At 43.9% G+C, this 72,089-nt stretch overlaps 1 protein-coding gene and 2 pseudogenes across 1 annotated transcript; all 3 read right to left on the reverse strand.

Moving 5' to 3' along the window:
• Positions 1-1,857, reverse strand: part of LOC130479586 (zinc finger and SCAN domain-containing protein 20-like) — a 5,157-nt pseudogene extending 3,300 nt beyond the window's left edge.
• Positions 1,858-18,781: 16,924 nt separating this feature from the next.
• LOC130479575 (zinc finger protein 436-like) lies at positions 18,782-25,696 on the reverse strand (annotated as a pseudogene).
• Positions 25,697-25,742: 46 nt separating this feature from the next.
• On the reverse strand, positions 25,743-47,055 carry LOC130473839 (zinc finger protein 124-like). The gene is made up of 7 exons (XM_056845453.1): positions 46,633-47,055; positions 44,251-44,365; positions 43,264-43,334; positions 42,934-43,060; positions 39,243-39,912; positions 38,244-38,402; positions 25,743-25,809 (listed from the first exon to the last, which is right to left on the reverse strand). The coding sequence occupies exons 1-7, from the start codon at positions 47,053-47,055 to the stop codon at positions 25,743-25,745; spliced, it is 1,632 nt and encodes a 543-aa protein (XP_056701431.1).
• Between the last annotated feature and the right edge of the window lie 25,034 nt (positions 47,056-72,089).

The raw sequence follows: 72,089 nt of genomic DNA on the forward strand, positions 1-72,089 counted from the left end.
TTGTGAGAGAGGCAGAGGAGAAGCACAAAGGACCAATGAGCCTTGGGGGGGACGACTCTAAATTCCGCTGATATGTTTCAGACTTCTGTAATACTTGCAACTTGTCCTGTTAATGGTAGAGCTTAAAAAAGTGGTAGCATTTCTTCTGGATCAGACCAAAGGCCCAGGCCTTTGTGAAGCATGCTTTGTGGTTCCCCTTCCCAGGGTATGAAACTTTACCCTATGTACACTCAAAAAAATTGGTAATACTGTGGTAATACACAACAAAAAAAGTTGTGGGAGAGGCAGAAGAGAAGCACAAAGGACCAATGAGGTGGTAGCGCCTCTCCTGGATCAGACCAAAGGCCCAGGCAGGTATTCCCCACTAGCTGAGACCTTGCACATGCCCTTGGGTCGAAGAGGCAAAAATAACATCGCATGGCACCTCACTGTCACATCTGGCCAAAAACACACATGAATTCAGCCCATCTGGAAACTCAGGGCAATATCAGTGGGTGTCTGGAGCATCTACTGATCCAGTAATGTCACATCTGGGTTTTCAGCCAGAGGCAACATCAGTGTGACATCACATCCACTACAAGCCCCTCCCCAAAGTTGCTGGACATGCCAGACCACTGCCTGGCATCCTTAGTCTGGAATCCTAATTCCTGTAGCGGCCCATAAGATGCCCTGCTAAGCATGAGCACAAAACACATTCTCCTATTATTCCTAGCCCTTAGTAACTGGTATTAGGAGCTATTCTGCCCACAATGTACAGACTCTGTTTATTTGCGAGAATTAAGAGCTCAGTTGACATTTGTCTACCTTTTCTTCTGAGCCACCTTCAGTCTCTCTAACAGAAAAAAGTGGGATATGAATTTTGTAATCAATCGAGGAAATGCCTCCACGAATTTGTGTAATCCCCTTTTATTGACATCACAATCAGTGAACATTGAGTGTCACAAGTTGGGTTAGGCATTTGTTTTTTCCTGACTAGAACTCTCTACCAATCAAATTCACCGGGTGCTCCAATCCCATCCAGGCACGAGTCCTTACCGCATATGATGGCATCTCGGGCACACTCCTGGGCCCGGGCTTGCTGCCCTTCCTGCGACAGAGCCCTTTCCATCTCACAGAACTTAGCTTCCATCTTCACGGATGGACCCCACATCTGAAATAGCAGCGAGGAAAACAGGTAAGAGATGGAATGGAAGATACGAAGGAATGGATCCTGCCCCACTCCCGTAGTTTGCACCTTTCTATCAGCAGAGCAGGCAAGGTTTTCTTTCAACCCTGGGGAATTATCTGGAGGAATAAGCAAGGTTGTTAAACCTCCTGTTTGGATGATTAACACTTAGACAAATATTGGGCAGGAAAGCTGTAGGATAAGGTCAGGTATAGTTGCTTGAATTGGAATACAAAGAAAGAAAGCCCCTCACCTTTTCAGCCTGCCTCTTCTCCTCTGCCTGACTCAGGAGGAAGCCTTCGGCCAGGGCCACCGCTTGGGAACTGGTCTCCGGCAAGCATCCTCTGACCCAGCGCTGCATTTCCTGGGGTAGGAGGGTCAGGAACTGCTCCAGGATCAACAGGTCCAGAATCTGCTTCTTGGTGTGTCTCTCCGGCTTCAGCCAGTGGTTGCAAAGTCCATGGAGCTGGCTGCAAACCTCTCGGGGTCCATCGGCCTCGTAGAAGCGGAACTGCCGAAAACGTTGGCAAAATACTTCTGAGATCAAGGGTTTCTGATCCCAGATCTCTGGCACAGCTCTCTCCCAGGATTCAATGCCACTCCCAGCTTGGATGGGCTGGGGACCTTTCCTTGCTCTCTTGCCAGGTCCAGGTCCTTCCTGGTCCTGCTCTTCCATCTCCTTCCCCTTCTATTGGGTCACCACCAACTATGAAAAGATGCCTTTACTCACTTGGCTGTGACGAGAGGCTTCTCCCTGCCAGGGCAGGGAGAGGGACACATAGCAACATGCTAGAAGGAAAACAAAAGAGAATGGAGATACACGGTGTATCAGAACCAACGTGCCTCTTGTGTTTTTTTCTATATCATTTTGCTATAATACATACCAAGCTTTTAAAGGTATTCTTGTTCGGTTCTTCAGGAAAGTTAATTGCCTTGCTTTTTAAAGGCACTACAAGCTTGGGTCTGGCTGTCCTAGAGGCTTCAGATAGCCACTAAGCATGTCAGGAGAGATTCCCACCCAAAGCTCCGATGGTCTCCTGCTAGTGGCACACAGTGGTATCACATCAGGGGTGAGGGTTGTGCATGGAACTTCCTGAAGCCCCTCCGGTTCACGGCAGAAGGCCTCCCACCCAAACCCCAATGCAGGAGGGAAAATTTTGCCTTCTGTCATGGTTGCCTGCACCAAATGAGCTGGGGAGGCACAGGCAGGGGTGCGTGATTCTCATACCCGTTATAGAATCATAGTGTTGGAAGGTATCGCCAGGGTCATCTAATCCAACCCCCTGCACGATGCAGGAAATTCACAACTACCTCCCCCACATACCCCCAGTTACCCCGACTCTATGCCCAGAAGATGGCCAAGGTGCTCTCCCTCTCATAATCTGCTTAAAGTCATCGAATCAGCATTGCTGACAGATTACAAACTTCGCCGCAATTTAAAGCAATGGTGGGAAAGTTGGCAGGGTTCCTCCATAGAGCTACATAGCGAAATTCACAACAGAGATTCTGACCACAGCCACTTCCCTATTTATTCTCTATGGAGGAGGATAGGGGCGACCCCTTCCAGACCCCATAACTCCGGACCCCCGGATCCAATCTTCACCAAACTCGAGAGTTCAGGCAAGGAGAGTCCCTTGTAGCCACTCTGCAAATTTGGGGGCTCTACCTCATGAAATGCCCCCAGGAGCTTTGTAGAAATCCCCATTGGTGCAAATGCCTGGATTTTTATAGGAAACCCAGAAATAAGCAGAATTCCCATATTTACCATTATGGGGATTCAGCTTATTTCAAGTTTACCGAAAATTTTTGGCCCCAGTAAACCTGAACCTGAAGATTACTGTTGTGGGGTGGGGTTTTTTGCACACCCCTAGAAAGGAGCCTTTCCTCTTTTTGTCTCCCCCACTACTTGTCTGGCCTCTTTAGCAAAAAGCTCCTGTGAGTTTAACCCCTTCAGTGCTGCAGAGAAATTTGTAAAAGCTTCCTGTCTTTCCCACGAGGAGCAGTGCCCAAACCCAGAGAGGCAGGACTGGAAGTCAGCTGAGCTGCTGTCAGAGATGCCCAAGGAGCTCCGTGGGGCTGCTGTAGAGTATCTCTGCACAGGGTTGTGCTCCTGGGATATCCCAAGTGATTCAGCCATCTCAGAGTATGGCACAGAGGAGTGGGGAGAGGGAGAAGAAAACTAAAGCAAGCTCACCTGAAGAAATCCCAAGCAGGTCTACCCTATTCATTAGGACTTATTCCCAGGAAAGTGGATTTAGTGCTGCACTGAACATCTGTGTTCCATTAACATCTTCCCTGTTTTCGCTAAACTACATGCCAGCCTGACCACTTCCTATTACTCATTTGTGATTCTGCCCTATCGGAGAGGGTCGCCATCTCCTGCTTGAGGAATTCCTGGAGTTTTTGGGACACAGCCTTGAGGGGACTTCAGTTTCTCCTAGGCTCTGTGGTATATATCCTAATGTCCCACCTCCGAAGCTACCGTTTTCTCTGGGGGAACTGATCTCTCAGGTCTGGAAATTTGCTGCTGTAATTCCAGGAGAAATCCAGGCCCCACATGGAACTCAGGAACCCTCTTACTGGGGGGCGATGGGATTACCTAGGGGGGCACTTAGAGGCAAGGGGGTAGCAGGGGGATTCTAGAGGTGGGCCCCTTCAACTGTGTTGTCAGATAGGGTAAGGGGCACTGGGGTTGAGTTTGTGGAGCCAAGGGGGCAGTGGCCCAAAAAGCTTGGGAACCGCTGCTCTAAATATTCCATTCAATTTAATTCTTTATGTAAAAATAAACAAGCACATCGATCTCATTAGTATGGAAATTTGCTTTTGTTTTAATAAATGGTAAAATTATATGTGTACCAAAGAATTGTTTAAAAATAAATTGCTTCATGATTTATTATCAGTAAATGTTTGATTTCTATACCTATTTTATATACCTATATACCTGGGGTCCCGTAAAAATTTCTCGGGCAAAAAGGGGTCGTGAGTGGAAAAAGTTTAAGAAGCCTTGCTGTACATCATGTCTCAGTTTAAAGGGAGCACAAAATCACGCATCCACTGCTTCATGCTGCTGCAATGGTGCAAAACATAATTCAAAAGCACAAATCCTCATGAATCCTTATGATTTTTTTGTTAGGTCACCCTAAAATCGCCAACAAATCACGTAGCATGTTCATAACCACAGATTGCCCTGCAAAAATCAGGCATTCGCCACCTTGTGGCAATGTCACGGCACAAAAACATGGTCCCAAAACATGCGTCTTTGAAGAAGAAGAGGAAGAAGAGTAGTAGTAGTAGTAACAGTAGTTAGTTTTTATATGCCAACTTTCTCTACCACATAAGGAAGAATCAAACCGGCTTACAATCATCTTCCCTTCCCCTCCCCACAACAGACACCCTGTGAGGTAGGTGAGGCTGAGAGAGTGTGACTAGCCCAGATTCACCCAGCTGGCTTCATATGTAGGAGTGGGAAAACAAACCCAGTTCACTAGATTAGAGTCCGCTGCTCACGTGTAGGAGTGGGGAATCAAACCCAGTTCTCCAGATCAGAGTCCACCATTCCAAACCACCACTCTTAACCACTACACCACACTGGCCCTCTTACAGATCTTCAGGGCTTTTAAACTGGGTCTCCCCAAACTCAAATCACATATTATGCCCACACTCACAGACTGCACCCCCCCCCCCAAAACAAAGCATGGAGCCACTACTTTGTGACGCCACTACAGTGCAAAAAACAGAGTTAAAAATCACACAACCTCTTGGATACTCACTATTTTTTCATTGGATCACTCCAGATTTACTATCAACTGACATATCATGTCCATAGCCACAAATTAGGAGCTAAAACTAGACTGGCTGGCTCAGGGGTGCAGGTGGGACATTCCAGCCCAGAACTTGGCAACTACAAATGTTCCTTCGCATCAAGGAAAACTCCTTGCACATAGAAAGCTAGAGCTGCAAGGAGAAAGGCCAAGTCCCGGTGGGAGGGTTTTGGGGCAGAGCTGAGGAGGGTGGGGTTTGGGGAAGGTCTGGTGAGCCGAAAGGGGCTTTTTGGGAGGGGGTGGAAATGGCAAAGCCCCTTCCCCAGTCTAAAGCAATTAGAAGTTCCCTTTCCAAGCCACCTCTCCTGTGGCTCTTCTTTGCGAACCTCTTTCTTTTGCACAAAGCAGCTCTTTCAGGCCAGAAAGGGGGGGGTGAGTGAACGGGGGGGGGCAAGGGGGGGCTCTTCTCCCAATTCGCTGCTCCCCCTTCCTTTCTCTAGGATTTGGGTCTTGCATAGCAGACCCCGGCCCTACATTTCTACCCCCCCCCCAAAGCCCCTTTCAGCTCACCAGGCCCCTCCCAGCCATTCCCGCAGCAGCTCGGGAGACTCAGACCTTCCTTCTGTAGGGAGGAAACAGGAAACGCCCCCCCCCCAATGCTAATGTGCCACTCTGGGACTGTGGACTCTCTCCCTTTAACCATTCATTTCCAAACACGTTACACGCCAGGAGTCATTCATTTCCCCCCACCCCATCCCTCCCCTCGATGCAGCCACTTGCCTTGGGGAGACTCTGCCGGGGATCTGACTCCAAACACTCCCCAGCCCAGCCCCCTCTTCACCCTGCCTTTCCTTTCCTTGACTCACAACCCCTCCCCACAAAGACCCATTCAGGCTCTCCCCTCCTTCCCCCCACCGATCCACCCTGCAAATCTGCATCACTCACGAGGCCTCCGCAATGCAGGGAAGGGGCTGCATCGCCCCCCCCCTCCAGCCTCATGCAGAGTGGGGGGAGTAAAGAGGAGAGCCAGGCGGAGCAGCCCCCCCCCCAGGCATTTTGGTGTGTGGGGTGTCCCCCCTTCCCTCTCCCGGATTGATTATACCTGAAGATCAGAAGGTGGAAGCCCCCAAGAGGGAGGGGGAGAAGGCTTTTCTGGGGAGGGTGAGGAATTGTGTCTCCCCATGTCCGCCCCCTCCAACTCTAAGGTCACCCCCAGCCACATGTCACTTCCATTTAATTCAAAGAGGGATATCGAAATGGTGTGTGTTTTTTCCAGTGAAAGAACGGAGGGGGCTCATGTCCTTGACAATATGATCCCACAATGTAACACTGGCATTTTTAAAAATAACACTTGATGTGTCGTCGTCTGTCCTTTCTTTTCAGCAGTTTCTTGCAGCCCCCAAATATTAATGTGCAGCTTTATAAAAAGGCTGGATTCCTTCTGAAGGGGGGCAACCAGCAACTTCAGGCTCTCCGATCACTCTGGGAAGATTCATAGAACATCCACTGCAAACATTCACAACCACCATCACAATACAGACTAATACCCAATTAATAACATTCGCACAACCCCCCTTCCACTAATCAGTATAAGAAATTCTCATACCTACATTCATAGAGTTGGAAGGGACCACCGAGGTCATCTAGTCCAACCCCCTGCACAATGCAGGAATTTCACACCTCCCCACACACCTAGTGACCCCTACTCCACGCCCACAAGATGGCCAAGATGCCCTCCCTCTCGTGAAGTGCCTCTCATGAACCGCCTAAGGTAATAGAATCAGCATTGCTGACAGATGGCCATCTAGTCTCTGCTTAAAAACGTCCAGGGAAGGAGCACTTACTACCTCCCGAGGAAGCCTGTTCCACTGTGGAACTGCTCTAAGTGTTAGAAATTTCTTCCTAATGTCTAGATGGAAACTCTCTTGATTTAATTTCAACCTGTTGGTACTGGTCCGACCTTCTTGGGAAACAGAAACAACTCAGCACCATCCTTTATATGACAGCCCTTTAAGGCTAAACATGCCCAGCTCCTTCAACCTTTCCTCATAGGTCTCCAGACTGCTCACCATCTTTGTTGCTCTCCTCTGGACACGGTTCCAGTTTGTCTACATCTTTCTGAAATTGTGGCGCCCAAAACTGAACACAATACTCTAGGGGAGGTCTAACCAGAGCAGAGTAAAGTGATACCATCACTTCATAACTAGAATATCACCCACACCTAGATTATTAATGTGCAGGTTTATAATACAAATCAAACCAATCAATAAATTAAATTTAAAAGGCTGAAGTCCTTGTGAGGTAAGCTACCTGCAGCTTCAGGCCCTCCAATCACTCTGGGAAGGCTGTGCGTTTTTTCCCTTTAGAGTACCCAATTCTTTAGGAAAAACCCCCTCTGTGGACTCAGGGTTACACAAAGAGCATAGGGGTCTCTGCCCCCTTTGCCACAAAGCATCCTTGGTGTGTGTGTGTGTGGGGGGGGGAGAGTCAGTCTTCATAGTGGGGAGTTGGGGTCAGGGGGTGCCCAATATCTCCAGGCCCCCTCCTATTTTGTCCTTTCCCCATCTTCCATGTCTCCTGGAGGGTGAAAACAGGCTCAGGCCCCACTGCTGGGGTGGGTTGGAGTGGGGGAGGAACATTGTCTTTCAATTCCTAAACTCTTCGGCATACCTAGCGAAGTGCCAGCCTAAAAGGTATTTTACCTATGGCACTCTGAAATGCCCCCGTGTATATGAACAGGATGCAAGAACCCCCAGTCACCCCCCTTTCCTCCGTTTCTCTGCCTGCTTGTTATCCAACACGTCAGGATAAGCACATACACACACTAACCACCATAATGTTTCAAAGTAAGGAGGCATTCTCTCCTCTCAGCTTCAGAGCTGGCTCAATCCAGAATCACTTGTCCATTGTTGGCTAGGATCACGCCATGAGAACTGTACTAATGTATCGAATGGAGATGCACTGTATTAAGCTAATGCCCACAGAACGGGCAGTGTGATTTTCTCTGTTTGTTCTTGGGGAGAGAGAGGGCTTTCTCTCTCGAATCTCGGGCTGGTAAGAGTTTTGAACCCAGCTTTTGTAACTGTTTAACTTTGTACTATTAAATAGAAAAGCTGTTTAAACTAATTCCTGATCTCCAGAGCACTATCTTTTATCAGAGCTATTTGTGAGAGTTCCCAACCGAACTGTGCAAACTCCATAAAATCACTTGCTCAGACGTTGATGCAGAAACAAGGAGTTTATTGAAGGCTTCAGACAGTATAGGTCAAACACGAGTAGAAAGTTGCAAGTGAGCAAGACTCCAAAGCTACAGAATTATATCCCCTACAGGGTGCCAAAGTTCACACCTATGTTATGGGAAACTACAAGACAGATGGGTACAATACAGACATCAATCGGCCCCAGAGGGCTTGTTAGAGCTATCAGGTCTCCAAGGCCGAATCTGGCATGAGGGAGTGAATCAAAGCGCAGCAGGGGAGGCATCTGTTAGAGGGGAGGCATTCCAGCCAGGGCCTGACAGATATGGCGCCTGAACCCAGGAAACGCCAAACGGTGTGAACTGCTTTTATGAGTTCAGAGGGTGGGGGAAACTGGGACCAGAGACAGAGACATACAGACCCTCACATTTTGCCCCCCTTAAGGCCTCCTCCCTCGGGCTCGGGAGGACGGGGTTTATCAGGGTAGGCAGAGTGGAATTCTTGAACCAGGCGGGGGGCGGCCATGTGGGGAGCCGCCACCCATTCATCATGAGCGGGACCCAGATGTTTCCAGCGAACAAGATAGAACACTTTACCCTTCTTTATCTTAGAGTCCAAAACCTTGGAAACTTCCAAATGCATCTTCCCCCCCCACTACCGTAGGAATCTCGGACTTAGGGGGAGGATGGAATTGAGGGGCAGCTACGTATGGTTTGAGCAGACTGATATGAAACACTGGATGCACACCTCGAAGGGATTTGGGGAGTTCGAATTCCATCGTGACATCGTTGATGACTCGGGATATGGGGCCCACGTAACGGTCACTCAGCTTTTTACAAGGTCGAAGTGAACGTAGATTCTTTGTGGAAACTTGCCCCCCCACCTTGAGTTCCCATCCCGGGGATCGATGCCTATCTGCTTGGTCCTTGTATTTACGCTTGGCCCTTTCTAGATTTTTCTGCAACCAGGGCCAAGTGGACCGCACCACTTGTACCCAATCCTGGACCTCCTGAACTCCCTCGAGTTCAGGGGTGATTGTGGCAGAGCCAAAGGGTCCGAAGTCTTTCCCATACACCACATGAAAAGGACTGAAACCTGTGGAGGAATGGGGAGCATTATTATAGGCATATTCAGCAAAAGGTAACAGGTCCACCCAGTCATCCTGGTGGTAATTAACATAACATCTGAGATAGCATTCGACCACGGCATTGACACGCTCAGTTTGACCATCGGTCTGGGGGTGGTAGGCTGAAGAAAGCCCTTGCTCTTCCACCCCCATGACTTTCAAGAAGGCTCTCCAGAACTTGGCAACGAACTGGGCCCCTCTGTCGGAGAGGACCTTCCTGGGGATCGAGTGATGTTTCATCACGTGATTAACAAACAGTTTGGCCAGTTTTTGGGCCGAAGGCAGCCCAGCACACGGTACGAAGTGAACCTGTTTGGAAAATAAGTCGGTGATTACCCATAATACAGTTTTTCCCCGACTGGGCGGTAAGTCGGTGATAAAATCCATAGCGATCACTTCCCAGGGCATGGTTGGCGTTTCCAGAGGCTTCAAAAGTCCAGGGGGCTTCCCCATCCGTTTTTTGGCCGTGGCGCAGACAGGGCAGCTGCGGACGTACAGTTCCACATCAGCCCTCATGCTAGGCCACCAAAATTGCCGTCTTACCAAATGCAAAGTTTTAACAAACCCAAAATGACCCGCAAGTTTGGCCCCGTGGACCATGCCCAACACCTCTTTGCGAAGAATTTCGGGGACATAGAGTTTACCCCCCTGCACCCACCAAGAGTCCCGTTGCTCAATGCCCGTAGGAAGGGTCTGCTGTTCTGCTTCCTTCAGAGCAGCGTCCCGAAGCCGCTGCTGAAAAGCTTCCGGGACACCCCTGAGGGGAGGGGCTTCTTGACGGTGGGATTGGGACCGGGTGGTTACCGCGAGTCCCGAAACGTCTCCTCTTTGCTCGGGGGTGAATAGGGAGTCCACTGGCCGGTCAAAATCGTTGCGGTATTGTGGGAGACGGGAGAGAGCATCCGCTAGAGCATTATCCTTCCCGGGCACATGTTTTAGGACAAAACGGAACTTAGCAAAGAATTGAGCCCAACGAATCTGTTTTGCGTTGAGCTTTCTAGCCCCCTTTAGGGCTTCGAGATTCTTGTGATCGGTGCACACCTCAAAAGGAGTCTCTGCCCCTTCCAGAAAGTGCCTCCAAATAGTGAGGGCATGTTTAACGGCAGCTGCCTCCTTCTCCCAAATGGCCCAGTTAATCTCGGACTGGGAAAACTTTTTGGAAAAATAGGCGCACGGTTTTAAGCAACCGTTCTCATCCCGTTGCAAAAGGGCCCCCCCCATGGCAACATCTGAGGCATCGACCTGAACCACGAAAGGTTTATTACAGTCCGGGTGGGCAAGCACAGGTTCGGATGAGAAAAGCCGCTTAAGCGTATCGAAGGCTTGCTGGCAGTCTGGAGACCATTGCAACCTGGCAGAGGGCAGAGCAGCGTTCGTCCCCTTCCCCTTGGTGCGCAGAAGCGAGGTGAGGGGAAGCGCCACCTGAGCAAAGTTGGGGATGAAGTTTCGGTAAAAGTTGGCAAAGCCCCAAAATTGCTGCAACTGTCTACGCGTAGCGGGGGGCTCCCAATCCATGACTGCCCGAACTTTCTCGGGGTCCATCTCTAAGCCTTGATGGGAAATTACATAGCCCAGGAAGGTGATGGAGGGTTGGTGGAAATCACATTTGGAAACCTTAGCAAACAATTTATGCTCACGCAGCCTCTGGAGGACTTCGCGCACTAGTCGTACATGCTCTTCCATGGTTTCCGAATAAATGAGGATATCGTCCAAAAAAACCACCACCCCACGAAACAATAAGTCATGCAAAACTTCATTGATTAATTGCATAAACACACTCGGAGCCCCCGAAAGCCCGAACGGCATTACCAAATATTCAAACATTCCAAAACAACTAGAGAAAGCAGTCTTAGGTTCATCCCCTTCTTTTATGCGGACACGGTGGTAGGCCTCCACCAAATCCAATTTGGTGAAGATCCGGCCCTCCTTCAATTGCGCAAGAAGGTCTGGAATGAGAGGGAGGGGTAAGCATTAGACTAAGTGACTGCATTCAGTCTACGAAAATCAATGCACAGTCTTAAGTCTCCCGTCTTTTTCTTGACAAAGAAAGCGGGGGCCGAGTAAGGAAAAAGCTGTTTAAACTAATTCCTGATCTCCAGAGCACTATCTTTTATCAGAGCTATTTGTGAGAGTTCCCAACCGAACTGTGCAAACTCCATAAAATCACTTGCTCAGACGTTGATGCAGAAACAAGGAGTTTATTGAAGGCTTCAGACAGTATAGGTCAAACACGAGTAGAAAGTTGCAAGTGAGCAAGACTCCAAAGCTACAGAATTATATCCCCTACAGGGTGCCAAAGGTCACACCTATGTTATGGGAAACTACAAGACAGATGGGTACAATACAGACATCAATCGGCCCCAGAGGGCTTGTTAGGGCTATCAGGTCTCCAAGGCCGAATCTGGCATGAGGGAGTGAATCAAAGCGCAGCAGGGGAGGCATCTGTTAGAGGGGAGGCATTCCAGCCAGGGCCTGACAGATATGGCGCCTGAACCCAGGAAACGCCAAACGGTGTGAACTGCTTTTATGAGTTCAGAGGGTGGGGGGAAACTGGGACCAGAGACAGAGACATACAGACCCTCACACTATTTAGATAGCGTTTTCTAGGCACAACATATTGGTGGCCTGTATGGGGAATAGGTAGGCCAGTTTTTACCTGTTCCCAAAAAAGTTTGGGGAGGAGAAATCCGCTTTTTAGGATTTCCCCTGGCTTTCAAAAGCCTTCTTGGAGAAAACCTCCTGGAGGATTCCTGATTCTCACGTGCAACCAGACCATTTAGTCAGGGAGAACTCAGCACTTCCTCGAGGATGGCAGATCCAGAAGGCTACTCGAACCGCCAGCACCTTCTATCTGGAGATCAGCACGACAAAGGGGAAATTGATTTTGTGAGTATATTGTAAAATAAGAAATACTGGGATACGCACATTTTCCTATTCTTTGTGTGTCTGAGGTGGCTGTGTGATCCTGTATGCAAACTCCCACTCAGGGGCATTGACTGGGGGATTTTTGGGTTGAGTGTTCCAGGTATTTCGCGAGAAAGCTGGCTTACCTGCCCGAGCGTTTGTTGTTCACTCCCAGTTCTACAGTCTGACCAAAAGAGACCCCTTACTCTGCGGTCACTCCCCTTTCCTTGTGTTTCCCATCTGTGTGGATGTATGAGCCGACCTGCATGGTGACAGGAAAATTTTCCGTTACGCTAGGGAATCAGGGCAAAGTGGGAGAGGGGTTATAAGAGCAGATACCTTTGTTCAAAGGTCTGTATCATCTTGCCATGGTCAACGGACCGAGAAAATCTCCTGGCTCTAAGCGTGGGCAATGCGTCAAGTTCAAAACGTACTCCCATGACATGTGCTGTCAAATATTGGAAAAAGTTGGAAAGTGCACAAGGGTTATAAAAAAAGCAGTTTATTTTCTTATGCCAGGTAGCCTGGCCTCAGTTTGAGTTTGGTGGGGAGACCAGATGGCCCCTGGAGGGCTCACTTGATTATTCTCTTCTCATGCTCATGGACCAATTTAAGCTCAGGATAGGGAAATACAGTGAAAAACATTACGTTTCTTTGTTTTGGGAACATCGGGGAAAGCCCCATCTTGCAGCCAAGTGTGGTCTCGTCATTCCCCCTAAGGGAAATGGGCTTCACACTGTTGCTTTGTGTCAAATCCCGAAGATTTTGCCACCCTGCATCGTTCCCCAGCTGTGTGCACCCCAGCCCAGCGCGCCTCCAATCCATCCAGCACCAAATGCAGCAGCCACTGCCGCTTCTGGGTTACACTCCGCTCCGCAGCCCAGCGCCTCCCAACTCAGTGCATCTGTGCCTTCTGCAACCGGCACGCATCAGCCCATTCAGCAACCTCCCTCTCTCCCGGCTTCAACTCCTGCCGTCAACTAGGAGAAGCCCAAGCCCTCCCAAACATCACCCGTTCCAGATTCCATTCCTCCAGAAAGTGCATTCAGCCTTGCATCAGCAGATCAGCCCCCGCTCTCCCCCTTCCAAGCAACTGCTTGAAAAGGAAATCAATCAACTTGCCTCTCTCTCTGACAATGCTCCTGCCATGCCCCAAGCCCCCAGTGCCCAGACGTTTGACAGCCTCCTGATGCAGACTGGGGAAGGGGAACAGAAAGAGGGGAGAAAGACTGCCGCAGATCCCCAGAGATACATGGCAGAGAGGGAACAGAGAGACTGGGGTGAAGAGAGTGGGGCCAGCCAAGCCTTGGGGGAAAGTCAGTGCAAGGAACAAGGGAAGGGAGGTTGGCAAGCAAGATGTGGACTTATGCCCGACTGGGACAAGCCTCGAAAGCAACCAGTGCCAGGAGGGCTGAAGGAAACTTTCCCAGCACCAAAGCCAGATGTTTGTTACTTTCTCGGAGGGTCCAGCCAGACAGAGGGTCTTGATAGCTGCCTTCCATCCACCGATCCTGAAGTGTGGGACACAGATGATCCTGGCTTTGCCAAGTATGCAGCCTCGGCAGCCTCTCAGCTAGTCAAGCTGTTTCCAGATGCACAGGCATGCCAAGGACTGCAGCCATTCATTAACCCCTTCCTGGATGCAGGTTTCCTCAATTTCGTTACAGCTAGCCAATGTGGGGGAAGGGTTCTGCTGCCATCTATGCCTTCCTTGCCCCCTGGTGTGAACTTGGTTTTCGTGACTCTGCCTGCCACTTGCTCTGACCTGTGCAGCAGCCAGGTTGCATTTGAAACGGAGGGGAAACGCCTTAGGGAGGCTTAGCAAGTTAATGAGGCTTGGCAAGAACTTTGCAGACAATGCCACCTCACAAGAAACATCTTTTGGTTTTTCTTTTCTTTCTTCATGGATCTGTTTTCCTGATGACCTGAAGCAAGCAATGGAGATTTTTGAGAGTTTGAGAACGGTGACAATCGTTGCTCATTTGGCTCTGAGGTCTTAGTCTGTCAGTAGCTTTCTTGAGCATAAAGTGGTCACTGTTTTCTGTGTGTAAAAAGTAAAGTAAAGGGGGGGTAAGCCCCTCTATGTGAAAAATCTTGCTCTTTAAATGATCTTGCTCTTTACATGGTTACTTCTGACTTTTGAGATTTTCAGGTTTTGTCAATGGGAAAACCTTGCTCTTTAACTAACTTTGTTGACTTTTGAGTTTTTTCTCTAGGTTTACTCTAAGCCACTTTTGCCTTTGGACAGAACTTTTGTGGCTCTAACAGGAATGTCAATTAACATGAAAAGGGGGATATGAAGTGCCAGCCTACAAGGTATTTTACCTATGGCACTCTGAAATGCCCCTGTGTATATGAACAGGATGCAAGAACCCAGTCACCCCCCTTTCCTCTGTTTCTCTGCCTGCTTGTTATCCAACACGTCAGCATGAGCACATACACACACTAACCACCATAATGTTGCAAAGTAAGGAGGCATTAGCTCCTCTCAGCTACAGAGCTGGCTGAATCCAGAATCGCTTGTCCATTGTTCGCTAGGATCACGCCATGAGAACTGTACTAATGTATCGAATGGAGATGCACTGTATAAAGCTAATGCCCACAGAACGGGCAGTGTGATTTTCTCTATTTGTTCTTGGGGAGAGAGAGGGCTTTTTCTCTCGAATCATGGTCTGGTAGAGTTTTGAACCCAGCTTTTGTAACTGTTTAACTTTGTACTATTAAATAGAAAAGCTGTATAACTAATTCTTAATCTCCAGAGCTCTATCTTTTATCGGAGCTATTTAGATAGCGTTTTCTAGGCACAACACTAGGAAGCCCCTCCACCAACCCAGCCCGTTTGGGTGCCCTACAGAGAGGAATAGGACCAATATAGAAATACCATACCTCACTCCCCCCCCCACACATCTGGCTGCTGACAGGACCCTCTGCTCCCTGAACTTCCATCCCGCCCATGACCTCTCACCTCCTGCTCAGCCTGGCATAGTCTAACAAATGAGTGATTCACACTGGACACCTGCTCATTGCTTTGGGAAGGGGGCAGTGGGGTTGTGTAGAGCTCCTTCACCTGGGCTTGGCAGGGGAGGGCTCAACAGGAACCCCCTCTGGGGCGTCCTCAAGCCTCCTGTGGAAGCGCCTTCCTTCTCTTGGAGGGGCACAGGCGAGGTGGGAGGAGATTGCAAAGAACCCCAGGGGCTGTGCTTCCACACCCCGACACAGGGCAGCTGCCAGGAGCTGCCTCTTCATTTGCATGGCAGCCTCGCCAGCTCTCTGGACGGCCAAACTGGCTGCCCCCGCAACCTGGGGTCAAGGTAACGATACCCAGGCCTCGTGGTCGAGGTCCTGGCCTCTCTCCCGGAGCCACCTTATGGTGGCTGGGTCTCCCCTCTTGACCGGCTGGCCATCTGCAGCCACAAGCAGGCATTTGGCTGCCTCCTCCCCCTCCTCTGCTCTGCTTGGACATTGCTTGGTTGTGGGAACAGCCATCCTATCAGGTGGGATATGCCCCTGGTACATTCCCAAGTGCTAGCGTTGAGCCAACCATCCATTCCTTCTGCAGAGCACTCGCCCCGGGCCGAGGCACTCTAACTCAAATGTCTGCTGTCTCCTGACACGCTTTGGCCAGATTTGCTATTAAATTACATACGTCCATAGCCACAAATTAGGAGCTGAAACTGGACTGAGCTCCCTAGGTCCTAAAATCCACAATATTGACATGGGTTACACACACACAACAGATACCTACAATAGATACAGGGTGGACCTCTCTCCTGGTCTGCAAATGATCCACCAAGCACCAAAGGAAGGAACATGCAAAACAGAGGCCATTTCCCCATGAATCACTTACAACAGATTTTCCTCGTGGCTGATCTGGAAGGCTTGGAAGCACATTCCATTTTTTTTGTCTGCATGTCTCCCTTATCGCCATTGTATTCTGCTTTCCCGGGAATGTTTTACTGCACTGTCCTAAAGAGAACGTTTGTTTTCCTCCTGGGGAGCATGGTGTCATTTGTGACACTGCAGATGTGCTGGACGCTCCCCCCGTCACCCCCTTTTTTGCACATGTGCTCCACTGACGGATCACTGTGATTAACTTAAAGCCATACCCCCCCCCCTTCATGGTTTTAACAAAAACTTTTGCTGGCTATGTTTCCCACTAAAACTAATAATCAGTAAAAAGCAGAATCAGAAAGGGCCAAGACCTCACACAAATCACCCTTTTTCCCCTGCAGCAATGGGGACAGTCTAGTAAACTGTTTTAGTTGTGAAAGCTCGTGACCCTCTGAATGTCCAGTGTCTCTCCCCCTTTTCTGCCAACCTGAGAGTCAACCGCTTCCTGTCACAGGAAAGTGTATGTGCGCGGAAATCCTCCAAAAGGAAACTTTCTCTTGGGTACCACAAATCCTGGATCTGTCTCAGAACAGCCACAGGAAAATTGGAAGTTAAATACGGGTCACTTTCACCAAGGAGCAAGAGAGAAAAAAGAGTGCACTCAAATTCTGAATCTGCTCTCCCTACACTCAGAGTTGATTGCCCATTAAAGTAAATGGTCTCACATTACTGTGATGAAATTCTTTTTTTAAATAATTTTTTAATTATTTTTCCAAAATTATTAATCATATAGTTTAACAATGACATAAACAATAAAAAATAAAAACAAATAGGTAACAGTGTTAAAAATTTATATATAATAAAGAATTGTTGACTTCCCCTACACATATAAAAGAAAAAAGAAAAGAAATAGTAAATCTCCCTGGTATTAAATGGATTAGTATAATAAAAAGCATTTGATTATTTCCATTAAAAATTAATTATTTTGTAAGTCCTCCATTTCTCCCTAACACTCATTTAATACATATTATTTTTCAAGCAAATTGATATCAGGTATAGTTCTAGTTCCAATATAACCCATCCTTTTAACCAGTTCCTTTTCAATCTTAACCAGAAGAGACACTAGACTCTTTTAAATTAGTCCCTTTATCCGGAATTTAAAGCATTTCTTTCTTTCCCACAGTAGCAGTAATCGTCGAAGAGCATCCTTGGAAATTGGTGGTAAAGTCTCTTCTGCAGATAGATAATTTCCATAGTAAATCCATGTTGCAATATCTTCCATCCCAAATTCAAAGATCCTGACAGCCCCAGTTTTTCTACTAATTAAGTCCTCCAAGCAGGTGTTGAAAAGTTCATCAAGCAGATTAAGGGGACAGAAGTCAAAATCACTCACGTTCAAATCCGTTGTTGTAAATTAGCTATTGCAGATTGTTTATTGTAATCCCTCGTTTCCTTTGCAGGGTTCTTCCGTTCTTCATCTCTCTTGTCAGCTAGAGGGCCCTCTAGTATCTCCTCTGATCTCATTGTGATAATTTGGGTTTTTATGTCGTTAAATTCATCTGATATAATGTCCAGTTTTTGATTAATAAATTGAAATGAAGTGCTCATCAAAGCAGAGAGTTGTTCCATTTTTGTAATCAGATGTTCCATGGTTACTACTTCTGAAAATTTCTACTGAAACTCAGTTAATAAGATCCAGGCAAATTCCAGTGTAGTAAAACATGGAGGCGCTACAGGAATCAGAGTCATAGACCTTCCATCTTCTTTGTGGTCAGGAACTTGGGAAATATTTGCCAGTTACAGGCTGATACCACACTTCCGATTACAAGTTCTCTGACTCTCTCGTGATGATAGATTGTTTCCGGGAAGGACGTGACAGGAAAGCTTGTTTAGTTAGAAAGACTACTCTTCGGGGTGGGGTTTTCCACTCCTCCCTCCCCTTTATACGTAGTAGTTCCTGATTGGCAACTGAAGCGTCTTTCAAAAATCTTAGTTGTTATGTCTTCCCACTGATCAAATTGATAAGATCCCTGCCGAGTTATCAGATTTTTCTGGTTTTAAAAAAGTCATTTAAACATTGAGTCGGGAGATACGGATTCAACTGATGTATTTAGTAATCTCCTGGGACTTCCAAATCCAGGTAAAACAAAGGAGTTCTTTTAAACTTACTCAGATTTTAGGAGAGTAGGTATTCTTGCTTCTATATAGTTGCTAGATGGTAATAGATAGGGGAGAGCGAATCAGGAGGGGCGCGTTGACACCCCTATTTAAGACGTTTCATGGTTCCCCCTCCGGGAGCCCCCAGGGAGACGAGTGCTTCGCTCAGCTGCCCTAGCGGAAGTCACTGTGATGAAATTCGCTTGAAATAGAGATACAGGTGTTCACAGGTAATGGAGCTGGGAGAGGGGGCTATATACACATCTGAGTGACATCCTGCCTCCGTGAAGGAAATATGCTTTGGACATGACAGGGAGATGTACTCTCTCAAATTTATCCCAAAGTTCCGCCCATTGCACATTACACTTTCAATGGGGTGGCCTTAAAAAAAACTAAGAAAAGATTGGGACTCAAATCGGGGTGTCTCAACTGAGGAGGGGACAGGGATCTTACACTGAGCAGTCAAAAAGGTTTTCCTTTGTGTGGGATCTTAGTTGCTGTGCCAGATTTCTAGTATGACTGAATATCTTTCCACACTCTGCGCATTCAAAAGATTTCTCTGTTTGGGTTCTTAGAGGCCTTTGAAGATGGCCACTGCATCTGAATGTATTTCCACAGTCTGAGCAATAAGGTTTTCCCCTGTGTGAGTTCTTAGATGAATTTGAAGATCGCCACTGCATCTGAATCTCTTTCCACACTCTGAGCATTGAAAAGGTTTCTCCCCTGTGTGGGTTCTTAAATGTTTTTGAAGATTGCCACTGCATGTGAATCTCTTTCCACACTCTGAGCATTCAAAAGGTTGTTCCCCTGTGTGGGTCCTTTGGTGCCTTTGAAAAGCACTACTGTGACTGAATTTCTTTCCACACTCTGAGCATTCAAAGGGTTTCTCCCCTCTGTGGGTTCTTTTATGTGTTTGAAGACTGCCAATGTAACTGAATCTCTTTCCACACTCTGAGGATTCAAAAGGTTTCTTTCCTGTGTGTGTTCTTTGATGCTCTTTAAGAGTGCCATTCTGACTGAATCTCTTTCAACACTCTGAGCATTCAAAAGGTTTCTCCCCTGTGTGGGTTCTTTGATGCTCTTTAAGAGTGCCATTCTGACTGAATCTCTTTCCACACTCTGAGCATTCAAAAGGTTTCTCCCCTGTGTGGGTTCTTAAATGTGTTTGAAGATTGCTACTGTATGTGAATCTTTTCCCACACTCTGAGCATTCAAAAGGTTTCTCCCCTGTGTGTATTCTTTGATGCTCTTTAAGAGTGCCATTCTTACTGAATCTCTTTCCACACTGTGAGCATTCAAAAGGTTTCTCCCCTGTGTGTGTTCTTTGATGCTCTTTAAGAGTGCTATTCTGACTGAATCTCTTTCCACACTCTGAGCATTCAAAAGGTTTCTCCCCTGTGTGGGTTCTTACATGACTTTGAAGATCGCCACTGCGTCTGCATCTCTTTCCACACAGTGAGCATTCAAAAGGTTTCTCCCCTGTGTGGGTTCTTACATGACTCTGAAGACCGCCACTGCGTCTGAATCTCTTTCCACACTCTGAGCATTCAAAAGGTTTCTCCCCTGTGTGAGTTCTTAGATGCCTTTGAAGATTGCCACTGAGACTAAATCTCTTTCTACACTCTGAGCATTCAAAAGGTTTCTCCCCTGTGTGGGTTCTTAGATGCTTTTGAAGATGGCCACTGCTATTGAATCTCTTTCCACATTCTGAGCATTCAAAAGGTTTCTCCCCTGTGTGTGTTCTTTGATGCTCCTTAAGAGTGCTATTCCGACTGAATCTCTTTCCACACTCTGAGCATTCAAAAGGTTTCTCCCCTGTGTGGGTTCTTACATGACTTTGAAGATCGCCACTGCGTCTGCATCTCTTTCCACACTGTGAGCATTCAAAAGGTTTCTCCCCTGTGTGGGTTCTTACATGACTTTGAAGACCGCCACTGCGTCTGAATCTCTTTCCACACTCTGAGCATTCAAAAGGTTTCTCCCCTGTGTGGGTTCTTAGATGCCTTTGAAGATTGCCACTGAGACTAAATCTCTTTCTACACTCTGAGCATTCAAAAGGTTTCTCCCCTGTGTGGGTTCTTAAATGCTTTTGAAGATGGCCACTTCGTATGAATCTCTTTCCACACTCTGAGCATTCAAAAGGTTTCTCTCCTGTGCTTACTCTTTGGTGCACAAGGAGTGGTGATCTGCATCTGAAGTACTTTCCACAAGGAAAGCATTTATGTGCCCCCATTACTCTAGGCTTTCGGAAAAATGTATTTCCCTTTCTTCCACAAGAGTACACCCTTCCATTTTTCATGCAGATTAATGGCTTCTCTCCTACATGAGTTCTTTGGTGTTGAAAAAGGTCTAATTTCTGTGAGAAGCTCTTGCCACAGTCTGTGCAGCTATAAGGTTTATGTGTTCTTTGATGTCTAAGGAGCTCTGCACTGCGAAGGAAGCTCTTGCAACACTCCAAGCATTGTTGAGTCTTCTTTCCACTACGCATTTGCAAATGGATCTTGTATTGGGCTTGATCTGAGAAGTTCATTCTGCACTCCAAGCACTTGCATGCCACCTCCACCATGTGGATTAGTTCATGGAAATCCTGCTCTTGGCCAGGAATGGGTTTATACCTTTTCTCAACCATGTGACTTCCTTTCTGCCTCTTCTGTCTGCTTTGATTCTTGAAGTTTCCTTTCAAATATTCATTCTTCACTTTATCTGGCAATAGCTGATGCACTTCCTCATCACCCTCATTCCACTGATCATTCGCTGCTGGAATGAAAAGACAGATTCCATTAGCACCCACGTGAAGCGGGTCAGTGCCTTTCGAAGTGACTATGCTCTTAGAATTGACCCCTTCCTGAGAAGTGGTATGTTATCTTATTCAGATAGTCACCTACTAGGCAAGTCAACTACTTTACTCACTTAAAAAGTAAGTCTTTTTATTGATGTACTCCAATGTAATTGTGTGTATATATATATATATATATATATATATATATATGTATATATGTATATATGTATATATATATATATATATATATATATATATATATATATATATATATATATGTATGTTTATATGCAAGTATTACAAAGGCTTAATATTAGTTAACAATGTATACAGTAAAGCAAGCAAGTTCGACATACTATTCAGTTTTAAAATCCGACACTTAAAATATAAGTTAAAGAAGTCTGATTTAGTTCAAAGTATCCAATTCATACTCTAGAATAATATATTTGTAAAGCCATACATACCAACACCCTCTTCGGAGACCCTCTGAGAGAGGTCTGAAGTTCTAGCCCTCTTCCTTCCCCTATTTATACTGTTTCAATCATCTTCAATGAGGTTGACACTGACAATCGAGCAATTGACATTTTTACCACACATGCTCAGTGGCCTCCCATTGTATTACTAAATAAGGACTTCCTCTTCCACCAGGCTATTTTGCTCAACTTTAAACAATCAGTTTTGAGCTTTGCCATCTCTCTATATAATCAATTTTATCATAATTCTCATCTCCAGAAAAATACGTTGAGATTGAACCCATTAATTAATTAATACCATCATGCCTTCATGTTTAAATCATAAAATATAATTATTGTTTACATTACATCACTACATCTTAGTGGGCCTATAATACCATTGGAATGGATAGCATTTCTGCACTCAAAGTCATTAGAAAGGCAGGAATGAAGCACTCAGTTCTGTAAGTCAAGAATTATAGAAAGTGCTGCTAAGCATTTCTCATTAGCCATTGAAAAGGCTGGGAAAGGTCATAGAAAAGTACAGAATGTGCTGCTAGTAAATTTGTAATGACTCTGAAGTATTTAAGAGCATATGCCTATGACAATGAATATCCAGGCTCTCTTTCCTTTTAAAAGGAAATTAAACGCCTCTGCTTTATGATTTGTAGTTTATAGGTATAATTGGGTTTTATACTGAATAATTCTGCATATGTACAACACCAATACCAAAGTTCATGTGCTCTAATATGTCAAAGCCTGTAACACACGCAAGGAGGTCTGATCATCCAAAAGCAAAATATTTCACCGGCTTTTTCCTGCTGTACATTGAAGAGTACATTAATATACACTTTAAAGGGTAAACCATTGAGCATGTATTTTTTGATGTTCCCTCTAAAAGTCAGCCTGCTTCAATATTATTGACCCTTTGATTAGGAAAATGGGCTCTGATGATGAGAGTAAATAGAGCAAAAAGTTTCTGCTGGGAGATAGCTCACCAATCATGACCCCGGCCGCAAAATACTGTGCAGTAGCAATGAAGCTACATCGCCTTAATGTACTTCCTTAATCTGTGGAAATGTAAAATTGGGTGTTTCCTAATTTTGTTGGCCTTGGTTGTAAACATCTACTCTGTATGGTCAGTTTCTGTTTTACCTGTTTTATCAGCCAAACTAGCCACAAATAAATTTTCTATTTCTATTCCTTTTTCACTTTAAAAGAACATAAAAGCCTGCTGCATCAGAAAGGCTTTAAACAATTTCAACACCTCCTCACCTGGGTGCATTCTTTGATGGGAAGTAAGGGTTGATTCCTGACGGAAGGTCTTTCCACATTCTAAGCAATGATACGGTTTCTCTCCTGAGGGAATTTGCCTCTTGGATATACCATATTTTTCGCTCTATAACATGCACTTTTTTCCTCCTCAAAAGTGAGGGGAAATGTCAGTGCGTGTTATAGAGCAAATGCAGCGGCAGCAGGGCGCAGAGCTGGGCCACCCCGGGAGCCGGCTGGGACGCCGCCAGCCAGCTGGGGGCGGGAGGCCCCTCCCAGCCATCCAGTGCAGAGGAGTTTAAAGACCCACCGCCCCCCTTCCCGGGAGTCCCGGGAAGGGGGGCGGTGGGTCTTTAAACTGCTCTGTGCTGCCTGCCCAGGCAGAGCAGAGCAGTTTAAACTCCTCTGCGCTGCCTCTGCATGGTCAGGTGCGTCTTATAGAGCGAAAAATACGGTAACGCTGATGTTCTTAATGAAGGGGGACGGCTGCATTCCAGATCACAGTAAGAGGGGATGACGGTAAGCTCCTCTGGGGAATAAGTGAGTTGCAATGGTTGGCAACTGAGAAATTAGGATGGAGCCCTTTCCCGAGTCTTATTAAGGGTCTCTCAGTCCCTCATTGACCTCAGGACACCCTCTGTGCCTTGGGCGATGGCCACAACACTGGCTTTTCTTACCCCATGGCCATCCAGGACACTCAGGTCCTTCTATCCGGCCATGCTGAAAATCGCATTCACTGCCACCCCACCACCTCGAGGCTCCCAAAAGTGATCAACTAACAGGGCAGGCCTCAAAACAACATATTGCTGTTTAAGATTTTGATTCACACACCAGCCCACTGGCACAATCCTAATGGCAGCAATGTGCACCTGTGGCACCTTACCCAGAGAGGCCACACTCCCATAGTTCTCCAGCATGACTTCCTTGTAGAGATCTCTTTGGTTCGGATCCAGCAGGGCCCACTCTGCATCAGTGAAATACACGGCCACCTCCTCAAAGGAAACTGGAGACTGAAAGAAAAAGCAGATTCCTTTGTCAGAGATAATGCAAGGCATAGGTGACTCTCTGGAAGAGGGGCGTTCTGGGACAGTGCTAGATGGAGAGTTCAGCATGTGTAAAAGGAGTGGAGTTCAGAGCCTCTTGCCTGGGCCCCTTAACAAAAACTGCACAAGAAAAGCCCCCCAGAAAAAGGCAAGGGAACCCAGGCTGCCCTCTTCTCATCTCCCTTACCTGCACTGGAGGAGCAGCAGCTGTCTCCACACCTCTGCAAAGAGAATGGATCAACACTGTCTCTTCACTGCCTGCGAGAGGAAAGTGGAAGAAAGGGTATTAGCCTCGACTTCCTATTTTGTTTTCTTGTGTGAAGCGTGCTTCGTGCTTCCCCCTTCCCAGGGAGTGGAACTTTACCCTATATACACAGAAAAAAATTGGTAATACTCCTGTTAAGTTGTGGGAGAGGCAGAAGAGAAGCACAAAGGACCAATGCGGTGATAGCACCTCTCCTGGATCAGACCAAAGGCCCGGGCAGGTATTCCCCACTAGCTGAGACCTTGCACATGCCCTTGGGTCGAAGAGGCAAAAATAACATCGCATGGCACCTCACTGTCACATCTGGCCAAAAAACACACATGAATTGAGCCCATCTGGAAACTCAGGGCAATTATCAGTGGGTGTCCGGAGCATCTACTGATCCAGTAATGTCACATCTGGGTTTTCAGCCAGAGGCAACATCAGTGTGACATCACATCTACCACAAGCCCTTCCCCAAAGCTGCTGGACATGCCAGACCACTGCCTGGCATCCCTAGCCTGGCATCCTATTTCCTGTAGCGGCCCATCAGATGGCCTGCTAAGCATGAGCACAAAACACATTCTCCTACTATTCCTAGCCCTTACTAACTGGTATTAGGAGCTATTCTGCCCATAATGTACAGACTGTTTATTTGAGATAATTAAGAGCTCAGTTGAGCTTTGTCTACCTTTTCTTCTGAGCAACCTTCAGTCTCTCTTAACGGAAAAAGGTGGGATATGAATTTTGTAATCAATACGAGGAAATGCCTCCACGAATTTGTATAATCTCCTTTTCTTGGCATCACAATTAGTGAACACTGAGTGTCACAAGTTGGGTTAGGGTTAGGCATTTGTTTTTCCCCAACTAGACTTCTCTACCCATCAAATTGACAGGGTGCTCCAATCCCATCCAGGCACGAGTCCTTACCGCATGAGTTGGCATCTTGGGCACACTCCTGGGCCCGGGCTTGCTGCCCTTCCTCCGACAGAGCCCTTTCCATCTCACAGAACTTAGCTTCCATCTTCATGGATGGACCCCACCTCTGAAACAGCAGCGAGGGAAACAGGTAAGAGATGGAATGGAAGATACGGAGGAATGGATCCTGCCCCACTCCCGTAGTTTTCACCTTTCTATCAGCAGAACTGGCAAGGTTTCCTTTCAACCCTGGGGAATTATCTGGAGGAATAAGAAATTCCATAGAAGAAGTCACTGCTGAAGCAAGGTTGTTAAACCTCCAGTTTGGATGATTAACACTTAGACAAATATTGGGCAGGAAAGCTGTAGGATAAGGTCAGGTATCGTTGCTTGAATTGGAATACAAAGAAAGAAAGCCCCTCACCTTTTCTGCCTGCCTCTTCTCCTCTGCCTGACTCAGGAGGAAGCCTTCGGCCAGGGCCACCGCTTGGGAACTGGTCTCCGGCCTGCATCCTCTAACCCAGCGCTGCATTTCCTGGGGAAGGAGGGTCAGGAACTGCTCCAGAATCACCAGGTCCAGAATCTGCTTCTTGGTATGTCTCTCTGGCTTCAGCCAGTGGTTGCAAAGTCCATGGAGCTGGCTGCAAACCTCTCGGGGCCCATCGGCCTCGTAGAAGTGGAACTGCCGAAAACGTTGGCAAAATACTTCTGAGTTCAAGGGCTCCTGATCCCAGATCTCTGGCACAGCTCTCTCCCAGGATTCAATGCCACTCCCAGCTTGGATGGGCTGGGGACCTTTCCTTGCTCTCTTGCCAGGTCCAGGTCCTTCCTGGTCCTGCTCTTCCATTTCCTTCCCCTTCTAATGGGTCACCACCTACTGTGAAAAGATGTCTTTACTCACTTGGCTGTGAGGAGAGGCTTGTCCCTGCCAGGGCAGGGAGAGGGACAGATAGCAACATGCTAGAAGGAAAACGAAAGAGAATGGAGATACACGGTGGATCAGAACCAAAGTGCCTCTTGTGTTTTTTTCTATATCATTTTGCTGTAATACATACCAAGCTTTTAAAGGTATTCTTCTTCGGTTCTTCAGGAAAGTTAATTGTCTTGCTTTTTAAAGTCACTACAAGCTTGGGTCTGGCTGTCCTAGAGGCTTCAGATAGCCACTAAGCATGTCAGAAGAGATTCCCACCCAAAGCCCCGATGGTCTCCTGTTAGTGTGAAGGCAAGTGGAAATCTGACACTGGCACACAGTGATATAGCATCAGGGGTGAGGGTTGTGCATGGAACTTCCTGAAGCCCCTCCGGGTCACGGCAGAAGGCCTGCTGGGATGAACAGGGTCTGGGGGAGGCAATGAACCCTGCCAAATGCACAAGGCTGCCAACTCCAGGTTTGGCAAGTACTGGACATTCGGGAAAGGCAGGAGATAACTGCCTAGAGTCCACCTCCCAAAGGAGCCACATTCTGCTTGCAAAGTGTAATTCCTGGCGATATCCAGGCTCTTCCTGGACATAGGCAACTCCCCCCCCCCCTTCATCAGGGAGATGGTAGATGAGGGCAGGACCAGCCAAAATCCTGAGCTTGACCGGAACCCACGCATGCTGTGTCTGTGGCCTGGTGTTTCTCTCTTTGGTGTTGCCTGGGAGTCTTTACCTCTCTTGCCGGTCAAAAGGATGCTGCTCCTCCCTCCCAAACCCCACTACTTGTCTGGCCTCTTTAGCAAAACGCTCCTGTGAGTTTAACCCCTTCAGTGCTGCAGAGAAATTTGTAAAAGCTTCCTGTCTTTCCCACGAGGAGCAGTGCCCAAACCCAGAGAGGCCGGACTGGAAGTCAGTTGAGCTGCAGTCAGAGATGCCCAAGGAGCTCCCCGGGGCTACTGTTGAGTATCTCTGCACAGTGGTATGCTCCTAGGATATCCCAAGTGATTCAGCCATCTCAGAGTATGGCACGGAGGAGTGGGGAGAGGGAGAAGAAAACTAAAGCAAGCTCACCTGAAGCAATCCCAAGCAGGTCTACCCTATTCATTAGGACTTATTCCCAGGAAAGTGGTTTTAGTGCTGCACTGAACATTGGTGTTCCATTAACACCTTCCCTGTTTTCACTAAACTACATGCCAGCCTGACCACTTCGTATTACTCATTTGTGATTCTGCCCTATCGGAGAGGGTCACCATCTCCTGCTTGGGGAATTCCTGGAGTTTTTGGGACACAGCCTTGAGGGGACTTCAGTTTCTCCTAGGCTCTGTGGTATATATCCTAAAGTCCCACCTCCGAAGCTACCGTTTTCTCTGGGGGACCGGTCTCTCCGGTCTGGAAATTAGCTGCTGTAATTCCAGGAGAAATCCAGGCCTCACATGGAACTCAGGAACCCTCTTACTGGGGGGCGATGGGATTACCTAGGGGGGCACTTAGAGGCAAGGGGGTAGCAGGGGGGTTCTAGAGGTGGGCCCCTTCAACTGTGTTGTCAGATAGGATAAGGGGCACTGGGGTTGAGTTTGTGGAGCCAAGGGGACAGTGGCCCAAAAAGCTTGGGAACCGCTGCTCTAAATATTCCACCAAGATTTAATTCTTTATGTAAAAATTAACAAGCACATCGATCTCATTAGTATGGAAATTTGCTTTCGTTTTAATAAATGGTAAAATTATATGTGTACCAAAGAATTGTTTTAAAATAAATTTCTTCATGATTTATTATCAGTAAATGTTTGATTTCTATACCTATTTTATATACCTATATACCTGGGATCCCGTAAAAATTTCTCAGGCAAAAAGGGGTCGTGAGTAGAAAAAGTTTAAGAAACCCTGCTGTACATCATGTCTCAGTTTAAAGGGAGCACAAAATCACGCATCCACTGCTTCATGCTGCTGCAATGGTGCAAAAACATAATTCAAAAGCACAAATCCTCATTAATCCTTATGATTTTTTTGTTAGGTCACCCTAAAATCACCAACAAATCACGTCGCATGTTCATAACCACAGATTGCAGTGCAAAAATCAGGCATCCACCACCTTGTGGCAATGTCTCGGCACAAAAACATGGTCCCAAAACATGGGCCTTTGAAGAAGAAGAAGAAGCGTAGTAGCAGCAGCAGCAGTTAGTTTTTATATGCCGACTTTCTGTATCACATAAGGAAGAATCAAACCGGCTTACAATCATCTTCCCTTCCCCTCCCCACAACAGACACCCTGTGAGGTAGGTGAGGCTGAGAGTGTGTGACTAGCCCAGATTCACCCAGCTGGCTTCATATGTAGGAGTGGGGAATCAAACCCAGTTCTCCAGATCCGAGTCCACCATTCCAAACCACCACTCTTAACCACTACACCACACTGGCCCTCTTATAGATCTTCAGGGCTTTTGCACTGGGTCTCCCCAAACTCAAATCACATATTATGCCCACACCCACAGACTGCATCCCCCCCCCAAAAAAAAGAATGGATCCACTACTTTGTGACGCCACTACAGTGCAAAAAACAGAGTTAAAAATCACAGAACCTCTTGGATACTCAGTATTTTTTCATTGGATCACTCAAGATTTACTATCAACTGACATATCATGTCCATAGCCACAAAATAGGAGCTAAAACTAGACTGGCTGGCTCAAGGGTGCAGGTGGGACATTCCAACCCAGAACTCGGACACTACAAATGTTCCTTCGCATCAATGAAAACTCCTTGCACATAGAAAGCTAGAGCTGCAAGGAGAAAGGCCAAGTCCCTCTTTGCCATTTCCACCCCCTCCCAAACGCCCCTTTCAGCTCACCAGACCCATCCCGGCTATTCCTGCAGCAGCTCGGAAGACTCAGACCTTCCTTCTGTAGGGAGGAAACAGGAAACGCCCCCCCCCCATGCTAATGTGCCACTCTGGGACTGTGGACTCTCTCCCTTTAACCATTCATTTCCAAACACGTTGCATACCAGGAGTCATTCATTTCTCCCCACCCCATTCCTCCTCTCGATGCAGCCACTTGCCTTGGGGAGACTCTGCCGGGGATCTGACTCCAAACACTCCCCAGCCCAGCCCCCTCCTTCACCCTGCCTTTCCTTTCCTTGACTCACAACCCCTCCCCACAAAGACCCATTCAGGCTCTCCCCTCCTTCCCCCCACCGATCCACCCTGCAAATCTGCATCACTCAGGAGGCCTCCGCAATGCAGGGAAGGGGCTGCATCGCCCCCCCCCAGCCTCATGCAGAGTGGGGGGAGTAAAGAGGAGAGCCAGGCGGAGCAGCCCCCGCCCCCAGGCATTTTGGTGTGTGGGGTGTCCCCCCTTCCCTCTCCCGGATTGATTGTACCTGAAGATCAGAAGGTGGAAGCCCCCAAGAGGGAGGGGGAGAAGGCTTTTCTGGGGAGGGTGAGGAATTGTGTCTCCCCATGTCCGCCCCCTCCAACTCCAAGGTCACCCCCAGCCACATGTAACTTCCATTTAATTCAAAGAGGGATATCAAAGAAATGGTGTGTGGTTTTTCCAATGAAAGAACGGAGGGAGCTCACGTCCTTGACAATATGATCCCACAATGTAACACCGGCATTTTTTAAAATAACACTTGATGTGTCGTCTGTCCTTTCTTTTCAGCAGTTTCTTGCAGCCCCCGAATATTAATGTGCAGCTTTATAAAAAGGCTGGATTCCTTCTGAAGGGGGGCAACCAGCAGCTTCAGGCTCTCCGATCACTCTGGGAAGATTCATAGAACATCCACTGCAAACATTCACAACCACCATCACAATACAGACTAATACCCAAGTAATAACATTCGCACAACCCCCCTTCCACTAATCAAGATAAGAAATTCTCATACCTACAATCATAGAGTTGGAAGGGACCACCGAGGTCATCTAGTCCAACCCCCTGCACAATGCAGGAATTTTACAGCTGCCTCTCCACACACCCCCAGTGACCCCTACTCCATGCCCAGAAGATGGCCAAGATACCCTTCCTCTCATGAAGTGCCTCAGGTCATAGAATCAGCATTGCTGACAGATGGCCATCTAGCCTCTGCTTAAAAACCTCCAGGGAAGGAGCACTTACTACCTCCCGAGGAAGCCTGTTCCACTGTGGAACCACTCTAAACGTTAGAAATTTCTTCCTAATGTCTAGATGGAAACTCTTTTGATTTAATTTCAACCCGTTAGTACTGATCCGACCTTCTTGGGCAACTGGGCCGAGGCACTCTAACTCAAATATCTGCTGTCGCCTGACATGCTTTGGCCAGATTTGCTATTAAATTACATACTTCCATAGCCACAAATTAGGAGCTGAAACTAGACTGAATGGTCAAGGGGGCAGGTGGGAGATTCCAACCGGAACTTGGCAACTACAAATATTCCTTTGCATCACAGAAAACTCCCTGCACATAGAAAGCTAGAACTACAAGGAGAAAGGTGGTGCCTACTGTCTCTACTTGTTTGAATCAGGACAGAGACTAATGTCTCCTAGGAGTGCCGGATGGGGGCCATGTCTCCCTTCTTCCATCCAGCAAGTGGTACTGCTGACCCTGAAAAGAGCCTGCAACTCTGGTTCATAATCTTGGGGAGCCAGGAGGGAAACCCTCCCCCTTGCATACACTCAGGGTAGTAAAAAAACCCGGCCACAACTCAGAGGACCAGGACTTCTATAGGACAAAGTTGATTGGAGGGGGGCTCTCCCTCATCCATTTCCCAACAAGCCAAGTAGGCGGCTGCATTTCTTGGATCCTGATGAGGAAGGAAGGGAGGGAGGGAGGGCCTGCTGGTGCCAGGTTGGCCAGAATCAAGAGGGGCAGAAGTAGTGGGGGGCTCTCCCCAAATATCCTGCCACTATCTAAAGTGGCTAGAATGTCCCTTTCTATTCACCTCTCCTGTGGGGCGGTTCTCTTCCCCACCCCCAGCTCTTCTTTCTTCAGTGATGTGTTTTGCACAAAGTGGTTTTTTCTTAGCTTGGAAGGGGGGTGTAAACTGGGGGGGGGAGGGGGCTCTTCTCCCAATTCAGTGCTCCCCCTTCCTTTCCCTACACTTTGGGTCTTGCATAGCAGACACTGGCCCTACATTTCTCCCCTTCCCAATAGCCCCTTTCAGCTTACCAGATCCCTCCCAGCCATTCCAGGCAGCCTGGGAGACGCAAACCTTCTTTCTGTAGGGAAGGAGCAGGAAACGCCCTCCCCACCCCACTCATGTGCGGCACAGGCTCAAAGCCAGGACAGGCATTAAACAAATAATACCACAGCAAAAAACAGTGGCATGCCTTGCAGGGGCTCCAGAACAATACTTTAGAAATCAAAACGCGGGGAGAGCCAACCTCCAGGCACTAGCAGGAGATCTCCAGCAATGTTGTGTCTCTCTCTCCTTGTGAATCTGGATATAGAGCCACTCACTCCACCTAGGAACAGACCCTACAGGGAGGAATGGAGGCTGCTTCCCAGCCCTAGTTCCAGAATTTCCTTAACAACTTGCAAACTATATGCAGTAAACTACATGCACTAAATCATACTATGCTTTCATATTGCCAAGGAACTTCCTTTGGGCCAAATTTTAGTTTAGTTAGTAGGTTCTTGTAGGTTATCTGGGCTGTGTGACTGTGGTCTTGGTATTTTCCTTCAGTGTTACTCCTCTGAAGATGCCGGCCACAGCTGCTGGCGAAACGTCAGGAAAGAAAATACCAAGACCACGGTCACACAGCCCGGATAACCTACAAGAACCCATGAACTCTGATCGTGAACGCCTTTGACAATATTTCATTTAGTTGTTTACACAAAAGCCATCAATGTTGTCTCTGTCCCATAGCCTGGCCTGAAACATGATGGAAAAGGATCCAGAGCAGAGGTGTTATCCAGGAAAGCCTGTAGTTACACTGCTATCATTTTTTCCAATCATCTTCCCTAGGAAGGGCAGATTAGACATCAGAAAATAACATTCTTCTCCAGCTGTTTTCTTAATGTGCTCACTTCTCATACTGCTATTTTTTATTCTGCTATTTGTTTTATGTTATGATGTTTTGCAAATAAACAATGAGTCCAGGCTGAAGGTTCTTTCAAGAAGTAAAACCTTTACTTAACCGTCAGACACATGTAACCCAGCACAATCCTAGTTGCACAAATCCCTATTGGAGGATAAGGGTTTCTCCCGCAAAATTCAATAAAATGACAGCACCCCTTGCGAATCACTGAACAAATGTGAAATTGCTTTAAAAATCTAACGTATCAAACATCTAATATAAAGTTACCAAACATTTAATATACGGTAAACAGTACAACTTTAGCAACTTGAAGTAACTAAACCATGATGACTATAACATAGCCACCCTAAAGAATACAAAATCTTCCGTGCCCTTCAGGAAGGGCACTCAGAACATTGGTGAAAACACACAATTCCCAGTAATACAAAAGGGAAAGAATGAAAAGTCCACAATGTTAATTCAAAATGCAGGGCTGCTTCTTCCCTTTATACTCTTGGCGAATCCTGCTGCTGCAGACATTTCTCCCTCTAGTATGACCTGCAAAGGAAAATTATTAATCCCCTCAGTCATACTCTGGGCTTCCCTCTTCATTACAGGCCCAACTGACAGAGGGGTGGGGCCTTTGCAGTTAGGAACATACCTAACTGCTCATGCACAGTGAGCTCCCTAGGTCCTAAAATCCACAATATTGACATGGGTTACACACACGTAACAGATACCTACAATAGATACAGGGTCAGGGTGGACCTCTCCCCTGGTCTGCAGCTGATCCACCAAGCACCAAAGGAAGGAACGTGCAAAACAGAGGCCGTTTCCCCATGAATCTCTTACAACAGATTTTCCTCGTGGCTGATCTGGGAGGCTTGGAAGCACATTCCATTTTTTTTGTCTGCATGTCTCCCTTATCGCCATTGTATTCTGCTTTCCCGGGAATGTTTTACTGCGCTGTGCTAAAGAGAACGTTTCTTTTCCTTCTAAAGAGCATGGTGTCACTTGTGAGAATGCAGATGTGCTGGACGCTCCCCCCTTCACCCCCCTTTTTTGCACATGCGCTCTACTGACGGATCACTGTGATTAAATTAAAGCTATACCCCCCCCCCCTTCATGGTGTTAACAAAAACTTTTGCTGGCTATGTTTCCCACTAAAACTAATAATCAGTAAAAAGCAGAATCAGAAAGGGCCAAGACCTCGCACAAATCACCCTTTTTTCCCTGCAGCAATGGGGACAGTCTAGTAAACTGTTTTAGTTGTGAAAGCTCGTGACCCTCTGAATGTCCAGTGTCTCTCTCCCTTTTCTACAAACCTGAGAGTCAACCGCTTCCTGTCACAGGAAAGTGTATGTGCGGGGAAATCCTCCAAAAGAAAACTTTCTCTTAGGTACCACAAATCCTGGATCTGTCTCAAAACAGCCACAGGAAAATTGGAAGCTAAATACGGGTCACTTTCACCAAGGAGCAAGAGAGAAAAAAGAGTGCATTCAAATTCTGAATCTGCTCTCCCTACACTACACATTTCTGTTTGGCATTCAGCAGTGCTCAAGGGGAAATGACAATCCATTAGGAAAAGGAAAGGAGCCCGGTCTGCTAAAAAGCCAGGTGATTGCTTCAGGAGGATTATTCTAACACTGCAACGTTCCTTTGCTAGTCAAAATGCTTCACATTAAAAAATGTAATGCTGGAAAATGGATGGTGGGGAGGTAGATGGGCAGAACCGTGGGAATGGAAAATAGAGGGGTGGAGAAAATAGGGACGTTTCAAGTGTTTGCACCTCAAGAGTTGTTACCGCACTTGTATTCCCAGCGATGTATTAAGAGTTTGAAAATGTTACAAAAAATACTGTTCGCACTTTCTATGTATTCCCAGCGATGTATTAAGAGTTTGAAAATGTTACAAAAAATACTGTTTGCACTTTGTTTGGCCCCTTCAGCTGTGAAGATGTCTTCCAACCATTTTTTAGCTGTGGTATCCAAAAAACCTTTTAAAGCGATGGTTTTTTATAAGTTTCAAACTCTTAATACATCGCTGGGAATACAAAGTGCAGTAACCCGCAAGAAGAGTCATCTTTGAAACTGAGAAAAAAGAAACATTATGGTATAAGTAGTTGTAGAAAACACAGGGATTAAATGATTGCAAAACGTTTCTAACACCAAAAGGAGGGAAAACAGTGCAGACATAAAAAAATAAAACATTGCAAACCATTCATGCAGAGACGACCTAAAACCAGAATAAACTTTTAGGCCCCAATTAGTTTTTTACTTTTAAAATTAATTTCTCAAACACAAAGCCAACACCCAAACAATAACAAACCTTTTAAAAACAAGCATCAATAAAAACAAAATTCAAATACAAAAAAGAGTTGAATCAAATTATTGACAGAGGGCTTAATATTTAACACATTTTTCAATTGATCCTACAATTATAAATAAGAGAAATTCATTGATGACATTGTTTTTTTAAACAAATAATTATTTATATATTTTGAACTTAACTCCTTCTTCATAATCTGAGGAAGGGCTTCGATAGATGCTGGATACCTTTATGATTCATGTATGAAATAAATCATGTCATGGTTCATAGAAATCTGATATTTTAGTTTTATCTTTGTCTACTCTAAGTTGATGAGCCCATTTTTCTGCCATAGGTATTTGCCACAGTTTGGAATACCAAGAATGTAGCATTAAAAGTTCTGCAGTTTTCCAGCATTTTGCTATTACTCTATGGGCTGCCATCAACATAAACACTTAATCCCTTGGGTGCCACTTTTCTATTTTATTCCCCCCAGATCAATCAATCTTTTTTTTAACAGTCATTTGACCAGAAAATAGAACACATCTAATCAGAAGTAACATAAACTTGTAACAAAACCAAATATCAGTCTGACAAAGAGTCCACAAAATAAAATATTCAATAAAATCCCATAACTAAAAAGGCAAATAAGCTAGCTTCTAAAATATTTGTCTATCAAATCTTTCTATTTGTAAATTGCTTCCTTTCGGGCCTTATACATAGCAGCACAAAATGTGGCCACACATCTGGACGTTTGTGGGTTACTATCTTCCAGTAGGTGTTAGATACAGATTTTATCAGGTAGCCCTGTATTATTTCTTAAAATATCTCGAATAGTCTTAGATCTTAATAGAGAGGGCAGTATAAAAAGACGTGTTTGCGGGTCTCAATTTCTTCCCCATTGCACAGGCAGACTCTCTCGGAAAGTTTTTTTTATATCTGCCTTCTAGGACGGCCGATGGCAAAGCTCCACATCTTGCAAGATCATGCTGTCTCTCTGTCTTCCACTCTCTGCCTTACTAATTTTTTAAACTGATCTCTGCTCAATGTCAGTAGATCCTGGGGTGAAAACCCTAGTTTTCTTAGGTTTGATTGCACCTCCTCAGACCATTTGGACTGATATGCATCCAGACTATTCATTGCAAGGAGGCCGGGTTTTTGTATATTGAGTTTAGCCTACATGTAGAAGGACATGAGATGGATTTTAGCTTCGATTCTCATCATGCCTGTTGCCAATCGGATCATAGAGTTGGAGACACAGCTCGGTACTTGAAAAATGGTGCGTAAAAATTTTGACTGTACTTTTTCCAAGACCTTCAGACATTCCCCCCAGGTTTTCAACAGAGCCAATGCTGGTGTAGCATGAATAGTTTGATGAATAATATTTGACATTTCTCAAACTATTTTCCCCCAGAACAGGACACTACAGATCTTGGACCAGGATCTTAGAGGTTCAGGTTCAAATCCCCATTCTGTCACAAAAGCTTGCTGGATGACCTTGGGCCAGTCACTCACTTAGCCAGTCACTCACTTCACAAGGTTGCTGTGAAGATAAAATAGAGGAGGAAAAGGATGTCATACATTTTGGGGAGAAAGGTATACACCTGGTGGTCCCTTCCAACTTTATGATTCTATGAAATGAAGTAAATTAAATATTCTGATGTTTTAAAATTTGTTGCAGGCCACTTTAGGAACATTCTGCAGCAGCGGCTAAGACTACAGGGAGGTCTGACAGTAGCTCTTCATGGTTTGAAGCAGAGAAAGGTCTTTCTTGACACCTGCTATCTGGAAAGTTGACTTGCTTAATCTCAGTGAACTTCAAAGTGAAGGTTACCGAGCTGCCTAATAACTTTCTGTATTTAATAACATTGCTCTTGGCGTTTGAGGATCTTTTCCACTATATATTCGTAAGTTCAAGATCTCTTGGTGCCGGAACCAGTTTGATTATTATTTAGAGAACCTGGTTAGGCTTCATCCTGCGACCCAAATATTATTTGCTGGTGTCTTTAATGCTAGGGTTAGGGAGACAAATGAGGATCTTTTTTGGAAATGTTTCAAAACACAGATAAAGGACATTCCAATTATGACTTATAGCAGATCTAAAGATAGGAAAATTAGCCGTGCAGGCAGATATTTTTCATCCTTATTATCAAAGAATAGTCTAGTGATATTAAATGGATAGGGTTGCCAAACTCCAGGTAGTTTGGCAAACAAAAGCTAGCGTGCTGTAAAGTTAATTAGCAAACAAAAAACAGCAATCAATTGCATACAACTAGTTTTATCACTTTTATTGATAAAACTAGTTGTATGCAAACTCCAGGTAGTAGCTGGAGAGCTCCTGCTATTACAACTGATCTCCAGCCGACAGAGATCAGTTCATCTGAAGAAAATGGCTTTTTATCGAACTAATGGATTTACTTTAGCCTATGCTAGTAGCACGAGGTGCAAAGTGCAAGGGACAAGGCATACCCAAGAGGGATAACTGGTATGAGGCTGATTGCAAGGCATTTAAAAGGGCAATTAGGAGCCTTCATAGACAGTTTAAAATCTCGAATAGAATAGAGGTATTGCCAAGTATTTTGAAATTGAAAAAAGAATATTAAAAATTACTGAAAATTAAGAAGCTTGAAGGCCAAAAAAAAAAGGAATGTTTATTCAGGGCCGTAAAAACAAAAAAAAAGACAAACTTTTCTGGACCTTAACAGCACAAGGATTAAACACAAGGTTTCCTGTATCTTGCCACATACCAGCAGTTGTCTGGGAAGCCTTTTTTACTACTACTTTCGCAAATAAAAATGGTGCTGTCCTGGAAGCCAGACCGAAATTACCTCCAGATAGGAAGGAATGGCCCCGAGTAATAGTTAGTGCGATTAAGGCCTTGATTAAGCAACAAAAAAGGGGAAAGCACCTGGGCCTGACCTAATACCAGCAGAATTGTTTAAAATTGACCCAGATTAGTTGATAGGGTGTTAAAGATGCTTCAATGGCTCAGAGTTGATTGCCCGTTAAAGTAAATGGTCTCACATTACTGTGATGAAATTCTCTTGAAACAGAGAGATGGGTGTTCACAGGAAATAGAGCTGGGAGGGGGGCTATATACACATCTGAGTGACATCCTGCCTCCGTGAAGGAAATATGCTCTGGACATGACAGGGAGATGCACTCTCTCAAACTTATCCCAAAGTTCCGCCCATTGCACATTACACTTTCAATGGGGTGGCCTTAAAAAAAACTTAAGAAAAGATTGGGACTCAAATTGGGGTGTCTCAATTCAGAAGGGGACAGGGATCTTACATTGAGCAGTCAAAAAGGTTTTCCCTTTGTTTAGGATCTTAGTTGCTGTGCCAGATTTCTAGTATGACTGAATATCTTTCCACACTCTGAGCATTCAAAAGGTTTCTCTGTTTGGGTTCTTAGATACTTTTGAAGATGGCCACTGCATCTGAATCTCTTTCTACACTCTGAGCATTCAAAAGGTTTTCCCTGTGTGGGTTCTTAAATGCTTTTGAAGATTGCCACTGTGTCTGAATCTCTTTCCACACTCTGAGCATTCAAAAGGTTTCTTCCCAGTGTGGATTCTTTGATGCTGTTTAAGACTGCAACTCTGATTAAATTTCTTTCCACACACTGAGCATTCAAAAGGTTTCTCCCCTGTGTGGGTTCTTAAATGTGTTCGAAGATTGCCACTGCGTGTGAATCTCTTTCCACACTCTGAGCATTCAAAAGGTCTCTCCCCTGTGTGGGTTATTAGATGACTTTGAAGATCGCCACTGCGTGTGAATCTCTTTCCACACTCTGAGCATTCAAAAGGTCTCTCCCCTGTGTGGGTTCTTAAATGTGTTTGAAGATTGCCACTGCATGTGAATCTCTTTCCACACACTGAGCATTCAAAAGGTTTCTCCCCTGTGTGGATTCTTTGATGCTGTTTAAGACTGCCACTCTGATTAAATTTCTTTCCACACTCTGAGCATTCAAAAGGTTTTTCCCCTGTGTGGGTTCTTACATGACTTTGAAGATCTCCACTGCGTGTGAATCTCTTTCCACACTCTGAGCATTCAAAAGGTTTCTCCCCTGTGTGGGTTCTTAAATGCTTTTGAAGACTACCACTGTGACTGAATCTCTTTCCACACTCTGAGCATTCAAAAGGTTTCTCCCCTGTGTGGGTTCTTAGATGCTTTTGAAGATGGCCACTGCTGTTGAATCTCTTTCCACACACTGAGCATTCAAAAGGTTTCTCCCCTGTGTGCGTTCTTTGATGCTCTTTAAGAGTGCTATTCTGACTGAATTTCTTTCCACACTCTGAGCATTCAAAAGGTTTCTCCCCTGTGTGGGTTCTTACATGACTTTGAAGATCGCCACTGTGTCTGCAACTCTTTCCACACTGTGAGCATTCAAAAGGTTTCTCCCCTGTGTGGGTTCTTAGATGCCTTTGAAGATTGGCACTGCGATTAAATCTCTTTCTACACTCTGAGCATTCAAAAGGTTTCTCCCCTGTGTGGGTTCTTAAATGCTTTTGAAGATAGCCACTGCTGTTGAATCTCTTTCCACATTCTGAGCATTCAAAAAGTTTCTCCCCTGTGTGGGTCCTTTCATGCTCTTTAAGAGTACCACTCTGACTGAATCTCTTTCCACATTCTGAGCATTCAAAAGGTTTCTCCCCTGTGTGGGTTTTTAAATGCTTTTGAAGATAATCACTGCATATGAATCTCTTTCCACACTCTGAGCATTCAAAAGGTTTTTCCCCTTTGTGAGTTCTTTGGTGCATTTGAAAAGTGCTACCGTGACTGAAATTCTTTCCACACACTGAGCATTCAAAAGGTTTCTCCCCTTTTTGGGTTCTTTGGTGCACTTGAAAACTGCTACTGAGACTGAATTTTTTTCCACTCTCTGAGTCTTCAATAGGTTTCTCCTCTGTATGGGTTCTTAGGTGCCTTTGAAGATTGCCACTGCGATTAAATCTCTTCCTACACTGTGAACATTCAAAAGGTTTCTCCCCTGTGTGTGTTATTTGATGCTCTTTAACAGCGCTACTCTGACTGAATCTCTTCCCACACTCTGAGCATTCAAAAGGTTTCTCCCCTGTGTGGGTTCTTAAATGCTTTTGAAGATCGCCACTTCGTATGAATCTCTTCCCACACTCTGAGCATTCAAAAGGTTTCTCTCCTGTGTGGATTATTAAATGCATTTGAAGATTGCCACTGCATTTGAATCTCTTTCCACACTCTGAGCATTCAAATGGTTTCTCTCCTGTGTGTACTCTTTGGTGCACAAGGAGGTGTGATCTGCATCTGAAGTACTTTCCACAAGGAAAGCATTTATGTGCCCCCATTACTCTAGGCTTTCGGAAAAATGCATTTCCCTTTCTTCCACAAGAGTACACCCTTCCATTTTTCATGCAGATTAATGGCTTCTCTCCTGAATGAGTTCTTGTGTGTTGAAAAAGGTCTAATTTCTGTGAGAAGCTCTTGCCACAGTCTGAGCAGCTATAAGGTTTATGTGTTCTTTGATGTCTAAGGAGCTCTGCTCTGCGAAGGAAGCTCTTGCAACACTCCAAGCATTGATGAGTCTTCTTTCCACTATGCATTTGCAAATGGATCTTGTATTGGGCTTGATCTGAGAAGTTCATTCTGCACTCCAAGCACTTGCATGCCACCGCCACCTTGTGGATTAGTTCATGGAAATCCTGCTCTTGGCCAGGAATGGGTTTATCCCTCTTCTCGACCATGTGACTTCCTTTCTGCCTCTTCTGTCTGCCACGATTCTTGAAGTTTCCTTTCAAATATTCATTCTTCACTTTATCTGGCAATACCTGATGCACTTCCTCATCACCCTCATTCCACTGATCATTCCCTGCTGGAATGAAAAGACAGATTCCATTAGCACCCACGCAAGGAGGTCTGATTATCCAAACGCAAAACATTTCACTGGCTTTTTCCTGCTGTACATTGAAGAGTACATTAATATACACTTTAAAGGGTAAACCATTGAGCATGTATTTTTTGATGTTCCCTCTACAAGTCAGCCTGCTTCAATATTATTGACCCTTTGATTAGGAAAATGGGCTCTGATGATGAGAGTAAATAGATCAAAAGGTTTCTGCTGGGAGATAGCTCACCAATCATCACCCCGGCCGCAAAATACTGTGCAGTAGCAATGAAGCTACATCGCCTTAATGTACTTCCTTAATCTGTGGAAATGTAAAATTGGGCGATTCCTAATTTTGTTGGCCTTGGTTGTAAACATCAATTCTGTATGGTCAGTTTCTGTTTTACCTGTTTTATCAGCCAAACTAGCCACAAATAAATTTTCTATTTCTACTCTTTTTTTACTTTAAAAGAACATAAAAGCCCGCTGCATCAGAAAGGCTTTAAACAATTTCAACACCTCCTCACCTGGGAGCATTCTTTGATGAGAAGTAAGGGTTGATTCCTGACGGAAGGTCTTTCCACATTCTAAGCAATTATATGGTTTCTCTCCTGAGGGAATTTGCCTCTTGGATATAACACTCATGTTTTTAATGAAGGGGGAAGGCTGCATTCCAGATCACAGTAAGAAGGGCTGACGGTAAGCCCCTCTGGGGGACAAGTGTGTTGCAATGGTTGGCAACTGAGAAATTAGGATGGAGCCCCTTCCCGAGTCTTATTAAGGGTCTCTCAGTCCCTGACTTCCGCTAGGGCAGCGGTGTGAAGCAGTCGTCTCCCCCAGGGCTCTGGGAGGGGAAACCAAGAATGTCGTAAACAAGGGGGCTAATGTACCCCCCCAATTCCTAAACAGTGGAACGGGTACCAGGAAATCTCCTGCAGCCTTGTAGTGCAGTTAACTCCTGGTATCTCTGAGATTTACAACTTGGAGACCCAGTAGCAGTTCCGCCCGCTAAGGAGTAATAAATCGCCGAAGACAGCTTCTTGGAATTTTGGAACTAATTGGCTTCACTTCCCCCTATCTATCTACATTTGGCAACTATACAAGTAAATATACCTGCTCTTCTGAAATCTGAGTAAGTTTGAAAGAACTCTTTTGTTTTACCTGGATTTGGAAGTCCCAGGAAATTGCTAAACTTATCTGTTGAATCTGTATCTCCCCAGTCAATCTTTAAATGAATTAAGAAAGGATCAGATAACTCGGCAGGAACCTTATCAATTTGATCAGTGGGAAGACATAACAACTAAGATTTTTGAAAGACGCCTCAACTACCAATCAGGAACTATTACGTACTAAGGGGAGGGAGGAGTGGAAATCCCCCCCCAACTCAAGGGCAGTCTTTTTAATTAAATAAAACCTTCCTGCCACGTCCTTCCTGGAAACAGTTTATCATTGCGAGAAAGTCAGAGAACTTGGAATCGGAAGTCTGATATCAGTGTGTAACCGGTAAATGATTCCCAAGCTCCTGACTACAAAGAAGGAAGGTTTATTACTTTGATTCCTGCGGTACCTCCTCGTTACTCATTTCAAATCTGCCTGGATTTCACTAACTGAGCTTTAACAGGAAACTTTGGAGGTGCAATCATGGCATTCATGGCAAATATGATTAAACAGATGGAACAATTCATGGATTTGATGAACACTTCATTTCAAGGTCTTATTGAGAAACTGGACATCATCTTAGAAGAAACTAAAGAAATAAAAGCCCTATTCACCTCAATGAGATCAGAGGAGGCACCAAAAGGTTTTTTGGCTGATAAGAGAGACAAAGAACAAAGGGATCCTGTAAAAGACATGCGGAATCTTACAAAGCAACCTGCAGCAATTCATTGGATAATAATGGACTGGAAAGGGATTGATTTTGATTTTTACCATCTGGATTTGTCTGATGATCTTTTCAAAGTGACCGATTTTGACTTGTGCTACCTGGATATGTCTGATGGATTTTACAACAGCTGTTTGGAGGATTTGAGGAACAGAACAACTGGATCGGTCAGGATCTCCTTTTTTGAATTTGGGATGGAAGATAATGCAATACGGTTCTACTACGCTCCATCTGCAGAAAAGAATCCACCAACAATCTCCAAGGATGCCCTCCGTCAATTACTGCTAATGTGGGAAAGAAAGAAATGCTGGAAATTCAGGATAAAGGGACTAATTAAAAAGAATCAGGTTTTTCTGCTGGTTAAGATTGACAAGCAACTGATTAAAAGGATTGGTTATAATGGAAATGGAATTACATAAAATATTAATCTACTAGAAATGTTATGCATTAAATGAATGTTAGGGAGAAATGGAGGATTTACAAATTAATTACTTTTCAATAGAAATAATTATATGCTTTTTACTATACTAATCCATTTTTAGTAGGAAGATTTAATATTTCTTTCCTTTTTTAATCTTTTTTTCTTTTTTCTCCTTTTTATGTGATATTATTAATTAAATTCTTTTCTTTTTTCTTTCTCTTTGGTTCTGTTATAGAAAATAAAATATATTAATGATTAATGAATATTAACAATGATATTAGGATTAGAAATTTATGCAAAAGAGATTACAAGTTCACTGTAGTATGGAGGGAGAAGCAGGGGAAGTCCAATTTTTTATTCTACATATGTTATTGTTAAACGTTTTGATTAATAATTTTGGAAAATAATAAAAATTTCATTTCGAAGGGTCTCTCAGTCCCTCATTGACTTCAGGACACCCTCTGTGGCTTGGGTGATGGCCACAACACTGGCCTCTGTTGCCCCTGGGCCAGCCAGGACACACGCGTTGGTTTACCTGGCCATGCTGAATATCGATTTCACTGCCACACCACCACCTCGAGGCTCCCAAAGGGGTCAAGTAACAGGACAGGCCTCAAAACAACATACTGCTGTTTAAGATTTTGATTCCTACACCAGCCCACTGGAACAATCCTAATGGCAGCAATTTGCACCTTCGGCTCCTTACCCACAGAGGCCACACTCCTGTAGTTCTCAAGCATAACTTCCTCGTAGAGATCTCTTTGGTTCGGATCCAGCAGGGCCCACTCTGCCTCAGTGAAATACACGGCCACCTCCTCAAAGGAAACTGGAGACTGAAAGAAAAAGCAGATTCCTTTGTTAGAGATCATGCAAGGCAAGGTGACTCTCTGGAAGAGGGGCATTCTGGGACAGTGCCAGAAGGAGATTTCGGCATGTGTAAAAGGAGGGGCCTGGGCCCCTTAACAACAACTGCACGAGAAAAGCCCCCCAGAAAAAGGCAAGGGAACCCAGGCTGCCCTCTTCTCATCTCCCTTACCTGCACTGGAGGAGCAGCAGCTGTCTCCACACCTCTGCAAAGAGAATGGATCAACACTGTCTCTTCACTGCCTGTGAGAGGAAAGTGGAAGAAAGGGTATTAGCCTCGACTTCCTATTTTGTTTTCTTGTGTGAAGCATGCTTCGTGCTTCCCCCTTCCCAGGGAGTGAAACTTTACCCTATATACACACAAAAAAATTGGTAATACTCCTGCTAAGTTGTGGGAGAGGCAGAAGAGAAACACAAAGGACCAATGAGGTGGTAGCACCTCTCCTGGATCAGACCAAAGGCCCGGGCAGGTATTCCCCACTAGCTGAGACCTTGCACATGCCCTTGGGTCGAAGAGGCAAAAATAACATCGCATGGCACCTCACTGTCATATCTGGCCAAAAAACACACATGAATTGAGCCCATCTGGAAACTCAGGGCAATATCAATGGGTGTCCGGAGCATCTACTGATCCAGTAATGTCACATCTGGGTTTTCAGCCAGAGGTAACATCAGTGTGACATCACATCTACCACAAGCCCCTCCCCAAAGCTGCTGGACATGCCAGACCACTGCCTGGTATTCCTAGTCTAGCATCCTATTTCCTGTAGCGGCCCATCAGATGCCCTGCTAAGCATGAGCACAAAACACATTCTCCTACTATTCCTAGCCCTTACTAACTGGTATTAGGAGCTATTCTGCCCACAATGTACAGACTCTGTTTATTTGCGAGAATTAAGAGCTCAGTTGAGATTTGTCTACCTTTTCTTCTGAGCCACCTTCAGTCTCTCTAATGGAAAAAGGTGGGATATGAATCTTGTTATCAATAAGAGGAAATGCCTCTATGAATTTGTATAATCCCCTTTTATTGGCATCACAATTAGTGAACATTGAGTGTCACAACTTGGGTTAGGGTTAGGCATTTGTTTTTTCCCAACTAGAACTCTCTACCCATCAAATTCACCGGGTGCTCCAATCCCATCCAGGCACGAGTCCTTACCGCATGAGATGGCATCTTGGGCACACTCCTGGGCTCGGGCTTGCTGCCCTTCCTCCGACAGAGCCCTTTCCATCTCACAGAACTTAGCTTCCATCTTCACGGATGGACCCCACCTCTGAAACAGCAGCGAGGGAAACAGGTAAGAGGTGGAATGGAAGATACGAAGGAATGGGTCCTATCCCACTCCCGCAGTCTGCACCTTTCTATCAACAGAGCTGGCAAGATTTTCTTTCAACCCTGGGGAATTATCTGGAGGAATAAGAAATTCCATAGAAGTCACTGCTGAAGCAAGGTTGTTAAACCTCCCATTTGGATGATTAACACCTAGAAAAATATTGGGCAGGAAAGCTGTAGTATAAGGTCAGGTATCGTTGCTTGAGATATTATCAAGGAAGAATGTTCAAAGACTATTCCTGTAGCCAAAAGAAAAGAAAAACCTCGATGGATGTCTGAGGAAACTCTTAAAATTGCCAGAGATAGACGAGAAGCAAAAGTAGAAGGTGACAGAAATAGAATCAAAAGTCTAAGTGCAACGTTCCAGCGACTAGCATGTAGAGACAAAGAGACCTATTATAATAACCAGTGTAAAGAAATAGAAGAGAACAACAAAAAAGGAAGAACAAGAGATCTGTTCCACAAGATCCAAGAAATCAAAGGGAAATTTAAAGCACGGTTAGGCATGCTGAAAGATCAGCATGGAAATACATTAACTGAACAGGACAAAATAAAGAAAAGGTGGGAACAATACACTGAAGGACTATACAGAAGAGATGAAAGGACAAAAGATTCTTTCCAAGAAGAATCTTTTGAAGAAGAACCTACAATTTTAGAAAGTGAAGTGAAAGCTGCATTGAGAGCAATCGGGAGAAACAAATCACCAGGAGCAGATGGGATATCAATAGAGCTATTCCAAGCCACAGAAACGGAGTCCATCAAAATCTTGACAAGAATATGCCAACAGATATGGAAAACAAAACAATGGCCCACAGACTGGAAATGATCCATTTACATTCCAATTCCCAAGAAAGGAGACATCAAAGATTGCAACAACTATCGGACCATTGCATTAATTTCTCATGCAAGTAAAGTGATGCTCAAAATCTTACAGCAAAGGCTGTTACCATATATGGAACGAGAAATGCCTGATGTTCAAGCTGGTTTCAGAAAAGGAAGAGGCACTAGAGATCATATTGCAAATATACGCTGGTTACTGGAGCGTACGAGAGAATTTCAGAAGAAAATCAGTTGTGTTTCATAGATTACAGCAAAGCTTTTGACTGTGTGGATCATGAAAAGCTATGGCTGATTTTAAAGGAAATGGGTGTGCCACTACATCTGATTGTTTTGATGCGCAACCTGTACTCTGGACAAGAGGCCACAGTTAGAACAGAATATGGAGAAATGGAATGGTTTCCAATTGGCAAAGGTGTCAGACAAGGATGTATTTTATCTCCCTATCTCTTCAATCTATATGCAGAACATATAATTAGGAAAGCAGGATTAGATTTAGAAGAAGGTGGAGTGAAAATTGGAGGGAGGAACATTAATAATTTGAGATATGCTGATGACACTACGTTATTGCCAGAAAATAGTGAAGATTTGAAACAACTACTGCTGAAAGTTAAAAGAGAAAGTGCCAAAGCAGGACTGCAGCTGAACATCAAGAAAACAAAAGTAATGACTACAGGAGAATTACACAACTTTAAGGTTGACAATGAGGAAATTGAAATTGTACAAGACTTTCTATTCCTTGGCTCCACCATCAACCAAAAGGGAGACTGCAGCCAAGAAATTAGAAGGAGATTGAGACTGGGAAGGGCAGCCATGAAGGAGCTAAAAAAGATTTTGAAGTGTAAGGATGTGACTCTGGCCACCAAGACTAGATTAATTCATGCCATTATATTCCCTATTACTATGTATGGGTGTGAAAGCTGGACAATGAAGAAAGCTGATAGGAAGAAAATAGATTCCTTTGAGATGTGGTGTTGGAGGAGAGTGTTGCGGATTCCGTGGACTGCCAAAAAAACAAATCAGTGGGTTATAGATCAAATGAAGCCTGAACTGACCCTAGAAGCTAAAATTACTAAACTGAGGCTGTCGTATTTTGGTCACGACATGAGATGACAAGAGTCACTGGAAAAGACCGTCATGATAGGAAAAGTTGAGGGCAGCAGGAAAAGAGGAAGACCCAACAAGAGATGGATTGACTCAATAAAGGAAGCCACAGCCTTCAATTTGCAAAATCTGAGCAAGGCTGTCAAAGATAGGACATTTTGGAGGACTTTCATTCATAGGGTCGCCATGAGTCGGAAGCGACTTGACGGCACTTAACACACACACATCGTTGCTTGAATTGGAATACAAGAAAAGAAAACCCCTCACCTTTTCTGCCTGCCTCTTCTCCTCTGCCTGACTCAGAAGGAAGCCTTCGGCCAGGGCCACCGCTTGGGAACTGGTCTCCGGCCTGCATCCTCTAACCCAGCGCTGCATTTCCTGGGGAAGGAGGGTCAGGAACTGCTCCAGGATCACCAGGTCCAGAATCTGCTTCTTGGTGTGTCTCTCTGGCTTCAGCCAGTGGTTGCAAAGTCCATGGAGCTGGCTGCAAACCTCTCGGGGCCCATCGGCCTCGTAGAAGCGGAACTGCCGGAAACGTTGGCAAAATACTTCTGAGTTCAAGGGCTCCTGATCCCAGATCTCTGGCACAGCTCTCTCCCAGGATTCAATGCCACTCCCAGCTTGGATGGGCTGGGGACCTTTCCTTGCTCTCTTGCCAGGTCCAGGTCCTTCCTGGTCCTGCTCTTCCATCTCCTTCCCCTTGTATTGGGTCACCACCACCCTGCCGGGGCAGGGAGAGGGACAGATAGCAACATGCTAGAAGGAAAACAAAAGAGAATGCAGATACACGGTGTATCAGAACCAAAGTGCCTCTTGTGTTTTTTTCTATATCATTTTGCTATAATACATACCAAGCTTTTAAAGGTATGCTTGTTCGGTTCTTCAGGAAAGTTAATTGTCTTGCTTTTTAAAGTCACTACAAGCTTGGGTCTGGCTGTCCTAGAGGCTTCAGATAGCCACTAAGCATGTCAGAAGAGATTCCCACCCAAAGCCCCGATGGTCTCCTGTTAGTGTGAAGGCAAGTGGAAATCTGACACTGGCACACAGTGATATAGCATCAGGGGTGAGGGTTGTGCATGGAACTTCCTGAAGCCCCTCTGAGTCAAGGCAGAAGGCCTGCTGGAACAGGATCTGGGGGAAGCAACGAACCCTGCCAAATGCACAAGGTTGCCAACTCCAGGTTTGGGAAGTACTGGACATTTGGGAAAGGCAGGAGATAATTGCCTAGAGTCCACCTCCCAAAGGAGCCACATTCTGCCTGCAAAGTGTAATTCCTGGCGATCTCCAGGCTCTTCCTGGACACAGGCAATTCCCCCCCCCCCAATCAGGGAGATGGTAGATGAAGGGAGCACCAGCCAAAATCCTGAGCTTGACCGGAACCCACACATGTGTGTGGCCTGGTGTTTCTCCCTGTGGTGTTGCCTGGGAGTCTTTACCTCTCTTGCCTGTCAAAAGGAGGCTTCTCCTCCCACCCAAACCCCAGTGCAGGAGGGAGAATTTTGCCTGCTGTCATGGCTGCCTGCACCAAATGAGCTGGGGAGGCACAGGCAGGGGTGCATGATTCTCACAGCAATTATAGTCATATAGATTTGGAAGGTACCACCAGGGTCAACTAGTCCAATGCCCTGCATGATGCAGGAAATTCACAACTATCTCCCCTACACACCCCGTTACCCCGACTCTATGCCCAGAAGATGGCCAAGGTGCTCTCCCTCTTACAATCTGCTTAAGGTAATAGAATCAGCATTGCTGACAGATGACAAACTTTGCCGCAATTTAAAGCAATGGTGGGAAAGTTGGCGGGGTTCCTCCATAGAGCGACATAGCGAAATTTACAACAGAGATTCTCACCACAGCCACTTCCCTATTTATTCTCTATGGAGGAGGATGGGGGCGACGCCTTCCAGACCCCATAACTCCGGACCCCTGGACCAATCTTCACCAAACTTGGGGATTCAGGCAAGGAGAGTCCCTTGTAGCCACACTGCAAATTTGGGGGCTCTACCTCAAGAAATGCCCCCAGGAGCTTTGTAGAAATCCCCATTGGTGCAAATGCCTGGATTTTTATAGGAAACCCAGAAATAAGCAGAATTCCCATATTTACCATTATGGGGATTCAGCTTATTTCAAGTTTACCAAAAAATTTTGGCCCCAACCTGAAGATTACTGTTGGTGTTTTTTTTGCACTCCCCTAGAAAGGAGCCTTTCCTTTTTTTGTCTCCCCCACTACTTGTCTGGCCTCTTTAGCAAAAAGCTCCTATGAGTTTAACCCCTTCAGTGCTGCAGAGAAATTTGTAAAAGCTTCCTGTCTTTCCCACGAGGAGCAGTGCCCAAACCCAGAGAGGCCAGTCTGGAAGTCAGCTGAGCCGCCGTCAGAGATGCCCAAGGAGCTCCGCGGGGCTGCTGTCGAGTATCTCTGCACAGGGGTGTGCTCCTGGGATATCCCAAGTGATTCAGCCATCTCAGAGAATGGCATGGAGGAGTGGGGAGGGGGAGAAGAAAACTAAAGCAAGCTCACCTGAAGCAATCCCAAGCAGGTCTACCCTATTCATTAGGACTGATTCCCAGGAAAGTTGTTTTCGTACTGCACTGAACATCTGTGTTCCATTAACATCTTCCCTGTTTTCGCTAAACTACATGCCAGCCTGACCACTTTTTATTACTCATTTGTGATTCTGCTTTATCGGAGAGGGTCACCATCTCCTGCTTGGGGATTTCCTGGAGTTTTTGGGACACAGCCTTGAGGGGACTTCAGTTTCTCCTAGGCTCTGTGGTATATATCCTAATGTCCCACCTTCGAAGCTACCGTTTCCTCTGGGGGACCGGTTTCACAGGTCTTGAAATTAGCTGCTGTAATCCCAGGAGAAATCCAGGCCCCACATGGAACTCAGCAACCCTCTTATTGGACTTTCTGGGTTGGGGGGGTGTCATTCTTCTCTCTAGAGTGGCAGGCTCAGCATCTAGGCTTGGCTGCCTTCTCTGCCCACAGAGGCTTTCGTGGGTTTTAAAATGACTATTTCAGGTTGGGGATCTAAGAAACAGCACCTCTTATATTATTTTTGAAGATGAGAAGGTGGAGGAAGAACTGAATGAAATAACTGAGGGAGTTTACATCTTTGACTATGTGACACTGACATTTCTGAAAATAACAATAAGCAAACTTCAGATCAGTTCTTTCTTTTTATAAGACACAGTATTTCAAACAGCAACGAAGTAGGTAAAACAACAATTAACATGTACAATTAACATCTACCAGTTTGGGCCTGTTTTCTGACTTCTCTCTACCCAGTTCCGTAAAGATGCATAGATTCATAACCACCATCACAATACAGACTAATAGCCAATTAATAACATTAACACAATCCCCCCTTCCAGTAATCAAGATAAGAAATTTTCATACCTAGAATGTTAAAGTATAGTTTTATAACAGAAATCAAATCAAAACAATAAAAATAAAGTTTAAAAGCTGAAGTCCTCCTGAAGTCAGCTACCTGCAGCTTCAGATGGTACTGGAGCAATGATGGGTGAGAATGTTGGATTTGTATGAATGAACAGGGTGAGAATGGTTCTTTAGAAATGTTTAAAACTACAGATGATTTTATGATTGAAAATAACCTTCCCAAAGATTTAATTGTAAGAGTTATAATTGATCATCTGAAGTACCTGGAGACACAATTTCAGAAATACCTCCCTTCAAATGTTGATTCTAAAAAACTAAATTGGGTTCATAAACCCTACTCAATTGAAATCAAAAACTTCAATCATCTGCCATTAAAAGTTCAAGAAGAACCTGCTGAGTTATCAAGCGACACAGGTTTAAAACTTGAGTTTCCTAAAAAATTGTTACATGGATTTTGGCTTCGGATTAGGACAGAATTTTCAACAATTTCTGAAATGGCCCTAAACAAACTTCTGCCATTTGGTATTACGTATACGAAGTGGCGTTCTCAGCATTGACGATTATAAAATCAAAATATCAATCCTCTGAAAAGCGTTGAAGATGTTCTAGGCCAGTGGTTCCCAAAGAGGGCAGTACCACCCCCCTGGGGGGCGGTAGAGGTGGGCCCCTTCAACTGTGTTGTCAGACAGGGTAGGGGGCACTGGGACTGAGTTTGTGGAGCCAAGGGGGCAGTGGCCCAAAAAGCTTGGGAACCGCTGCTCTAAATATTCCGCCAAGATTTAATTCTTTATGTAAAAATAAACAAGCACATCCATCTCATTAGTATGCAAATTTGCTTTCGTCTTTAATAAATGGTAAAATTTTATGCGTACCAAAGAATTGTTTTAAAATAAATTTCTTCATGATTTATTATCAGTAAATGTTTGATTTCTATACCTATTTTATATACCTATATACCTGGGGTCCCATAGAAATACTTATATACCCGGGGTCCTGTAAAAATTTTGCGGGCAAAAAGGGGTTGTGAGTGGGAAAACTTTAAGAAACCCTGCTGTACATCATGTCTCAGTTTAAAGCGAGCACAAAATCACGCATCCACTGCTTCATGCTGCTGCAAAGGTGCAAAAACATAATTCAAAAACACAAATCCTCATGGATCCTTATGATTTGTGTGTGTGTGTGTGTGTAAAGTGCCATCAAGTCGCAGCCGACTTATGCACTGCAAAAATCAGGCATCCGCCGCCTTGTGGCAATGTCACAGCACAAAAACATGGTCCAAAAACATGGGCCTTTGAAAAAGAAGAGGAAGAGTAGTAGTAGTAGTAGCAGTAGTTAGTTTTTATATGCCAACTTTCTCTACCACACAAGGAAGAATCAAACCGGCTTACAATCACCTCCCCTTCCCCTCCCCACAACAGACACCCTGTGAGGTAGGTGGGACTGAGAGAGTGTGACTAGCCCAGATTCACCCAGCTGGCTTCATATGTAGGAGTGGGGAATCAAACCCAGTTCTCCAGATCAGAGTCCACCATTCCAAACCACCACTCTTAACCACTACACCACAGGGGCCTCTTCAGGGCTTTGGCACTGGGTCTCCCCAAACTCAAATCACATATTATGCCCACACCCACAGACTGCATCCCCCCCCCCCAAAAAAAAATCATGGTTCTACTACTTTGTGACGCCACTACAGTGCAAAAAAAAACAGAGTTCAAAATCACAGAACCTCTGGGATACTCACTCTTTTTTTATTGGATCATTCCAGATTTACTATCAAATGACATATCATGTCCATAGCCACAAAATAGGAGCTAAAACTAGACTGGCTGGCTCAAGGGTGCAGGTGGGACATTCCAACCCAGAACTTGGACACTACAAATGTTCCTTCACATCAAAGAAAACTCCTTGCACATAGAAAGCTAGAGCTGCAAGGAGAAAGGCCAAGTCCCGGTGGGAGGGTTTTGGAGCAGAGCTGAGGAGGGTGGGGTTTGGGGAAGGGAGGGACATCAATGCCATAGAGTCCAATTGACAAAGCAATTTGTTGGACTGATCTCCGTTGGCTGGAGATCAGTTGTAATAGCAGGAGATCCCCAGCTAATACCTGGAGGTTGGCAACCTGAGCCAACCCTAGGTCTCTGCTTCTGTGAACCACGTCAGAAACCGGTGTCTCCTAGGTGTGCCGGGTAGGGGCCTTGTCTCTGACCTTGAAGAAACTCTGGTTCACAATATTGGGGAGCCTGGAGGGAACCCCTCCCCTTCATCCAGAAGAAGGACAAGGTGGAGTGGAGAGGGGCTCTCCCCCACCCTTTCCCCAAAGAGCCCAGGGGACGGCTGCATTTCTTGGGATCCTGATGAGGGAGGGAGGGAGAGGAAGGAAAGGCCTGCTGAGGCCAGGCTAAGGCAAGAATGAGGAGGGGGCTCCCCCCCCAAATCTGCCCCTCTTCAGCCTTGACCCATCAGCCCCCTCCCCAGTCTAAAGCAGCTAGAAGTTCCCTTTCCCAGCCACCTCTCCTGTGGCTCTTCTTTGCGAACCTCTTTCTTTTGCACAAAGCAGCTCTTTCTGGCCGGAAAGGGGGGGGGTGAGTGAACGGGGGGGGGCAAGGGGGGCGCTTCCCCCAATTCGCTGCTCCCTCTTCCTTTCTCTATGACTTGGGTCTTGCATAGCAGACCCCGGCCCTACATTTCCACCCCCCACCCCCCAAAGCCCCTCTCAGCTCACCAGGCCCCTCCCAGCCATTCCCGCAGCAGTTCGGGAGACTCAGACCTTCCTTCTGCAGGGAGGAAACAGGAAACGCCCCCCCCCCCAGGCTAATGTGCCACTCTGGGACTGTGGACTCTCTCCCTTTAACCATTCCGGGGTATTCTGTCCTCCACCCCCCCCCCGCCACCCCCGTCCGAGCCAGGAGATTAACTGGTTTTTATCCTCAAGAGGTCCAAGACTGAAACACTCTGGCGCCTCCTGTGCAGGGAGGAGCGCCGAGTTTTTTCTCACCACGGGCATCGTTGTCCTCTTTGCGCTCTGCTGGGATCTTTGACCTCCGGAATGGACACGGATGTCCTCTGCAGACTCGGCCCCGTCTGAATGGCCCTCATTTCCAAACACGTTACATGCCAGGAGTCATTTATTTCCCCCACCCCATCCCTTGCCTTGGAGAGACTCGGCCGGGGATCTGACTCCAAACACTCCCCAGCCCAGCCCCCTCTTCACCCTGCCTTGCCTTGCCTTGACTCACAACCCCCACCCCACAAAGACCCATCCAGTGTCGTCCCTCCTTCCCCCCACCGACCCACCCTGCAAATCTGCATCACTCACGAGGCCTCCGCGATGCAGGGAAGGGGCTGCATCGCCCCCCCCTCCAGCCTCATGCAGAGAGGGGGGAGTAAAGAGGAGAGCCAGGCGGAGCAGCCCCCCCCCCAGGCATTTTGGTGTGTGGGGTGTCCCTCCTTCCCTCTCCCGGATTGATTGTACCTGAAGATCAGAAGGTGGAAGCCCCCAAGAGGGAGGGGGAGAAGGCTTTTCTGGTGATGTGGTAAACAAGGGTTCGTGGGGGGAGAGAGAGACCTGAGATCGTTATTTCAAGAAAACAGTTTATTTGCAGCTGCTGACTCAGAAGCCCTAATGGGCAGAAATCTCTGAGCCCCGATTGTACTGAGGGACAGATATTTATCCAAATTCAAGATGTGACAACCCATCAACATTCAGGGTAAAGCGGATAGCACTCCAGACATAGAGGCAGCAGTAGAGTAACAGTTTCACCCAGTTCTTGTTATGATTTACTGTAACCCTCCATGACTCTTGCCCCAATTACTACAGACATAGACACACAGAGATATTCTGCCCAGCAACAAGCTATTCCCTGGCTGCCCTAATACATTTCAATACATTTTACAGAAAGGAAAAGAGATTATTGCAAATTGCTAAATCAGTGGATCTTCCATAGTCAGGGGAAGTCTACCTTGCTGTCTCACTGGGGAGAGTGAGGAATTGTGTCTCCCCATGTCCGCCCCCTCCAACTCTAAGGTCACCCCCAGCCACATGTAACTTCCATTTAATTCAAAGAGGGATATAAAAGAAATGGTGTGTGTTTTTTCCAATGAAAGAACGGAGGGAGCTCACGTCCTTGACAATATGATCCCACAATGTAACACCGGCATTTTTTAAAATAACACTTGATGTGTCGTCTGTCCTTTCTTTTCAGCAGTTTCTTGCAGCCCCCGAATATTAATGTGCAGCTTTATAAAAAGGCTGGATTCCTTCTGAAGGGGGGCAACCAGCAGCTTCAGGCTCTCCGATCACTCTGGGAAGATTCATAGAACATCCACTGCAAACATTCACAACCACCATCTCAATACAGACTAATACCCAATTAATAACATTTGCACAACCCCCCTTCCACTAATCAGTATAAGAAATTCTCATACCTAGAATCATAGTTGGAAGGGACCACCGAGGTCATCTAGCCCAACCCCCTGCACAATGCAGGAATTTCACCACTACCTCCCCACACACCCCCAGTGACCCCTACTCCATGCCCAGAAGATGGCCAAGATGCCCTTTCTCTCATGAAGTGCCTCTCATGAACCGCCTAAGGTCATAGAATCAGCATTGCTGACAGATGGCCATCTAGTCTCTGCTTAAAAACCTCCAGGGAAGGAGCATCTACTACCTCCCGAGGAAGCCTGTTCCACTGTGGAACCGCTCTAAGTGTTAGAAATTTCTTCCTAATGAAAACTCTTTTGATTTAATTTCAACCCGTTGGTACTGGTCCGACCTTCTTGGGCAACAGAAACAACTCAGCACCATCCTCTATATGACAGCCCTTTACGGCTAAACATGCCCAGCTCCTTCAACCTTTCCTCATAGGTCTCCAGACTCCTCACCATCTTTGTTGTTCTCTGGACACGTTCCAGTTTGTCTACACCTTTCTGAAATTGTGGCACCCAAAACTGAACACAATACTCTAGGGGAGGTCTAACCAGAGCAGAGTAAAGTGATACCATCACTTCATATCTAGAATATCACCCACACCTAGAATATTAATGTGCAGTTTTATAATATAAATCAAATCAATAAATAAATTTAAAAGGCTGAAGTCCTTGTGAGGTAAGCTACCTGCAGCTTCAGGCCTTCCAATCACTCTGGGAAGGCTGTGCCTTTTTCCCCTTCTATAGAGTACCCAATTCTTTAGGAAACCCCCCCCCCCCAGTGGACTCAGGGTTACACAAAGAGCATAGGGGTCTCTGCCCCCTTTGCCAGAAAGCATCCTTGGTGTGTGTGTGTGTGTGAGAGAGTCAGTCTTCATAGTGGGGAGTTGGAGTCAGGGGGTGCCCACTGTCTCCAGGCCCCCTCCTATTTTGTCCTTTCTCTCCCCCTGAAATATTGCTCAACGGATTTACATCTTCCATGTCTCCTGGAGGGTGAAAACAGGCTCAGGCCCCACTGCTGGGGTGGGTTGGGGTGGGGGAGGATCATTTTCTTTCAATTCCTAAACTCTTCTGCATACCTAGTGAAGTGCCAGACTAAAAGGTATTTTACCTATGGCACTCTGAAATGCCCCTGTGTATATGAACAGGATGCAAGAACCACCAGTCGCCCCCCTTTCCTCCGTTTCTCTGCCTGCTTGTTATCCAACACGTCAGCATGAGCACATACACACACTAACCACCATAATGTTGCAAAGTAAGGAGGCATTAGCTCCTCTCAGCTACAGAGCTGGCTGAATCCAGAATCGCTTGTCCATTGTTCGCTAGGATCACACCATGAGAACTGTACTAATGTATCGAATGGAGATGCACTGTATTAAGCTAATGCCCACAGAACGGGCAGTGTGATTTTCTCTGTTTGTTCTTGGGGAGAGAGAGGGCTTTCTCTCTCGAATCTTGGGCTGGTAGGGTTTTGAACTGGACTTTTGTAACTAATTAACTTTGTACTATTAAATAGAAAAGCTGCTTAAACTAATTCCTGATCTCCAGAGCACTATCTTTTATCAGAGCTATTTAGATAGCGTTTTCTAGGCACAACATATTGGTGGCCCGTAGGGGGAATAGGTAAGCCAGTTTTTACCTGTTACAAAAAAAGTTTGGGGAGGAGAAATCCGCTTTTTAGGATTTCCCCTCGCTTTCAATAGCCTTCTTGGAGAAAACCTCCTGGAGGATTCCTGATTCTCACGCGCAATCAGACCATTTAGTCAGGGTGAACTCAGCAGTTCCTCGAGGACGGCAGATCCAGAAGGCTACTCGAACCGCCAGCACCTTCTATCCGGAGATCAGCACGACAAAGGGGAAATTGATTTTGTGAGTATATTGTAAAATAAGAAATACTGGGACATGCACATTTTCCTATTCTTTGTGTGTCTGAGGTGGCTGTGTGATCCTGTACATGAACTCCCACTCGGTGGCGTTGACTGGGGGATTTTTTGGTTGAGGTTCCAGGTATTTTGCGAGAAAGCTGGCCTACCTGCCCGAGCATGTTGTTCACTCCCAGTTCTACAGTCTGACCAAAAGAGACCCCTTACTCTGCGGTCACTCCCCTTTCCTTGTGTTTCCCGTCTGTGTGGATGTATGAGCCGACCTGCATGGTGACAGGAAAATTTTCCGTTACGCTAGGGAATCAGGGCAAAGTGGGAGAGGGGTTATAAGGGCAGATACCTTTGTTCAAAGGTCTGTATCATCTTGCCATGGTCGACAGAGAAAATCTCCTGGCTCTGAGCATGGGCAATGCGTCAAGTTCAAAACGTACTCCCATGACATGTGCTGTCAAATATTGGAAAAAGTTGGAAAGTGCTCAAGGGTTATCAAAAAAGCAGTTTATTTTCTTTTGCCAGGTAGCCTGGCCTCAGTTTGAGTTTGGTGGGGAGACCAGATGGCCCCTGGAGGGCTCACTTGATTATTCTCTTCTCATGATCATGGACCATTTTATGTTCAGGATAGGGAAATACAGTGAAAAAGTTGTGTTTCTTTGTTGCTGTGCGCACCCCAGCCCAGCGCGCCTCCAATCCATCCCGCACCAAATGCAGCAGCCACTGCCGCTTCTGGGTTACACTCCGCTCCGCAGCCGAGCACCTCCCAACTCAGTGCATCTGTGCCTTCTGCAACCGGCATGCATCAGCCCATTCAGCAACCTCCCTCTCTCCCGGCTTCAACTCCTGCCGTCAACTAGGAGAAGCCCAAGCCCTCCCAAACATCGCCTGTTCCAGATTCCATTCCTCCAGAAAGTGCATTCAGCCTTGCATCAGCAGATCAGCCCCCGCTCTTCCCCCTTCCAAGCAACCACTTGAAAAGGAAATCAATCAACTTGCTTCTCTCTCTGACAATGCTCCTGCCATGCCCCAAGCCCCCAGTGCCCAGACATTTGACATCCTCCTGATGCAGACTGGGGAAAGGAAACAGAAAGAGGGGAGAAAGACTGCCGCAGCTCCCCAGAGATACATGGCAGAGAGGGAACAGAGAGACCGGGGTGAAGAGCATGGGGCCAGCCAAGCCTTGGGGGAAAGTCAGTGCAAGGAACAAGGGAGGGGAGGTTGGCAAGCAAGATGTGGACTTATGCCCGACTGGGACAAGACTCGAAAGCAACCAGTGCCGGGAGGGCTGAAGGAAACTTTCCCAGCACCAAAGCCAGATATTTGTTACTTTCTCGGAGGGTCCAGCCAGACAGAGGGTCTTGATAGCTGCCTTCCATCCACCGATCCTGAAGTGTGGGACACAGATGATCCTGGCTTTGCAGAGTATGCAGCCTCGGCAGCCTCTCAGCTAGTCAAGCTGTTTCCAGATGCACAGGCACGCCAAGGACTGCAGCGATTCATTAACCCCTTCCTGGATGCAGGCTTCCTCATTTTCGTTACAGCTTGCCAGTGTGGGGGAAGGGTTCTGCTGCCATCTATGCCTTCCTTGCCCCCTGGTGTGAACTTGGTTTTCGTGACTCTGCCTGCCACTTGCTCTGACCTGTGCAGCAGCCAGGTTGCATTTGAAACGGAGGGGAAACGCCTTAGGGAGGCTTAGCAAGTTAATGAGGCTTGGCAAGAACTTTGCAGACAATGCCACCTCACAAGAAACATCTTTTGGTTTTTCTTTTCTTTCTTCATGGATCTGTTTTCCTGATGACCTGAAGCAAGCAATGGAGATTTTTGAGAGTTTGAGAAAGGTGACAATGGTTGCTCATTTGGCTCTGAGGTCTTAGTCTGTCAGTAGCTTTCTTGAGCATAAAGTGGTCACTGTTTTCTGTGTGTAAAAAGTAAAGTGAAGGGGGGGTAAGCCCCTCTATGTGAAAAATCTTGCTCTTTACGTGCTCTTGCTCTTTATATGGTTACTTCTGACTTTTGAGATTTTCAGGTTTTATGTCAATGGGAAAACCTTGCTCTTTAACTAACTTTGTTGACTTTTGAGTTTTTTTCAGGTTTTACTTTCAGCCAGGTTTTACTCTCAGCCAGGTTTTACTCTCAGCCACTTTTGCCTTTGGACAGAACTTTTGTGGCTCTAACTATGGACATTGCTATGGACATTGATTTTCTACTTTTTCAGCTACACTCTACAGACATTAAGTGCACTATTTTTCCAGGCCTCTATGGACTTACAGGCCTCTGGAACTCTGTGCATGCTCTTTATATTTTTATCTCCTGCAGTCTGGCTCCAGCTTTCAACGTACACTATTTTTCCTGATGCCAGATGAAGACTTCTTCAACAAATGACTGTATCTATATGTTAACATTGTTTGCTTTATCTTTTTTTCTTGTGGCTCAGAATCTGGGCTCCCCTACAGGGAGTCATTCGGAGGGTCTCATGTCTCCCCCACCCTGCAATTGAAAAGGGGGGGGGCAGCAGTGGTTTCCTGTTTGTGTCTCAGGCTCATTTGTCTTTACAGCTCCTCTGGAGAGTCATCTTTGAAACGGAGAAAAAAGAAACATCATGGGATAATTGGTTGTAGAAAACAGAAATTAAATGATTGAAAAACTTTTCCAACACCAAAAGGAGGGAAAAAATGCAGACATAAAAAAAATAAAACATTACAAACCATTCATGCAGAGACGGCCTAAAACTAGAAGAAACATTTAGGCCCCAATTAGTTTTTTTTTACTTTTAAAATTAATTTCTCAAACACAAAGCCAACACCCAAACAATAACAAACCTTTTAAAAACAAGCATCAATAAAAACAAAATTCAAATACAAAAAAAATACAAAAAAGAGTTGAATCAAATTATTGACAGAGGGCTTAATATTTAACACATCTTTAAACAAATATTTATTTATTTATTTTGAACTTAATTTCCTCTCCATAATCTGAGGAAGGGCTTCGATAGATGCTGGATACCTTTACATAAGAATCCTTTGTTGTTTACTGGTGTTACCGAATAACCGGGGGGTAGATGAAGATATTTCCAGTACCCTTGCTCCTCCCTTAATCGAATCGGACAAATTTGATTTATAAAATCCATCAGGAAAAGCGGCAGGAGCCTTATCAAGTCGATCAGCTTAACCCAAAACAATGAGTTAGAAGGACGCTTATGTGATGGACTAAAACTTTTACCAATGAGAAGCACTTTCAAAGGAAGGGGAGGGAGAAGTACCTTCTGTTTCTCCGGCAAAAAAAAAAAAAAGGACTTCCTGCCACGTTGCATAACAAGGGACTTCCTGGACCAGAGGACCCTCTATACTATCCTCTCCCTCTCTATCATCTAAACCACATCAACAGGAAGCAAGTCGTAGGACCGGATACACGTCGCACTCGAGTAACATAGAAATAGTTCCTGAAGGAAATAACCATCGAGAAGAGGTGGTAGAAGGTCCGCGGCGAAAATAACATCCGGAATACTTCCTGGTTGAGCCGACCTAGAGCGTCCGGAAAAACTCGCTGGTATTCTAAAACTTTAAAAGACTATTTTAAAGTGAAAAATAGATCTTTTCAACCCGAAAAAACTGTTAAGCTGATTGTTGGAGCATCCTTTACTAACTACAAGTTAGAGGGCCCTGTCTGAGGACATGCATTTTACCAGCCTAATGTCAATGTAAATGTCTGGGACTCGCCCTCGTTCTGGCTCCTTACATAGCCCTGCCTATACAAAATTAAAAGAATCTGCACAAACCTTAACCATGGATAAGAAACTACAGGAAATGTTAGCCAAACAAACAGAGGCAACAACTAAGCAGTTTGAACAGATGTCAACTCAGATGGCTCAGCTGACATCTATGATGACAAACCTTGGCCAAGCATCTCAAGCTATTAACCAGAAATTGGACGTGGTTACAGAAGACCTTAAAGATGTAAAGACTCAAATGAATACCATGAAGACTGATATGCATGCAATGGATTCATCAATCAAGAAAGTGATGGAAGAACATAAGGACACAAAGAAAAAACTAGAAAGCCAAGAAAAACAGATTGAAACAATACAAACTAATCAGATTGCAGCCAAAGATCAAATAGCCATGATGGAGATGAAAGTCAGAGAAACCAACCTTCGTCTGCGCAATTTACCAGATATGATGGGAGATAACAAAGAAACTGTAATTCCAAACTTGGCTTACTTATTTCAAATGGAAGAACAAGTGTTAGACCAAGCTATTAACAGAGCTTATAGAATACCATTACCTGCAAGAATGAAAAGAACAAAACCAAGAGATCGCATGATTGTTTTTTATGATACAAGGATTAAAGATAGGATCATGAAGATCCACTATGACAACCCGGTCTCAGCAGGAGACATTCCTTTGATACTTTTAAAGGATATACCAAGACATTTACTCTCACAGAGGAGTAATTATAAAGAATTTGTATCTGTTTTGAAAGCTAATGGTATCAAATATCGTTGGATAATGCCACAGGGCCTGGCCTTTACCTACAAAGAAATTAAAATGACAATTACATCTCCAGCGGACGTGGGAAAATTTCTGAGGAAATATAAGAAAGAACTGAAAGGACTAACTCTGGAACAAAAGGAAGAGGAAGAAGAAGAAGAAGAGGAATCACAGGGAGCAGAGGGAGGTGCTGAATTATAGACTTAATATTTTGCTTCAAAAATCATTACAACATGGCAAAAGTAATTTCTTGGAATGTGAATGGCCTGAATGAAAAGACTAAACGGGCTAGAATTTTTAAATATCTACAGAAATATAAATACTCCCTAATTTGTCTGCAAGAGACTCATATAGCAACAAAACATAAAAAATATTTGGATAGGCAAGTGCTTGGACAAGTATTTGTCTCTTCGGCCAAAACAAAAACAAAGGGAGTAGTGATATAGGCTCATTCTAGCCTTAGTCCTGAACTATTGTACAAGATGATGAAGGAAGAATTGTAATTATTAAAACAAAAATATTGGGGCAAAAGACAATTGTGGTTGGAATATATGCACCTAATGAAGGGAAAGAAAGTTCTATGGACAATTACATGAATTGATTTCCCAATACGCAAATGATCAGATCCTCTTGATGGGAGACTTCAATGGTGTTGTTCTCTCAACTTTGGACAAAAAATCAAAAGCAAAAGACGAAAATGAAGGATGTTTGCCTAAAACTTTCTTCACTATGGCTTCAGAATTGGAAATACAAGACATCTGGAGAACTATGAATACGACAGCTAAATATACTTTTTATTCAGCAAGACATGACTCACACTCCAGGATAGATATGATATGGGCTAGTAAATCTATTTTTACGCAATTACGTAAAATTCAAATTGTACCAAGAACGTTTTCTGACCACAACCCAGTTACATTTGAATGGAACAATAAACAAGCATTTAGATGGCGATTAAATGATAAACTTTTAAAGGATAATAAAATCCAACAAGAACTACAGGATTTAATTAAAGATTCCTTTGAACTTAATCTTAATGGGGAGACTTCGTTAAATACAGTTTGGGATACTTTCAAAGCTGTTCTAAGAGGATTTATGATACAGAAGCATACGGCGTGGAAGAAAACTCAATTACAATTTACCAATAATATACTTTGGGATTTACAAAATTTGGAAGAAAAACTGGTTATGGCAATATGTGAAGAGGAAAAAAATGAAATATTAATGAAGATTTCTGTGTCTAAACATCAACTGAATCTTATAATGATGGAGGAAATGAATAAAAATCTAAAATTTGCCAAACAAAAATACTTTGAACATGCTAATAAACCTGGAAATATTTTAGCAACCCAACTGAAAGACTCATTTCAAAAGAAGATCATAACGAAAATCCAATCCGTTAAAGGACCAGTATATACAACTATGGATATACAAAAAGAATTTGTTTCATTCTATACTAAGCTATATCAGAAAGATAACATTTCAAAAAAAAAATAGACAAGTTTTAAAATTCAATACAGATGAAAGCTCTTTCAACAACCCAACAACAATTGATAGATGCTCCAATTACAAAGGAGGAACTACAAGAAGCAATTTTGAAGCAAAAAACGGATAAGATACCCGGACCAGATGGAATTACGGCGCTATTTTACAGAACATTTAGTGATAACTTAGTGGATTTTTTTTATTACTTTGCAACACAATTTTGGATAAGGGAGTATCCCCAGAGACTTGGTCACATGCATTTATATCATTAATACATAAGGAAGGAAGAGATCCAGAAAAAACGTCAAATTATAGACCTATCTCACTGTTAAATGTGGATTATAAGATTTATGCTTCGGTCTTATCGAATAGGGTGAAGCATTTTATTAAGGATTTAATACATGAAGACCAAGCAGGCTTTGTTCCAGGAAGACAAATCAAAGACAATATGCGAATTTTATTAGACTCAATGGAATATTATGACCAGAATAGCCAACAAACGGCTGCCTTTTTATTTTTGGATGCTGAGAAAGCTTTTGACATGGTCTCCTGGGATTTTATGAAAAAGATCTTGGAGAAATTAAATTTTGGAGACCGCTTTTTGAGAGGTATATCGGCCATATATACATCCCAACAGGCAAAACTTTTGGTGAACGAATCGATGTCTGATAATTGTTCAATTAAGAAAGGAACTAGACAAGGATGTCCCTTGTCTCCATTACTATTTATTTTGGTGTTGGAATCACTATGTTGCAAGATAAGAGCTATGGAGGACATTCGCGGATTAAAAATTAAAAAACATGAATTTAAACTGAGAGCTTTCGCGGATGACCTCCTGTTAATTTTGGAAAACCCAACCCAATCAATGAAGATATTGATGGAAACTTTGGACGATTTTGGAAGAACATCGGGCTTTAAAGTTAATCAAGAAAAAACAAAGACAATATTCAGGAATCTGACTGAAAGGGAACAACAGGACTTTATATCATATACAGGTTGGGAGAAAGTAAACAAGGTCAAATATTTGGGAATTTGGATTTCTGCGAAGAACAAAGAACTGATAACTAATAATTATTTTAAATTATGGGATAAGATAAAAACTGATATGATCATTTGGTCAAATAAAAAGTTGTCACTCTTGGGTCGAATATCAACAGTCCAAATGAATATTTTGCCAAGGATACTCTTCTTATTTCAAAATTTGCCTATAATATCACGTTAAATATTTTGACACTTGGAGGAAAGACATACTAAATTTCATCTGGCAAGGGAAAAAACCAAGGATTGCTTACAAACACTTGGTAGACTCTAAAGTTAGAGGAGGTTTAGCACTACCAAACTTTCAACTTTATGCTGAAGCGGCCACTTTAGTATGGCTAAAGGACTGGATTAACCTATCAAATACACGTTTGTTAGATCTTGAAGGATTTAACAATATAAGTGGATGGCACGGCTATTTGTGGTATAACAAAACCAAAACACAAGCATCATTCCGTAATCATATAATCAGGTCCTCCTTAATTTGTATTTGGATGAGATATAAACATATTCTTGAACCAGCAACACCGATTTGGATATCACCTCAGGAAATGTTAACATTACGCCCACTTAGACCGGATAAATTTGTTATTTATCAGGAGTTAACTAATTGGGAAGGGAAAAAATGCTCACTAAAAGATTATCAGTCACTTAAAGACGATTTACAATGGCTTCAATATTACCAAATCAAATCAGTCTTTGCACAAGGTATGAAAAATGGATTTTCTAAAGAAAAATCGCCTTTTCACAGGATGCTATTAGATAATAATACCCAACTGATTTCCAAAATGTATAATCTTCTTTTAACAATATATTGTGAGCAGGAAACAATTAAACCAACAATGATCAATTGGGCTCAAACTGTGGGACACGACATCGCTTTAAATAAATAGGAAAGACTATGGTCGAAGGACCTGAAAGGAATAAATGCACAGTCAATTCGAGAAAATATCTACAAAATGATGTATAGATGGCATTTAACACCTAAGAAGATTGCAAGGATTTACAAAGTGACATCCCCTAAATGTTGGAAATGTAATAAAGAAGTTGATTCTTTTTATCATATGTGGTGGACTTGTGACAAAGCTAAGGATTTTTGGGATATGATTTATAATGAATTAAGACTAATAGTACAAAAAAATATACCCAAAACACCAGAAATGATGCTATTAAGTATGATACCTGTTAATACATGTCACTTGTTAATACAAAGGACTTTTTTGATCTATGCGACAACAGCTGCAAGATTGGTCTATGCAGCAAAATGGAAAGGGGCAGACACTCCTGGGAAAAAAGACTGGATTATGAAAATATTTGAACTGGTGGAAATGGCAAAACTTACAGCTACTTTATTTTTTTTATTTTAGGTTTTAAGAGGTACAAAAAGGGAAAAAAAGGAAAGGGAAAAGATAAATCATGAATATATAAAAACATCATTACAATTTCGGTTGAGAAATAAGCTCATGGAGTACAATAAAGTATCGAACAAACATACAGTTTATCTAATAAAATGGTATTTTAAAAGTAAATATCTTCCATTTGTCAATGTATCGTTTTAAAAGAGATATTAGCTAATCAATTACTTATCTGGAAGACATATAAGTATAAAATGACTCCCATTTTTCATTAAATTGTTCCATGGATTCTTTAATCTTTGGATTTAGAATAAAAGTCATTTTTGCCATACTGGCATAATCTAAGAGCTTTTCTTTCCATTCTTCGATTTCGGGAGTAGACGTTTGTTTCCAAGTCCTAGCCAGGACCGTTCTTGCTGCTGTTGTGGCATATTTAAAAATATCATGAAATTTCGGAGGCAAGTTTGGTGGCACGATACTGAGTAAATAATATTTGGGATCTTGTAATATCTCCATTTTGAATATCGTCTGAAGTTCTCTGTGAATCTGTTTCCAGTACAATTGAATTTTAGGACATGTCCACCAAACATGGAAGTAAGACCCGTCTGTATTTTGACATTTCCAACAAACGCCTTTTTTCCCAGAGGATATCATATGAGAGAGCATATTTGGGGTCAGATACCATCTATAAAATGTTTTGTACCAGTTTTCTTTAACTTCTTGACACACAGTGTACTTTAATTCAGAGGTACAGAGTCTTTCCCAAGATTCCATGTTGATCATTTCACCAAAGTTTTGCATCCATTTGATCATATTCGTTTTTACTTGTTCTTCTTCTGTGTCATATTTTAAAAGAAATTTATAGATTTTTCCTAATAGATGAGAATCATTCTTGGTTATTAGCAATTCAAACTCTGTCAGTTCTCGAAATGGCCGAGGATATAAACAGTTTTTCTTCAAGTTAGACCTCAGTTGGAGATAAGTTAGCCAGTTTAATTTTTGGAATTTTTTTTGAAGTTCAGTTAGGCTTTTAATTTCACCTGTTGGGTCTATCATATCGTTGTAAGTAAATTGAACAGCTGGTTTCAGTTTAACGTTGTCATGATATGCTTCCGTTGGAGACATTATGGATGGTGGAGTTGGACTTATTCTTTTCTTGTACTTCTTCCATACTTTTAGTATCGCCGTCTTGATATCGCAATCTTCTGGTGTTTTATCCTTATAGGTTATTGCTGTAGGGTCCCACAAAATTTTGTGAAATCCTTGCCCAAGATCCGCTCGTTCTAAAATCACATGTCTATAATTAGGATGTTTTATCCATTCTGCAATCCAGGTTAGGCAGGCTGCATAATAATATAGTTTAAGATTAGGTAGTGTCAAACCTCCTCTTTTCATCTTGTAACACTTTAAATCTAATTCTTGGGGACTTCCGGGTAGAGACCGAGCTTGCCAGACGCGATTTTTTCACGAGTTCTCAATCGCTTCCGAGGAGACCCCCCCAGGCCTGGGGGGAGTGGGCCAAATAGGAGAATGGCTCCATAAAGCCCCCCCCATTCCTTTTTCGGGGGTCCAACAGCTAGCAAAACGCTGATCCCAGCGTCTGGTGACGAAGGAAGCAACTGGGGGTGAGTCTACCGAGACCATGGCGGCCCTCCGACCAACCTTTCCTTCTCCCCCCCCACTTCCGTTTTTTAAAAGACTTATAATATTTTATATAAAAACAGATCAAAAGTCGTTATAAGCTCAGGACTTTACTACACAGAATTCAAAGTTCCAAAATAAGTTTGAAAGGGGCTGCGTTGAGTGAAGACGTCTAACTGATTGGAATGGAAAGAGGGAGGGGAATTATCTCCTGCGCCAGAGTATTGGAGTCGGGGCCGGCTGAACGCAAACAAAAAACTAACCGTGCGGCACGATTCATCACGGTCTCTGTGCGGCTGCTCCGAGCTGCTGGCTCACCCGGAAGCGGGGGGGCCGACAGACTCGGCGCGGGCCGTAGGAGCCAGGACATCGGTGGTGGCGGCGGCGGCGCGGCGGCGGTAACACCAAACAGTAGCCATCAGCGCGGACCTCGGCTTCTGGCTTTCCCACAACCCCCCCGTCTCGCATTGGATTAGCTCCGCGCCCCTTATTGTGATTTTTTTTCTGTTGCTGTTGTTGTTATATAACAAATAACAAACAATACAAACTTTCCAAACTTTAAGCGGAGCCTACAAAATGGAGTCGATGTTACTGAGAGTTACTTTCGTTTTCTCAAACTGATTGACTCATACAAATACTTTGCTGCCCCCCAGTGGAGTTTGGATGAATTACAGCTGCATTTTCCTTTTAACTGACTTTTTATTTTTATACTAAACTTGGCACCCTTATTGGTTAGCATACATAAGAAATCAACTGAAGACTGGATCAATTTTTTTTCCTTTTTCTCTTTTTTCTTTTCTACACAACACTCATTTAAGGAACATAATTTTTATAACTTTGGCAATCATTGAACCCTGGAATTTTGTTTTTGGAATTTTTTTTCTTCAATATTATTGATTACTAACTACTGACAATAACTTAATTAATCTATTTTTTTGAAGTAAAATAACAGTTTGTGTGAATTGATTTACTATAAGAATTTAATGAATTTAATGAATTCAATCAATTAATGAACTTAAGAATTTAATAAGCTAATGAACTCAACTAGTCAATGATTTGACTATTCAAGTACCAACTGCTATATCTAGATTAACTATTTACTTTTCAAATATTGTGTAGCTGGGTGGATTAAAGTGATAACAATCTTATATGTATGAAATTGAAGTTAATATGCTTTCAGGTTTCCAATTACTATGAGGAAAAGATTTACCAGCTTTGCGCACCGACAATCTCAAAAATTGAAAGGCAAACAACAAAAGAAATTTTTAGAATTCGAGGAGTCTGAAGAAGAAGAAGAGGTTGACGTTGCGAAATTTAAACCCACAGTAGAGAAGTCACAAGGAAAGAGTTCGGGGATGGCTAAAGAAAGTCTGGACTTTTTCCTGCGCACTCAAGAAATGATACTGGATATGAAAACTTCCTTACAGAAGTCAATCCAAGACTCAGAACAGAAGGTGCTTCAAAGTATTGCAAAGGTGGAAGAGAAGCTTGAACTTAACTCACAAGAAATAGTTAAAATCAAACAGAAGCAAGAAGACAAATTTCGTGGAATTCCAGAACGATTTGAGAAGACCAGCTTGGAATCAGAAATCAGAACACTGCTTCACGACAACTACGATTTTGATGACGATGACACCTTGTTAGAATATTGTTACAGAATAAATTCATCTTGTGCAACTAAGTTTAACAAACCAAGAGACATACTGGTGAGATTTGTTCACAAAAGAACTAGAAATCTGCTGCTTAGAACACAAAGAGACGACCCCCTGGTTTGGGAGGGAAATTCAATACAGATTCTATCTGATCTTCCAGGAAGTGTCCTAACCAGAAGGAAAGAGTACAACGAGCTAAAACAAGAATTGATAAAAAGACAATACAGATTCCGCTGGCTCATTCCTTACTCTCTAGAGATCTCCTTACCACAAGGTAAAAGAACAGTCCACAATCTGAAGCTGAAGAGTTGCTTGAAGAATTAAGAACATCAAAAGACTCCTCTCCAAAAGATTCAAAAGACACTTTGGAAGCAACTCCCAGTACCTCCCAACTGACTCAGAAAGACAAAAAGATACCGCTGGAAAAGCGAGAACTACGCAAACACAAGAAGACTTCTGAAGGAGACAAACTAGACCAAGCAACAGCGTTGTAGATTTCTCCCCTTCAGCATGAATTTGTTACAAATTCTATCACTGAATATCAACGGTCTAAATTCCCCTAACAAAAGAGTTTTTCACAGTTTAAAAAAGCAAAAGAAAGACATTATTTGCCTTCAAGAAACCCATATCAAAAGAGAACATGAGAAACTTTTACACACGACTCACCTTGGAACACCTTACTTTGCTTCGGCTCGAGAGAAGAAGAGAGGCTTGGTTACATATATCAATGAAAAAATCTTTACTGTCAAATCTCACATGGCAGATCCAGATGGACGTTACCAAATTTTAATTCTTTTTGGATTAGATGGAATCTGCTTCACTCTGGTAAATATATATGCTCCGAATGCTGCTAAAGAAATTTTTTTTGAAATATTGTTTAAGAAACTTGCAGACTCACATCAAGGAGAAATTATACTTCTAGGAGATTTTAATGCGGTAATAAATCCAATGATCGACAAATCCCACAATAGCACATCCGGGAAATTACCAAAGAATGCCCTTAAATTTATGAAAGAATTCAACCTAATAGATGTATGGAGAACGAAGAATCCAAAAATAAAAGACTTTACATTTTACTCAAACCGTCATGGATCATTTTCTAGGATTGACATGTGCTGGTCTTCCAAATCTATCTTAACAAGTTTGGATAGAATACAGATCGCTCCCAGAATACTGTCAGATCATAATCCAATTGAATTTACAGTGTCGAGAGGAAGACCAGGAATTAGAAGATGGCGGTTAAACGATCAAATATTGCGGAGAAAACATATACTTGAACAATGTAAACATGATGTGAAAGAGTTCTTTATTTTAAATAAGACCCCAGACATGTCAGATTTTACTGTGTGGGATGCTAGTAAAGCATTTATTAGAGGGGAAATGATAGCTTTAAATTCCAGGATTAGAAAAGACAAGCAAAAGAAACTTAAAGATCTTCAAGAACACTTAAGAACATTGGAAAAAAAGATTCAAATTAAGTCAGATAAAACTATTCTTCGTGACATCAAGATGACCAAACATCAAATTGAAGTGATAGAAACGGAAGAGATTAAAATGAAAATGAAATATGCCAAGCAAAGATTTTTTGAAAGAGCAAATAAACCGGGCCGTTTTTTAGCCAGTCAACTTCAACAACAAGAGAAGAAAAGAAAGATAACCGGTGCAAAAGTTAATGGTACAACTTACAACAGACAAAATGAAATTGAAAAAGTATTCGTTGATTACTACAAGCAATTGTATGTGAAGGACGATTTGCAAGACCAGGGGCTAACAAGATATTTGATAGATACACATCTACCTAAACTATCATCAGAAGAACAAAAGAGTCTTAATCAGAAGATAACAACACAAGAAATTGTGGATGCCATAAATAATTTGAAATCGGATAAGGCACCAGGTCCTGATGGATTTACACCACAATATTATAAACCTTTTGAACAACAATTGACGCCTATCTTACTATCTCTGTATAATGAGGTAATCGAGCATGGAAGAATTCCATTGTCCTGGCAAGAAGCACATATATCTCTTATACCAAAGGAAGGCACCGATCCATATCTTCCTCAGGCATACAGACCAATCTCTTTGTTGAACATTGATTACAAAATTTTTGTTTCTATTCTCACTAAAAGATTTCAAAGATACATTAACAAACTGGTGCACCCAGACCAAACTGGTTTTATACCAAAGAGACTTATGAGAGATAACGTACGATTGGTTCTCAGTGCAATTAAATATATAAAGTCAAAATCATTAAAGACTGCAATGATCTTTTTAGATGTGGAAAAAGCTTTTGATAACGTATCTTGGCACTTTATTTCTAAAACACTACAACAAATGAATTGTGGAGATACTCTTCTTACGGTTTTTAATGCCATATATTCCGTTCAAAAGGCACGTCTTTTGATAAATGGTTGTCTATCGACAGAATTTAATATTAATAAAGGTACCAGACAAGGATGCCCACTTTCTCCGCTCCTTTTCAACTTATCAATGGAGGTTCTTGCGAACTATATAAGAAACGATCCTAAAATTTTAGGTCTGGTTGTTGAAAATGAAGAACACAAAATTAAAAGTTATGCAGATGATGTTGTATTGATTTGTCAAAATCCTGAACGAACTTTACCACATGTCCATCAACATATTAGAGAATTTGCAAAATACTCTGGCTACAAATTGAATAAAACAAAGACAAAAATTTTGACTTTTAATACTACAACCAATGAAGATATGTATCTACAAGGAATTACTGGATGCCAAATAACGAGGAGCCTATCAAATATCTCGGTGTCAGAATATCATCACAGAATAAGATACTTATGAAGTCAAATTATTTGAAAATATGGGGAGACATAGAAAAAGATCTAAATTCATGGTCAAAAATGAATATCTCTTGGCTGGGAAGAATATCGGTGATAAAGATGAATGTACTCCCGAGACTGAACTTTTTATTTCAATTTCTGCCGATCAGTATACCAGACAGAACAATAGAAAATTGGGAAAAACAAATAAATCGATTTGTGTGGGCAGGGAAAAAGCCAAGAATTAGATTTAAAGTCTTACAGCTACTTTAAACCAAAAGGACAATGTTCAATTTATGGGGGAATGGGAGGCTTGGATGAAATATTGTGAATATGAACTAGGACTGGGGAAAATGGAAGAGTACCTTTTAATCTGATCTAGATGACATTGCTAACATAAAGAAGTGTAATTAATTATATTAATAGAATATTGTGATTAAAACTTAACTGAGATATAAGAATAATTAAGATCAGATCATATCACGATGGGATAGAATACTTTATTAAGAGGCGTACGGAGGTGATGGGGAAGTCAACAAATTTTCCTTTATTTTTTATTTTATTAAGTACTTAAATAACTATAACAACATTACTTATGATTTAGTTTTTTATATTACTTTTATTGTTGTTTGTCAACATGGAAAATTTATATTATAAAAACCAATAAAATTTTCAAAAAAAAAGATAGATGCTGGATACCTTTATGATTCATGTATGAAATAAAATCATGTCATGGTTCATAGAAATCTGATATTTTAGCTTTATCTTTGTCTATTCTAAGTTGATGTGCCCATTTTTCTGCCATAGGTATTTGCCAGAGTTTGGAATACCAAGAATGTAGCGTTAAAAGTTCTGCAGTGTTCCAGCATTTTGTCTATCAAATCTTTCTATTTGTAAATTGCTTCCTTTCGGGCCTTATACATAGCAGCACAAAATTTGGCCACACATCTGGAAGTTTGTGGGTTACTATCTTCCAGTAGTCATTGGATACAGATTTTATCAGGTAGCCCTGTATTATTTCTTAAAATATCTTGGATAGTCTTAGATCTTAATAGAGAGGGCAGTATAAAAAGACATGTTTGCAGGTCTCAATTTCTTCCCCATTGCACAGGCAGACTCTCTCAGGAATATAAGTTTTTTTAAATGTGCCTTTTAGGACGGCTGATGGCAAAGCTCCACATCTGGCTAACGTAAAAGCCCTTCTAAATTTATTCACCTCCAGTATCATCAAATATGGGGCTGTTGTCATCAGGTGTCTGAACTTCTGTGAGGCTATGAAACCAGGTGACCTTGCAAGATCATGCTGTCTCTCTGTCTTCCACTCTTTGCCTTACTAGTTTTTTAAACTGATCTCCGCTCAATGTCAGTAGATCCTGGGGTGAAAACCCTAGTTTTCTTAGGTTTGATTTCACTTCCTCATGTTGCGTCTAAGTAATGCATTCAGTCATACTTGCATCTCACAGGCAATCATGCTTAACAAGAGCTGGTAATTAGCAAAGGCTGCTCCTCAGTAGCCCTGCCCCCCTTCGCTGTACAATCAAACCCATTCTCCCTCCCTGTCAG

Source organism: Euleptes europaea, chromosome 1 (genome assembly GCF_029931775.1).
Source record: "Euleptes europaea isolate rEulEur1 chromosome 1, rEulEur1.hap1, whole genome shotgun sequence".
NCBI classification, from domain to species: domain Eukaryota; kingdom Metazoa; phylum Chordata; class Lepidosauria; order Squamata; family Sphaerodactylidae; genus Euleptes; species Euleptes europaea.

Coding starts and splice junctions, on each gene's coding strand:
- LOC130473839 (XM_056845453.1), bottom strand. CDS start 47,055: ATGGAAGAGCAGGACCAGGAAGGACCTGGACCTGGCAAGAGAGCAAGG. Junction 43,061..43,263: donor CTGCTGCTCCTCCAGTGCAG/GTAAGGGAGATG, acceptor TTTTTCTTTCAG/TCTCCAGTTTCCTTTGAGGA. Junction 25,810..38,243: donor AGATTCAACAGCAGTGGCCA/TCTTCAAAAGCA, acceptor TTTTCCTTCTAG/CATGTTGCTATCTGTCCCTC.